The 65,116-nt window shown below is 45.4% G+C and overlaps 1 protein-coding gene across 1 annotated transcript; it reads right to left on the bottom strand.

Annotated features, from left to right (window-relative positions):
• Nucleotides 1-7,962: 7,962 nt before the first annotated feature.
• Nucleotides 7,963-52,317, bottom strand: Gfpt2 (glutamine-fructose-6-phosphate transaminase 2). The gene is made up of 20 exons (XM_027427659.2): nucleotides 52,168-52,317; nucleotides 50,841-51,091; nucleotides 38,015-38,122; nucleotides 35,832-35,930; nucleotides 34,945-35,070; nucleotides 33,073-33,131; nucleotides 32,318-32,452; nucleotides 29,876-29,937; nucleotides 25,709-25,788; nucleotides 25,089-25,206; nucleotides 22,745-22,908; nucleotides 22,287-22,382; nucleotides 22,105-22,202; nucleotides 21,675-21,795; nucleotides 19,384-19,541; nucleotides 19,003-19,117; nucleotides 17,037-17,164; nucleotides 14,000-14,167; nucleotides 11,365-11,526; nucleotides 7,963-8,878 (listed from the first exon to the last, which is right to left on the bottom strand). The coding sequence occupies exons 2-20, from the start codon at nucleotides 50,845-50,847 to the stop codon at nucleotides 8,834-8,836; spliced, it is 2,049 nt and encodes a 682-aa protein (XP_027283460.1). The 5' UTR covers nucleotides 50,848-51,091; nucleotides 52,168-52,317; the 3' UTR covers nucleotides 7,963-8,833.
• Between the last annotated feature and the right edge of the window lie 12,799 nt (nucleotides 52,318-65,116).

Raw genomic sequence — 65,116 nt, 5'->3', positions numbered from 1 at the left:
GTGTCTTTGCTACAGCGTAAGAGCGGTAGTCAGTCCTCGGTGGCAGCAGGTGCAAGTGGCAAGGCGGCCTGGAAAAAGACGGGAACCCGCCTGATTAGACAGTTCCTGGGGCAGGATTAAGGCCTTGGCATCCAGGAACCTGGAGTGTAACGGCACCGGAGGAGGGAGGAGAAGCGCGGTGTCTTAGGGCCTGTTGCTCGCTAAGGCTGGTGCGCTGCGTGCGCATGCCACACTGAATGGTCTCCTAACAGGGGTGCGGCCACATGTCTAGAGAGTGGGGGTTGGGGAGACGGTGACCATGACTGGTGAATCAGTGATGGTCACCTAGAGAGGAAGTCTTGTAAAGGACAAACCTTTGCTTCCGTGTAGAAGGGCCAGGATGACATTCAATAATGAATAGCTTCTAGACAGGTGTCTTTAACACTGCTGTTTTTGTCACCTCTCCTGCAGCACTTAGGCTCTCAGATAGGTTCCAGCAGGTCTGAGGTTGTATAAGATGTCTGAGAGCACAGAGTTTGAGGTGCTGACCACTATGTGTTTTAATAGAAAGGCTGCAAGTTAGACAGGGAGGTTGGAGCCTTTGGGAGAAAGTTCGGAGAACTATAAACAGGATAGGCTGAGGGCTGGCCTTTAAGGGATTGGAAAAAATGGAGACAGTAGTTGAAAAGTGGTGAGTATGGTGGTAGAGCTGTAGTCACAGGGTGCCAAGGAGTCGCCAGGGAGCAGTGCCCTGCATAGAGAAGGTCAAGAGACTAGGAGGCCCCATGGATTTCAGCAGAATTTGAAGAGAGCTGCATCCTGTGACTTTGGGTTTCAAGTACTGAGCCAGGGTGTTGGAGGCATTGGCTTCAGAAGAGCCGTGGGAAGAGAAAGGGATCCAGTCAGTCATGACATTCCTGTCTTTTTTTTTTTTTTTTTTTGCTTTTCTATTGCTGTGACAAAGCACAGTGACCAGAAAGCACCCTGGGGAGGAAAGGGTTTATTTCGGCTTACAACTCTGAGGTTACACTCCATTACTGACGGAAGTAAGAAACTCAAGGGAGGAACCTGCAGGCAGGAACTGAAGCAGAGTCTATGGATGAACACAAGTTACTGCCTTGCTTGGGCTCCCTTCTTATACAACCCCAATCACCTGATTAGGGTGATTGCCTGACATAGGGGCCCCTACGTCAATCATTAATGAAGAAAATGCCCCCACAGACTTGCCTATAGGCCAGTCTTACAGATGCATTTTCTCACTTAAGATTCTCTCTTCCCAGATATGACTAGGTCATGTTGACAAAACCCAACCAGCACAATCCTCCTTTGGCCACCCCCACCCTGATCACCAGAGGGAGTATGGTTTATTCCTGTTTAAAATTCCCCTATCTCCTGATCTTGCTGCATGGAGAAAGGCTCATCTTATGGGCTTCTGTCCACACCTGTCCTCACCTCTGCTTTACCTGTCTCCTGCTGTAGCACCTGTAGCACAAATAATAAGAACCCAGAGACAGATATTGGGGTTCAAACTGAAGATCAGAAAAGCAAAGCAGCCAACCACTAGGGAGTTCTTACCTCTGCCAAGGCTAGGGTGATCCTGTCCTCAGCGTGACTGCAGACAGAATAACCTGCACCCCTGTCTCCACCCCCCTGATATTCCTCTCTAGTGCTGGGATTAAACATGTATTCCACCACCACCCAGCTCTATGGCTAACTAATGTAGCTTCTGGGATTAAAGGTATGTGCCACTACTGCCTGGCTTGTATGGCTGACTAGCTTTGCACTCTGATCTTCAGGCAAGCTTTATTTGTTGTATCATAAACAAAATATCACCACAAGGACCACCAAAGAAAACAGAGCCAATGACTGGCGTTAATAAAAACTAATACAGCCTGGCTGTCATAGTTGCAGTTTCACTAAAGAACACTAACCAGTGCTCCCCCTTTGACTAGAATGGACCTCCAATTCCCAGACATCCAAGACTTGTTTTATAGCCAACCAAGTAACCAAAATCACCATGCATATGTTTATCCACTAAGTTTTCCATAAGGATTCTGTTCATTCTACAGACACCACTCTTAGTTCTGACTTAGCAAATACTGGTGGAGATACAGATGCAGAGTGGAGGTGACATGACAGGGCGGGGTGGGATGATGCTGGTCCATGCTTTGAAGGAGTACAAAGAATCCTGGTTAAGGCCTACAAGTGAAAAGATGCTACCAAAGTGTGATGTGAACTCCATATATGGATGCTGACACCTGATTACCCTGACCAGGCAGGGAGACACAGTGGAGTGAGGACTCTTGGCAGAAGGAAGCCCTTACTGAGGCTGGGAAGCCAAAGAAAAGTGCTGGATTTGAGACTTAGAAACACGTTTGGGCAAAATGCTCAGAAAGGAGAAGGACATGTGTGCTATGTCCAGGGAGCCACAGCCATTTGTACTGGAAGGAGAGGGAGATAAGGAGATTGGAGTGATGTGATCCTGGGGATGGGCTGGCTTTCCTGATCAGTGGCACTCAGGCTGCCTTCAGCTCACTGCTATGCCTTGTTGAGCCAAAGGGGTTGGGATAGGTGGTTGGGTTTTTTGTTTTTGTTTCATAATTGCATCATCTAAAAAATTGAGAGTCTTTCCAGAACAAAAACAAAAATGACAAAACTCCATTGTTGGGTTCTCTTCATAAAGTGCAGTGGTCATGAGGAACTGGGTGCAAGCTACCATCCAGGTGAGGCTCCAGTTTCTCCCCACCCTATTCTTCCTGTGACCCCTGCCCCCAACCTCACAGCAGCTTCACCCTTACCTGGTGGCCTTTGCAGCAAGATATGGTGGAAACCTGGCTGTGGAAGTAAAGGGCAGCCATTGAGGGTGTTAAGCAAGAAATTAAGTGGTGTGATTCAATGTGTATTTTAGAAAGATCACTAGAATTTGTAAGATTTGAAGAATGATGGGCTTAAGGCCACAAGATTAGTCAAGAGCTAGGGCAAAGGCCATTTTGAGAAACTGAAGCCTGGGCTGGGGCCATGGAAGCAGGTACCAAGAGGAAGGAATTGACTTTAAAACTGCTTCTAAACTTTAGGGAAATATAAATCCATCTGCAATGAGCTATCACTACATAGCCATTGGGACTAGTGCACTAAAATTTAATATCAAGTGTTGGTGGTGACATGAAGCAGTTGGAACACTCGTGCTCTGTTAGTGGAAGGCAAAATGATATAATATATTGCAAAATAGTACAACAGTTTTGGATAAAGCTGAAGATGCACTGAACATGCCATCCAGCGATCCCATTTCGCCCTTCTTTGGCTTTGGCTTCTTTTCTTTCTTCTGCCATGACTCTTGGCTCTACCTACTCTTTGATGCTATGACAGACAGACACCACCCACTTCCCTGTCCCACACTGACCTCTTTGCCAGGAAAGAAACATCACAGAAGGCCTGAGTCCTGGGCTGGGGGTATTGGGATAACAAAGATTTGTCCAGAGGCCTGTTTCCCATGCAACCTCTGGACTGATAGGTTTCCTTGGCCTGTGTTCCAGTCTAACTCTGCATATAGCAATGCTCTGTTGGGCAAGGGGTTAGCTCCTCCAGGCCTAATTCTGTGGGAAATAGTAAAGACTGTAATTACAGCCTATTGGGGATGTCCAGATAATAGAGGCCTGAGAACACTACTGCTGCTGGCTTCCTCTGCCTCTCCTCCCTCCCTACTCCTCTCAAACATTTCTTTTCTTCTCCACAACTGTTATCAGTGCTGATGAATCTAATAGAAGCCTGTTTCAACTGTGTTTTGTGTGTGTGTGTATGGGTGGGGGAGTGATCGGGGACAAGTATTGTCCCGTGTGTGTGTGTGTGTGTGTGTGTGTGTGTGTGTGTGTGTGTGAGAGAGAGAGAGAGAGAGAGAGACAAAGACAGAGACAGACACAGAGACACAGAGACACAGATAGGCAGACAGAGAGTGGGGGTGTGAGGAAATACCAGAGGCAGGCCACTTTGTAAACCAACCTGGAACCAGGGACTTTGGGTGAGAATCCTTGCCTACTGTGATGGTTAATTGTTATCACGAATTTCATTAGATTAAGAGGTGCCTGGGAAATTGGTAAAGTACACATCCACATGTCTTTGAGACTACTGCCAAAGATTATCTAAGGGAAGATCACACACCCTGAGTATGAGTGGGGGTCCCAGATGGAGTAAAAGAGAAAAGGCGGAGTAAGCCCCAGTATAGGCATTGCCTCTCTCTGCTTCCCGAGTGCTATGATATGAACTGCCCGTTCCTCCGTGTCCTTCCTGCCAGGATGGAATGAGTCTCTGAAACCATGTACAAAGGTTGCTCCTGTCCATTACTTTACCACAATGATGAGAATGAGAAGCACATAGCAGATGAGAGGCCCTGCTTCAATCCCCAGTACCACGAGACAAGACTAAACTAGAAATGACTAAACAGCAATGAAAAAGAAAGGAGGGAGGTGAGTGATAATTCAAAGTAAGACCAGAATTCAGTCCCTCAGAACCCACATTATAAAAGCTGGGCCTTCTGACTTCTACTTATAATCTTAGGCCTAGGGAGGCAGAGACAGGAAGATTCCTGGGGATCCCTGGCCAGGCAGCCTATCCTAATTGTGATCCTGAAGTTCCAACAAAATGTCTTGTCTCAAAAATGCAAGATGAATGGTGCCTAAGGAGGAATGACACCCAAAGTTGACTTCTGGTTGGTGACCACATACATATACAGAGAGAGAAAAAGAGACAGAGAGAGAGAGAGAGAGAGAGAGAGAGAGAGAGAGAGAGAGAAACAGATACAGAGAGACAGAGACAGAGACAGACACACAGATACAGAGAGACAGAGACAGACAGACAGACACACACACACACACACACACACACACACACACACACACACACACACACACACTCGAGATAGAGAGAGAAAGAAAGTTCTGTTTAGGTGTGTGGTTAGAAGTTCAGGGTCGAGAGGCCATATCTGGTTATGACTTTCTTGCTGGCAAAATCTCCAGGCAGTTCAGGACACCATATTGTATGAGACAGAGACAGTATACTTGTATATGTGTGCCTGTCTGGTCTTTTTCCTCATAAAACCACCAGAAGTCTTTTCTAATCCTGCTCATTTCCCTAAGGCCTCACCTCTAAACACCATAGTTGAAATAACTTTCCACCTCTTCCTGCCTCACAGTAGCCCTTGGGGTCACTCACATCCCATCAGAACCACAGCAGGACATGTGCTGGGATGCTCTTGCTCTGTGCACTGTGATGAAAGCCAGGATGGAGCCTGCCTAAGCAACCATCTGCTCAGGAGCCAGGGATGAAGAAGCAGGGGTCCTGCTTCTCCCTGGGTCAGCATCTTTGTCTCGCTGTGGGATGCCTGCCACCTGTGTTCCATTGTGCTCTTCCACCATTCCAGAGCAAGAACCCTCTGTCTTGAAAATTCAAAGTAAAAGACTTGGTGAACTGCCCTTCTCGTAGCTTCTACACATATGCCAATCAGGGTTAGATGAGGGCTCACATGACAACACAAGTGTGTGGGCTGAAGAGCTGGAAAAGGTAGTAGCCTAGGAATCTATTCTCTGATAGCCAGAGGATGTAGAGGTGGCGTGGAGGCTTTGTGCTGAGTGGAGGCAGACACTCAGGACTGTATAAATGGAGACTGACTCAGTGGCCCTCAGTGCTCTTTCTCTAGGCATCTTCCAGAGTGCCACCAACTGGGCCCTGACTCCCAGATGGAGACCAGACAACTTTTCTGAAAGTCTGACAAGCTCTAAGAGGACATTGACATCATGATACCCCACATCACCTAGAGGTTCCTAGCAGTGAATGTCCATTTTAAAAGATGTGTCCACAAAATTTCTGATCAGCCTGCCTTAAACCTGGGCAAGATAGTCCAAAGTCTTATGGAAGAGAATAGTAATACAGTCAAAACAGAGAACTGAATCTTACCACACACAGAGAGACCAGACAGAGAATAAATTCCAAAAGAAAAAAAAATAGTATTGTTAGCTTCAGACGGACTGAAAATATATCACACATTTGAGACAAGAACCAGCTGTTCAGAAGCAATTCTGAATACTCATACACGTTCTTGGTCTCAGGTGAGGTGGCCTAGAGGTAATGACACCCCAATATCAGGCAGCACACTGGACCTCAGCTCTTTGCTTCTATATCCTCTGACAGAAGCAACCAGGAGCCATAGATATGGTAGATCAGGAGTGGTTAGCAAATGTACAAGATGGACCTGGAGTTTAGTGTAGTGTAAACCAGGAAGTACTTACAAAACACACAGATCCAGAATGCTGGGGGTGTGTCAGAAACACAGAGGCCAACTCAAACAGCTCCCAGCAGCCAGAGCTAGAATCTCCGAAGATAACATCTGACACAGCATTTTTGCAGAGGCAAAATCTGGCACTGACTGCCTCAGGGAGGTTAATAATCAGATCAAGGTTAACACCAGAGGGCCAGTAGTTTGTATCCTGGAAGTGAAGTGAGGAAAATGTTGTCCTATCTCCCCCAGCTCCATAAACCCATTCCAGTCATGAGAAAAACATCAGACAAATACAACTGGTGGATATCTGCAAAATTCCCACCTGTGCTCCTTAACCCTCGATGTAATTTACTAGTGGGTAGGTTGGTTGTAGATAGGGTAGTAGATATAGTTAGGGAGAGAGGATTGAACCAATTTCCTAACTAGTTGAACTAAAAGACAAGATTGATGGTAGGAAAGAATGCTCAGAGCCATGCCATCTAAAAGCTTCAAGCTCTGAATCTGGAATTGTGTTTGAGAGGCCAGGGAAAGGAAACAGAACTCTGTAACAGAGTAGCTCAAGATTTCTCAGAACTTTGGGGCTGGAAAGCTGGCTCAGTGGTTAAGAGCACTGGATGTTCTTCCAGAGGACCTGGGTTTGATTCCCAGTACCCATAAAACCTTGTGTAACTACAGTTACAGGTGACCTGACACCTCTGGCCATCATAGGCAACCTGTGGCGCACATGGGCTCACACATTAAAAAATCCTTTTCTCTCCCAGACCTGAAGAGGATGCATTTCTTGACTGAACTTAACATCTAATGAAGAGACCCAAGGTACCACACTGCAGCATTTGAGGACACCAGAAACAAAAAAGAACAAAAAACAAAAGGTCACGGACAAAGACATATCAGAGTGATTTTGGACTCAATAACAATACAAAGAACATGAGAATGGAAAATTCTAAGAATTGTTATTTTCTGACTTCAAATTCTATATTAGACAAACCTTCATTGAAGTGTGAGTAATACTTTCCTCATCTATTAAGTTCTCAGAAATTTACCTCTTTCCATGGTCTATTGGATTTGCATCTCTCCCCCAAACCAATGTTTATAGCCTTAACCCCCATGAGATGGTAATGAAGGAGGGGCCTGGGTTTGGAGGTGACTCACTGGATTCAGCACTTGCCGAGCAAGCATGAAGAACCAAAGTTTGGATCCCCAGCACCCACATAAAAAACCTGGTGTGATGGCCTGCCTGCAACCCCAGCACTTAGGAAGTAGAGATAGCTAGACTAGACAAACCAGCAAACTCTGGGCTCAGAAAGAGATCCTGCCTCAGCAAATGAAGTGGACAGCAATCCAGAAAGATACCCAGTGTCCACAGTGCCAGTCCCTGCACACACATATGCGCATGTTCCCACACACTTATGAACATGCATAGACATCTGCACACATAAACAAAGTCAGATCTTTATAGGGTGATTGGATCACAAAGGTGAAGCCTTCATGGATGGAATCAGTGCTCTTTAAAAAAGCCCTGGGAAGCCCACGAGCCTCTTCCATGGTGAAAAGATAGAGAGAGATGTTCTGGTAGGAAGCAAGAAGCAGACTCTCCCACGTACCAAAATAGCCAGTACCTCTATCTTGGATTTCTCAGCCTCCAGAGCAATGCTCCCACTAGACACTACTCAGACCCTCAGAAAATGAGATTAATCAAGTCCAAATAAACAGGATGGAAAAAAAAAGTTGCACTGTCTTTATTATCATAAGATTGCATAGTACATTGATTGTGCACGCATTTAAATAGAGCAGGGCAGCCCCCTCGAAACCATCGTCTTGCATGGGGCATTTCAGGCTAGTTTACTATACTTAGGGAGCAGGGACCAAAGTGCTGCCCGGGCTTAAAAAGAACCATGATTCGATTAAGCAGAAGTCAGAGAGTGGAGACATTTGAGCCCATCTGAGAATATTGAAATACTGAAAGAAGTAGAGACTTTAATTGAGCTCAAAGGAGACTTAGGAAGAGGGCAGAGGGGACTCACTGATGTCAGGGGACAGAAATCAGGAGCAGCTTATGGAGGGAAGAAAAGGAAAAAAGAGACAAAGGGCTCATGCCTTGTGCTCAAAACTGAGATGAATGACACTCGCCAGGAGTGAGCCCAGAGACAGCACACTGGGTAGCCCAGATGCACAGTCTGGGCATTTCCATGGCTACAGAAAGCCACATACTAGAAAAATAACTTAAAAGCTATACAGTCATCATTATAAATATTTCATCTTTTAAAACTAGCTAGTGTTGGTTAAAAAAGGTTCACAGTTACTCCAAAGAGAGCGGTATCTCTATTGCACTGTAGTGGAAAGTCTGCTCCAATCCCCGTGTGTAAACAATTCCTTCTCCTCAGTGACTTCAGGACACAGAGAAACAGCATTTGCTGTAAGCAAAGCACTTGGGTACAAGGCACGTCAAAGCTGTCAAGCTCTACTGGGAGCACAAGGGACCAATGGAGGGAAGGCCGCTTCTCTTCCCACGTGGCTCCTCTGCAATTGGTTCAGGTCTGGAATCAGACTGCAGGTGATAATGGTCTTGTCATGGATGTCCTGTTCTCATTCCACAGTGACAGACTTGGCTAGGTTTCTGGGAAAGTCAACCTAAAAAAAAGATAGGAAGGCAAAGGATGAAGCTCAGTTGATAGTCCTTGTTTAGCATGTACCAAGACATGGGTTTCATCCCCAGCACCTCATAAAACAAGCATGGGGGTACACAGACTTGGGAGGCAGGAGGATCAGAAGTTCAAGGCCAGCAATTAGTTCAGTAGCTCACAGGTGCTAGTAACATGCTGGTTTTTTTTTTTTTCCAGTCACCTCTAACCATAGTCTATCTGGACACCTCCTTTTTGAAAGTGGATTCTTTATTGCATGAAGGTTTCTTTAACTGTAAAGCAATTACTTCACTCAGTAAACATTTGCCATGACTTGACATGTGTCTTGTTGTGTTATCCATATATTTCACAACAGGTATCTTGGAGGGTGCTTTAAACAGTCACTCTCCAGTTACAGGTATGGTGGTGCTTTCTTGTAATTTCAGCACTCAGGAGGCTGAGGCAGACAAGTCCAAGGCCTGCTTGGGCTACATAGCAAGAGCCCTATCGAAATGAATAAGCTGGGGCTGGAGATAGCCCAATGGGTAACAGTTCACACTGGTCTTCCAGAGGGCCCAAGCTCTATTTTAGCACGTATATCAGGTGTCTCACAACTGCCTTTAACTCCAGGTCCAAGAGATCTGCAGTCACCTGAACTCATGTACACAAAACCACACAGACACAGACACAGACTCAGACACAGACACACACTCACACATACAAAGCTTAAGTAAAAAGCAAAAAGAACAAACTATTTTATGGTCAGGCGGTGGTGGCACACGCCTTTGATCCCAGCACTATGGAGGCAGAGGCAGGCGAATTTCTGTGAGTTCAAGGCCAGCCTAGCCTACAAAGCTACACAGAAAAACCCTGTCTGGAAAAAAAAATATTTTTTAGGATTAGGGATAACTTAATAGAGTGTCTGCCAAGCCTATGTAAGCCTTGGTTTGACCAGCAGCACTGGAAAAATTAATTAATGAAAAAATTCACATTTTTTGGAAGGATATATATGAATTTCTCAATACTTGTTACTTTGGGTAAAGATTGAGAAGGAAATATGATTGAGGATGGGTAATAAAGTGAGATTCTACTTGGTCTACAAAAAGGTATTTTATTTATATGCTAAGAAAAAATGAAAAATACAACAAAAAGTTATCAAGTGTCAATTAGATGGTATACATTTAGGTGTCTGGGATATTGTTCTTTGTATTGTCACAGTTTATAAACTTCTCAAAATAAAACTGTAGCTGGGTAGTGGTGGCACTCACCTTTAAGTCTAGCACTTGGGAGGCAGAGACAGTTCTCTGTGAGCTCGAGGACAGCCTGGCCTACAGAATGAGTTCCAGGACAGCCATGGCCACACAGAGAAGAAACCCTGTCTCTGAAAAACCAAAAACCAAAAACCAGACCAAAACAAACCAAGCCTGTAACACAGCACCTACTTTTTTACACAGTGAATTGTGTTCTTACTCATTTGCCATTAAGATCATAAACTGATTCTTTCTTGAGGCATAATTTCAATGCCAGCAGTCTCAAAATGTCAAATCATTTTCTCCACAATGATAAATCTTAAATGTGGGACAAAGATGTACATACAAACATGTTCACTGTGGTGTTACTCATAAAATGAAAAATTGGAAACAGCAGACTAGTTAAGTAATTGTTTAGAAAATCTTGCTATAACTTCCAATGGCGGCTGCAGAGATGCCTCAGTGGTTAGAGTGCTTTGCTCTGTCAGAGCATGTGAGTTAGTTAGGTTGCCACACCAGTGGCTCACAAGCACCTGTATGTTAGTTCCAGGGGGATATAACGCCCTCTTTCGGCTGCTCAGAGCATTGTGTGCCCTCAGAACACATACAGATATGTAAATAAAAATTTTAAAATAAAAGATTTTGATGGGAGACTACACAGCAATTAAATGTTGTACATAACAAGTTCATAAAAATGAAAAAATCCTTAATATGAATAATACAAGGAGGAAACAGAATTCTAACTTTGATACAATATTAAAGTTTTTGCTTTTGTTTTATATTTGTGTTGCTATGTATCACTGGCTGCCTCAAATTTGTAATTTCCCTGCCTTTGCCTCCTAAGTGTTGGCTTTCCAAGTATTCTCCATAAGACCTGGTTTGGAAAATGTTTTTTAAAAATTGCATGTACAGGAGAAAGAATGGAATGAAATATTAACCGGATTGATTAACATTGCCTATGGATGATGGTTTATTTTTTTGCAGTTCTCGAGGAATCTAAACAACCTTAAAATGAAAGTTACTTTAAATGACATTATTTCTCCAATGAGTATTTAATCAAAATAAGCATTTAAAAAACAAAAAAAAGCAACTTGGCCATTATATACTGTATGTATCTATGCATTAGAATGGTACCCTGTGCCCCATAAATTTGCACAAATGTCAATAAAAAGTAAAAATGCATTGATATAAAACAGATTTAGCTTTTTGTTTCTCTTTGCTGTGTTTCTGCAAATTTTAGACTTACGTCATAGCCTCGGAGGACAGCCAGGTGGAAGGACAGAAGCTGGAGAGGAATCACACTCAGAATGCCCTGGAGACAGTCAACCGTGTGGGGCAGCTCGATGGTTTTATATGCGAACTTGGGACTCTCGGTGTCATTCTTGGAACACAGGATGATTGGACGACCCTAAAGCAGAGAGATAGACTCAAAATACTGTGCTCTGAAAGAAGCAAACCCTCTCGTGCACCCAGCAGAGTTTCTGGAATTTTCTGGAATCAGCATTACTGTAGTTACAATGTTAATCCTTTGACTTGGCAAGAATTACCGATGAGGTAGCGTGCATGCCACTTGTAAAGGACGGTGTGTGATGCGCCTTGGTGTGCTTCGCCCCCTTCCCTGGTCAGGTGACTGCACTTTGCACCGTCTGTTCACTGGCTGGCTTCAGAGTGCCTTATCCTGACCTACTCCTAACTTTAATGGGCTTCATAATCCAATGATGGAAATAAAATCATGAACAAAGATGAACTTTGGATAAATGCCACAGGGGCAATAAAACACAAGTGAGAGATATTAATAAATTTTGTTAACAATGACTGCCTCCAAGTACATCAGTGAGGGATTATCTAGATTATGCTAAGTGAGGAGGGATAACACATCCTGAAAGTGGGTGGCACCATTCCCTTGGCTAGGGTCCTGGACTACACAGAAAGGAGAAAGTAAACTGAAGGCCAGAAAATGCAGTTTGACTATATGCTTTCTCAAACCCTGTTACCATGGCAGACTCTTGAGCCACGAGCTCAGATAACTTTGTAAACTGCTTTTATGGAGGTATTTTATCACAACAACCAAGGAGTAACTAAGCTAGCTGGAGAGGGCAAAGGCAGGCAAGCTAGATCTATATAGCAAGTTCAAGCCAGCCTTGGCTACACAGAAAGAGCTATGCAGCTCTTTGCACTGGACTATGAAGCTATTTGCATTAAAACGCTCCCCTAACCTCAAAAACAATAGGGTGAGCCAATGCAAAGGCTCAGAGGAAAGAGAGAAAAGAGAGGAAAGAATGAGCTTGGCATGAGTGGGAATCAGGACAGGTAGAAGACCAGGAACTCAGTGGGATGTGGAAAGGGACCAGTGATACAGAATGGGAGAGAAGTCACTGTGGTCTTATGGGAAGCTGTGAAAGGGTTTTCAGTAGAAGATGACACAACTGTGTTTTTATACTTGTATACTTTTGTTTTGTTTTGTTTTTTTGTTTTCAGACAGGGTTTCTCTGTGTATCCCTGGCTGTCCTGGGCCTTGATTTATAGAACAGGCTGACCTCAAACTCAGAAATCTGCCTGCCTCTGCCTTCTGAGTGCTGGCATGCACCACTCCCATCTAGCTTGGTTTACTAGTTTTATTCTAACTGTATGTATTAGCTTTTATACTAACCACTGGCCTGAGATATGTGTGACAGTGGCAGGCTTAAGTATCTTACTGGATCTCAACTACTTGTAACTTCATGACTCTGAGTGGTCTCTGCTCTCCTATCTCTGTGAGGCCAGTTAGTTAGTTAGTTAGGCTGGTTAGTTCCTAGGAGGGAGTCAATCCACCTTTGGACTTTGAGCAATTAGAAATGGTCCACAGTGGACCGCTTGCACTGTGCTTGAGTTTATTGCTATTAAGATAACTCACGATAGACCACAAGTAGTTTCAGGATGGGGACTGATAAACCGTGATATGGAAGTTGAAGCTTTGAGTCACCAAGGACAGAAGCAGGACCGGAGAGTGAGTTAAATCCCAGGGTCAATGATTTAGTCACCCACATCTACTTAATGAGACCATAAGGAAAGTCTTGAAGTCAGAAGGTCAAGGGAGAGCTCTGGTGACACCCATCAATGTATGGGGGAGGAGGGTCACGACAAGACAACAGAAGCTACCCATCTGGGACTTTCACACTCCGGCTTCATCTGGAGCAGGCCCTAATTGGAATCCTTTATAACAACCTTTTAATAGCAAATAGTGCCCTTTCCTAAGTTCTATGAGTTGTTCCAGAGAATTACTGAATGTGAGGGGTTTGGGGAACCCCCAAATTTGCAGTCAGTCTGAGGTCTGAGTGCCCATTAGTACCTAATGTGTGGGTTCCTATGGGAGGGCAGTCTTACGAAGGACAGAATACTTACCCTGTGAAGTCTGACTTAATTCTGCAAAATTTAGCATCAGAATTGCAACTACAGCAACCCTGGGAGAAAGCTCCACCCCTAGGAAGCAACTCCTCTGTCTCCAGCCCTAGGATCCAAGGCAGCTCATTGACAGTCTGGTCACTGGCCCTTGCCAAAGAGCTGGAGAATGTGAGCTCAGGCTCCCTGGTTCCCTGACAGATTTGTGTGATATTCAAAAGGGGGCCAATGGGTCAGTGAGATGACTTAGTGGATGTATGCTTCTTCCAACAAGCCTGAAGACCTGAGTTCCTGCCCCAGAACCCACGTGATAGAAGGAGATAACTGACTCCTGCAAGTTGTCCTCTGATTTCCACATAAACAGATAAATGTAAACAAAAGGGGACAGGGCAGAGTGTGGTCACACACACAGACAGCAGTCATTGATGGCAGCAGTCGGTGAGATGGGCATGTGAGGTACGGAACGGGAAAGCCAGGACCTCAGTTTGTGGGAGAGCCCTTACCTGGCGGGCAGTGACCTGCTGCAGGGCATTCTGACATTTGGCAAAGCAAGGATCTTTCATGATGACCATGATGACCGGCATCTGCTTGTCAACGAGCGCCAGGGGCCCGTGTTTCAGCTCTCCAGCCAGTATACCTTCTGAGTGCATGTAGGTTATCTCTTTAATTTTCTACCGAGAAACAAGTTGGGATCAGTGTCACACTGGGGAGGCAGGGGGCTGCAACCGAGAAGACAGAGGGACAGAGGGATGCTGGGAGAGGGAGTTACTCTAAGAGCTAAAAGTCTCAAGGCAGATGGGTGCATAGATGGATCAACAGCAACAAGGGATGCTCTGGGCCAAGAGAGGATGGGCTGCTGTCCAGAGCTCGAACAAGGTTGCACAGGTAGCAGCGACCTTGCAGCCCACAGGCTCAACAGTGACACCTCTCTTCAGTTCCATGCACAGTAATGCACTCAGACAGAAAGTTAGCCTCAGTCTAGTTTGCCTTCACCCCATTCCCCACCCCCACCCCCTTGGCAAGCCATGTGGCCTCCCCAGTTACTACAGATAATGGTGGCATTGTATTCTGCTTAGATATGCTCTTATTCAATTAGATGGCTAACCATTCTCCCAATTTTAGAACCTTAATCACGTCTAAACAGTTGCTTAGATCAACCTATCTAGTAAATTCCCATACCCGGGCTATTATGTGAGTTTTTCCCCCCTTAGTTCAAGTAGATCCATTTCCATTCATTTACTGTCAAGTTTTCATTATTGCACCAATGAGAATGTTAAATAAAATGCTCCTACACATGTCTAGAACTAGTTATTTGGGTCAGGCAAACCCTGTGAGGAACGAGGCTCCTCCTTGGAGACTACAGACAGCTGGCGTGCTGGCCTCCAAGTGACCACATAGAGGCCATTGACTTGTGCCAGCAGCAGCCTAAACACTCCTTTCTTTCCTCTAAGACCAACTTGGAGACACAGATGAATGTGCATCTTTCATCAGCAAGGCTTCGCCACCGCAGCTGACCCCCTTAGTCAGGGAGCAGAACTATCAAGGGGCTGAAAGTACACTGCACCCAGGCTTTGCCTCTTCTGTGCCCCTAAATACCCAGCACACTGTTCCTTATAGGAGTCAGACTCTTGTAAGTGACCCGAGTTCACAGTGCAGGGATTGACTGATGTTGGGAAATGCACCAGTGGTTAGTCTTTATAGCCAACTTGGTGGGATCTAGAATTCCATAAATACAGACTTCTGGGCATGTGTAAGAAAGTTTTTAGATTGGCTTAATGGAGGTGGGGAGACCCACCCAAAGTATTGGTGCAATGATTCCATGGGCTGGGGTCTCGGACAGAATAAAAAGGAAGCTGAACACCAGCATCTATCTGTTTCTCTCCATTCCTTGTGGACACAGTGTGACCAGCTACCTCATGCCTTCCCCATCCGGGTGAACATTTACCCCCAAACAGATAGCCAAAATAAACCCTTCCTCAAGTTGCTTTGACAGGCATTTGTCTCAGCGAGGAGGAAAGTAGTTGACACAAATGTTTGGTCTCTGTCCCTTTTATATTTTAGCATGTAGTCCCTAAAATCCTTAGTGTTCAAAGTGAGAGGTATCTTTCCATGCTAATGACAACAACAGGGTATGTCTCTACTATCTAGAGCAATGCTGGTGTAGAGGGTTGGGATTTCCAACTTTATAGCAACTCATCCTTGCCGAAGGCTAAGTTCATCGTCAGTGGCCAATGACTTAATCAATTAAATCTGTGTAAGGAAGTCTCCATAAAAACCCACAAGGATGTCTGGGAGAGCGTCTAGATCAGCAAATAAATGGTTCCAGGAGAGTGGCATGATCAGAGACGAGAATGAAATGCCACATCCCTTCCTGGACACCTTGATCTGTATATCTATCCCTGCATCTTGGGTTCATCAGTATCCTTGTTTGTAACCTTTGTAATGAACTAGTAACATAAGGAAAGAATTAATCTGCAGAAGATGCCTGTGTTGAAAGTTGGCACTCAGAGGTAAATTTGCTCCCAGCTACAACCATCTGCAATACTCCCTAATGTCTTTTGTGAACCATCCATCTGCTGACTGGGTATGATAAGGAGGGGAGCCAATATGCTTGGCACTCCTGTCCTGGTTCACAGTGCTGTCTCACCTGGAATATGGGACCCCTCTAACATCTATAAATAGCAAATTAATAGTGAGACATGTGGAAGTCCAGGAGTCAGATTTGCCAGCCTTCAGGAGCCTTATACTTCCAGCACCTTGTCTCAGCCCTACCAGCTTTCTCTCATGCTAGTAATTTATTGTCATAGGACAAAATAGCTAGTCAACATTTTTTTTTTAAATTCAGGCTCATTACTATGGAAATGCAAGCTCTGCCCCCTTTGGAAGTTTGAGGGCTATAAGGAAGATTATAGAGTTCTTGCAATTTCCAACTGGCAAAATCCTTTCCCCATAGGTTGCTTGTGGTAGTGGGCCTAAATAAGATTTACTTGCTCTATGCAATGCAACCTGTGTGTATAGAGGGGTGTGTGTGTGTGTGTGTGTGTGTGTGTATACACCTTGATATCATTCCTTAAGAGCTACCCACTTTGATTTTTGAGACATGATCTTTCACTGAAACCTGATGCTCCCCAATTAAACTAAACTGGCTGACCACAGAGTGAGTCACAGAGATCCTCTGGTCTCTACCTCTCCAGTGCTGGGACTACAAGCACATACCAGCTTTTTTTACATATAGATTCTCATAGGCCAGGCACATGAAGGAGCTTCACCCAATGCCCTTTCCCCTTCTCCCTAGTAGACTGAGAACTCCCTGGACACAGATATCTTCTTCACTTATCTCTGTGACTCCGAGGTAAGAGCCAACGCTCAGTGCAGGCTCAGGAAGGTGTCTAGTGGGTTGCAAATCCTTCCCTTCCAACACTGAGCCCTGCCCTCCTTGCCATTGGCTTCTTGTAGCATCTCCTAGGTCTACCTCCATGGTGCTCCAGGAAGCTGTGCCATCAGCCACTAGAGGTGGAGGCTGGGCAGAGAGGGACTCACCAAGGCTCCTTCCAGGCATGTGGCATAGTTGTATCCCCGTCCCATCACCAGGAGTGACCTTTGTGTGTAGAGCTCCAGGGCCAGGTCATGGATCTTTTCATCTAGCGATAGTACTTCTTTGATAAGCTCTAAGCAATGCAAAGAGACAAGGGAGAGCCAGTCATTCTGACTTCCAAACATTCACAAGGAAAACCATGGGCTATAGCAAGGGTTAGAAACTTACAATGCTCAGGAGACAGTGCTTCCACAAGTTATTCAGAAGGGCCTTAAACTTGGTTCTGTGATAATTGGGATACTGGCCAGGACCTTGTCAGGTTGGCAGTTCATTTGTGTGAGTGTGCTTGTGAACATCTACAAGGTAGGCTACAAGCTCTCATTTCGAGATCCATGTTAACAGGAAGTAAACCAAGAGCCAGAGAGATGAAATCACCCCCTGGGAAGACACAGGACTGAAATTCTAAATTAACTCCTCAGTTCCTTGCCCTGGGCTGGGTCCCAAGGCAAAGCCAGTGTAAGTCAGACCTGATGTGATCAAACTTCCTGGTCCTGGGACTCAGTTTATACTCCTACAAATTATTGTAATCCTCAAGAGCCTTTGTTCTTGTGAGTTGTAGCTCTCAATATTTATTTGAAGATAACACCAACCAGCTGGGCATGGTGGCACACACCTTTAATCCCAGCACTCGGGAGGCAGAGGCAGGTGGATCTTGGTGAGTTAGAGGCCAGCCTGGTCTACAGAGCAAGTTATAGGACAGTCAGGGCTATGCAGAGAAACCCTGCCTTGAAAAACAAACAAAAACAAAACAAAACTTTCAAAGTGATGATTCATTCATTGGAAAATAGTAGCAGCAATAAGCCTATAACAAAAAAAAATGAGTGAGAAGAATGGTATTGTTGAACAGCTTTAAAAAATGTGTTACCTGTATTTGTATGTGTATGCACACACAGGCACACATGCAAAGTTAAGCATGTGGAGGTTGGAAGAACAACTTGTAGGAGTCAGTTCTTATCCCATATGGGTTTGGGGAATCAAACTGGGGGGTAAGACTTGGCAGCAAGAGCCTTTACTCATTGAGTGACCTTAGCAGTCCACCCCCTTTATATGTTTTTAGTGTCTGACTTTTTGATAAGAGTTGATACCACATCTGCTTCCGAATTTGAACTATTTTGATTTTTGTCATTGTTATTGGAGTAGAGGTATGTAACCAGGACTTACTAAGATTTTTTATATTTGGAAAAGGTAAAGTTTTAAAATGGCTTCAAATAATTGGAAGTGTTCTTTGATTTTGTATCAGACAAGAAGCAAGTTCCTTGAAATGGGGAGTTGCAAGTGTGCCATCTGAAACATAGATGAAGTTTCTCTACTTTGAGACATTTGGCCTGCTTTGCACTTAAATAGCTCTTTCACACAATTTGATGATTATCATACAAAGGCCCAGAGCTAGGCAAATCTAAAAATGGACACATTTAGTTACAAAGTTTATTTTACAAATCATCTTGCTAAAAAATTGCCAACTTAGTTTAAAAAAAAAAAAAAGTCTTCAAATCTGGGAATTGTCCACACAGAGACAAGCTTTCCAAATTCTAAATGATGATTGAAAAATTGATCTTTATTATTGGCAACAAGTACTATTTCTTGTTTCACTTAAAGAGCAGGCAGGGCTAACTTCCTTCATTTTAAGATAAACATCCCACACTGGTGGCAGATCTTGCTACTTAGTGCCTGAGGGAGTCAGGAGAGGAGGTGGGAGGTCCAGGAGCTCTGCTGACTATTGAAGCTTTAAATCTTGGCCTAGCATGATTTGCTGGGCAGTTTGTGTGTCAGGGGTAAGATTTATCCTTGGGTAGAAAGATCTAGAAGGAGAGAGTCATTAACAACATCCTTTACTTGAAAGTAAAGAAAGAGAGTGATCCAAAGGAGTTCAATGGATTTGGAAATACAGAAAGCCACATTTCTGGAACTTACCAGGTAAAGATCTAAGGCCCCTGATGATCTCTTGCCTCCTGTTCTGTAGAGAAATTCGGTCTTCAGACATCATCAAACCAAACATCACCAGAGAGATGAACTGGCTGGTGTAAGCCTGAGGACAAAAGAGAGGGACCATGAAGACTTTAGACAGCAGTCGTCTCAAAGGTGTTTAAGGAGATAGGAGAGCTAAACAGCAACAGGGACAAAGATAGGGAAAAGACGTAATGACAAAATGAAGAGATGAGAAGAGGAAGGGAGAGGAAGGCTCAGGAGGGAAGAGGAGGGGAGAAGAGCCAGGTGCAACTGCAAGGACACCCATCTCTCCAGCTGACGCCACCACTCAGGTTCTCCCTGGAGAACACAGATAACAATTTGTACCTTGGTGCTGGCCACCCCGATCTCCGGGCCTGCGTTGATGTGGACGCCACAGTCGGTCTCCCGGGAAATGGAGCTGCCCACAGTGTTGGTGATGCCCACAGTCAGCGCCCCTCGGTCCTTACAGTATCGAAGAGCCAGAAGCGTGTCTGCAGTCTCACCTGGAACACAGGGATGCTTGCTGTCAGTAAGTATCTGCAAGTGTAGGGGAGAGGCCAGCTCGAACCCTTCCCTTCCCTCCTCCCTGCCTCCTCTTTCACCCCTACTCCTCCTTCTTAGAGATCACAGCCTGGCCAACCATTGAAAAGAAAAGAAGGGTTCAACATCTTTCCTGTTGTTTCTTAGACTGAACATCTCATCACTACTTATGCAGCAAGCACATTCTAATCCCGTTTCTTTGAATCCTCGTGTCAACTCTGCGGGGGCCTTAGTCCTCATTTCCCTTTAGGATGAGGAGTTCAGAGAAATGTGACTCATCTCCATCCAGGCCTTGCAGTTGGCTTGGAATGCCCTTCTGGGACTCTAGGCTGACTGGGTCGGATTTGCTGAGGTATAAACATTGAAAAGCAAGACTGCCCACGTGGTGCTTCTCAAATAGAACCTGTCTGAAGGAGACATTTCTTGTAACTTCCCAGTGTGGACTCAAATAGTTTTTCTAATTAGGCCACCTCAATAGCCTAAGCCTGCCCCAACTCCCTATTTGCCAATTTTAAAGAAACTCAAAGCAATATGAAGCCGACCATAAAAATCAAACCCAGTGAATTCCCACCCCACCCCCATTGTTTCATCCACATGGGGTCTCTGCTCTTGATAATGTTCAACTTAGTTCCTGACCTGTCCCCAAATGGTGACTCCAGATACTTCCAGATGGTCTAATTCTCCTCTTTCTTTTTCTCTGTAGACTTCTGAGTTTACCACACATGACTCAAAGTCAGCATCAGTTAGAGAAGGCAGGAATAAAAGGAAAGAGATGGTACTATCTGCATTAACCTCAATCTCTGATTTTGGTAGCTTTCTGTTTGCTTAAATCTCTTTTAAGAACCAGATACTTCCATACATAGACCTATTCATGAACTGCATTAAGGCTCTGATGGGAAAGTCAACCCAAAGGCAGTTAAGTAGTCAGTGGGATGGTGGATGTGTTAGTCCTAGTTTTTCTCATCTTGTCATGAAAATGGAAATGGTATTAAAAATTCAAAAGGGAAGCAATATTAACTCCTCATGATATTAGAATAAGTATGGTCAGTTTCCAATTGTGATAATAACATTATGGGTTTATGCTTTATCATCTTTGACTCACATTCTAAATTATCTATGGAGATAGATGTGACATGATGCTCAGATTGGGATCAGCTTCCAGGTGGTCCAGAGGAGGAGATGGGTGAATTACACACATGGATGACCCAGAGTTGGCTTGGTTGGTAATTTCTGAGGTTAGATGACTCATTATATGAATATTCTTACTTTTATAAAGGTTTGGAATTCAACAAAACTGAAATAAAAACCCTCCTTAAATCTCTAGGAGAGACCCCAAGGATATGACTGAGTGGAGCACACCTTTACTTGGTGTGAGGATGACACCTAGGTAAGGCTCACTCAAGCTAAGGGAAAGCACTTCCCCCACGAGCCAGAACCGTGTCGCTCCATGTCTCCCCCTGCTGGACAGTATGGAGACTGCACATAGCAGGTCCCCAGAGCTTGGACACAGAGCCCACTATGGACTGAATAAAAGATGGGACTCTCAACGCAGTAGAATTGAGATTTACTTTCTTCTCTAAATTAAGCCCAGGAAACATTTAGGAGCACATTTGTGAGTGTTCTTGGAAGTCCTAGAAGATTTGGAATGGCAGGGAAAGCCAACTTCTCCTACGTCTTGCAGGGAGCTTCAGGGATGCAGCTCTCATGGGTCATCCATCACTCATGCTGGGGAGGACTTTTAGCCCCTGATGCAGCTGTCTTTGAGTCACCCATGGTCCCATAAGTAACCTTAATGACCTCACTGGCTCACTAAGCTAGCCTTGGGTGGAATCATTCCTTTAGTCTGTCTTTGGTGGCCTATGTGGGGTAAAAACATGTTTGGTCACATTTCCCTAGGAAAACTCACACAACAGCATACAGTGTTGCTTAGTAACAGATGCTTTTAAGGGTTTAAATAACCGAGTGTGTGAGATCATGTGTGGTACACTGCAGACACACAGAGGATGCATTGGAAGAAGAGGGAGGGTAATGATGTTTAGAGAGGAGAGTATGGAGATGGGTCAGTGAAAACCAGGCCAGCCACCTGTCTCCCTTACCTGATTGGCTTATGAAGAAGCAAACATCATCCCTGAACACAGGTGTGTTCCTATCCAGAAAATCACTGGCAAGTTCAACCATCACAGGGAGCTCGGTCAGTTCCTCTAAAACTTGCCGTGTCTAAAGCCAAAAAGAAGAAATACTGAAGTCAGTGTTGGGCCTTATAGGGACACAGGGCACTGTACTTCCAAAGACAATTTATGACATGGTGCCTTGCTGTCCCAGTGGTGTGGGAGCTTCAGCCACTCCCAGGCCAATTTGCCAGAAGAAAGAAAGGGTTCAGTACACTTCTCAAGCTGGCTCATGAGAATAAGTACAAGGACTTGGTCAAATTCAGAAGCCAAAGCATGTGAGCATTATGGCCAGCATCTTGGTCTTGACTGCTGTTAACTTCCCAGGCCTACCTAAGGTCTGGTGTTTTGCACTTACAGCCACAGCAGCGTGGTAGCTGGTTCCACAGCCAATCACAATGAGCCTTCGGCATCGTCGAATCTCCTTCAAATGGTCCTTCAAGCCACCCAGGAGCACTGCAGGACCCGAAGCAGGATATTAATGTCGCCTCTCCATATGACTACATTCAATGGAGCAGGGCATGGACAGGGGCTTCCTACCTGTGTTGGTCTCAAAATTCACCCGACCTCTCATGGTATTAAAAACGGATTCTGGCTGCTCGAAGATCTCCTTCTGCATAAATGCACTGAAGTTACCTGGCCAGGCAAACACCACCAAGGTAAGTAACTTTAATTTAGATACATTTTACAGCTTAACTGTGAACCTGGAAAAGCCTAGCAAAAGGCTTAACTGCTGTTGCTTTGTAATTCTTATTCCAAGATGCCACCATGCCACAGAGCTAGTATTACCCATAAAGCCCCCAAAGATTTAAAAGAGTGTCTGCAGGTGTTTTCCTGTCTGATGCTATGGAAAGAAATCAGATGAAAGTGGGTCAGATGAAGTGACCATCCAATTTACACGTTAGACCCTGCAGGTTTGGGGACTCAGGGGTCCCTCCATCCTCTGACCCCCCCCCCAGCACCTGTTCTTCAAGGAAACTGCATTGGTGGACACCTGCCTTTCATTATTTGCTGCAATTCCATCTGCAGGGTCTGGATGGCTCGGGAGGGGTCATCACTAGCCGAGCGCTTGACTCGGTGAATGGAGAGTTTCCCATCAGCCACTGCGGCGATGTCATCATCTTCTAAGAAGATGACCCGGTTGGTGTGTTCTATGATGGCACTGGAAGGAAGGAAAAAGACATCAAAGTTCACGTTCCACCCTTAAAAAGTTGTAAAGCAGCAGCCACTTGCCATTTCCCAAGCATGGGATCCTTGTCATTTTAGGCATAACGGTGACATGACAGCAAAGAGATTCACAGGTGAGCCCTCCCAGTCTCCTTACCTCTCTCCTCCAACAGTTATTTTGAAGCCTAACCTTAATCTTAACCCAGTATAGAATGTATGGAAATACACCATTTCTTCAGCAAACATTTTTACCCATATCTCTTAAGTCTTAAGGACTACATTTTAACCTATTATAATGCCAACATTCTCTTCAAACTTAAGAATTCATCTTCAAACCATCAAATATATAATGTGTTCAAATTCTCCCCAAACAATCTCATAGATGTCTTTTTAAAATTTAGTTTCTTTAAATAAGACACAAAAACAATGTCACCTTCGGAGGGGTTGGGGATACATACACTATTCTGATTATAAAGGGAAAGAGAAATAGCATTTGCTTTAAACATTTTAAAATTTATATTTATTTATCCACGTGGGGGGGAGGCCCATGCTACAGCATGTGTGTGAAATTCAGGGGGTAACTTACAGGAGGCATTTCTCCCCTTCCACCATGTGGGTCTGAGGATCATTTTGGCTGCAAGGGCCTGAATCCACTGAGCCATCTTGCCCACTCAGCAAGATTTTTTAAAACCACACAGTTTATAAAGACAAGTTTCCCTTTATATAATAGAATCTAACTAATAAGGAACAAATGACAGGATAATCATTTATGGATTCCTAATTATGAATAGCTCTAATCAAGGATCTTGAATGGCTGTTGGAACCAAGAGGTGCTAGCTGAGAGGATCTTCAGTCAACGAATAAGGCTGGTAATACTTGAACCTCTCATTAAATGCAAAAAGAAATGGTGAAATGGTATGTGCCTTCTGATGGAAGGACACACTACCACACATGTAGTCTTGTTAGGATTCAAACCAGAGTAAGATCTAACTTCTTCTAGACACTTGCCATCCTAGTTGGCTTTAACTCTCAACTTGGCACAGCCTAGAGTCACCCGAGAAGGGAGGGAGTCCTAACTGAGGCAATCACAGATCAGATCCTGCTGTGGGTGTGTCTGAGGGGGGGTTGTTGTGATTGTTAATTGATGGAGGAGGCTCATCCCATTGTGAGCAGCACCATTCCTGGGCAGGCAGTCCCGGGCAGTATAAGAAAGCTAGCTAGGCATGAATCAGCAAGTGAGCCAACAAGTAGAATTCCTTCAGGGTTTACACTTCAAATTCTTGCTTGAGTTCCTGCCCTGACTTCCTTTATTGACGGAAGAAGACCAGAAAGTATAAGAAGAGAAAAACTTTCTTCTCCTCTGAATTGCTCTTGGTCATCATACTTGTCACAGCCACAGAATGAAACTAGAACATTTGCCAACGCCAAGAGGTTTTGTTAAAGTGTGTCTGTTTCCAATGCAGTGAATAGTCTTGTTTTTTGTTGTTCTTGTTTTAAGAGTCTACAGAGTTTAGTCATATGAGAAGCTTCTAGGAGGAATAAGGTAGGCACAGTCCCTGCTGACAGCTTAGCGATGACTGCTGCGATATAAGATTCCTACATCTTTATTCTCTGGGAAGCTGCCAGTATTAGTTCTCACAGCTTGTCAGTTGGCTTTAAAAGTGTGTAATTATTTTGTCTATGAACTATTTCAGCTTCCTCCAGGAATTCGTGCCTTTTCTAATTTTAGAAACAACTCTCACACGTCACTGACTACAAGGTAAGAGCTCAGTGGTTTCGAGCACCTCTACAAAATAAAAACTTCAGCAAATTATAATGCCTAGACACCACTTTTACAGGCAGCAAAATCTGTTTCAAATAGAAGCTTTCTAGTTTTCCGTCACTCCGTCCTCTCTTTTTCCTTTCTTCCCCCACCCCAACTTTTCTTTCCCTGTGCCTGTATATGTTTCTAAAATGTATGTACTTGGGCTGGCGAGATGGCTCAGTGGGTAAGGGTGCTTGATACCAAGTCTGATAACCTAAGTTCAATCACTGGGACCCACATGGGAGAAGGAAAGAATCAACTCCTACAAGCTATCCTCTGTTGTACATACATGCCCTGAGAGCATGCATGTGCGGTGTTCAGTTATTCTTTGGTGACACAATCCTAGGAAAACAACAAAAATGTTTAGCTACCTTGCATCAGAAGCGAAGAAGAACTCCACAGCTTTATCCCCCACAGCATGCAGGCAGGTGGAGCTGTCCAGTCGCTTCATCCTGGTCTTACAGATACTCTTCACATTCTCGATATTGCCTAGTAAACAAAAGAATGGGTTTCGAGTCTCAGCAGGCTGCTTTATTTGCATAACACGTGGCACGGAACCCATTTTCCTCTTTTGAATATTGTGTGGGAGAAATCTGCAATTTTTAGCTATGGCTGTGCCAGCCAAATCACGTAAGAGCTCCCCAAATAGCCCAGTAGCACTGAAAGAGCATTTAAATGGCTACAGTGGGAGAGCAATGCAAACGAAAACAAACCAAAGAAACTCAAATCAGGGTGCAGTTACCATTCTCCCCAGCTGCCTGCTGCTCCCTCTATTTCTGTGCAGGTCTCAAAATATTCACAATGAAATGCTTTTTTAAAAGATGGAGCTGAGTCTCCATTGCATGAACATCTTTGAAACCCAGAGCCACATGGCAGCTGGGTCCAAGACAGAGTGTTGGGGGGTGGTGATGGTATGGCTGCCTCCAAACAGAGCTGGCTGCAAGGGGGCAGCTACCCTGCAGCTGGCTGTTGATGTCCTCAGGAAACTCACATGTCCGATATAAGATGGGGATCTGCTCTGTGGAGAGTTTGTATTTGCTTCGTACCCCGATGAGCAGTGGGCTGCCTCTCCTGCAGGAAGAAGATATCAAGTGACCTTTGAGATCCCAGGCCAGATGTCTTCCTAGCTTCTCAGTGCACCCTCCTTTCACTGGATCAGAAGACTATGTTTAGGTCACACAAAAGGGACAACTTGACGGTGAGACAATGCTCCAGGTTTAGAGCAGGGACCACAGAGATGTCAGCTCACTCACATCACCACTCAGATATCTGACTAATTAGCCTGGTGACATGTTCTCCCACTTTATGAGAGGTTGAGCGCCTAGGTCTCTAAATCCCTATAAGTAGCTAAACTATATGGCTAGATCTCAGTGGCTGGACATTCACCATGAGAGAAAGGTCTGGTGTACACAGAATATGGAGAAGCTATATGCAAATCCACACTATGCTATTTTATACAAGGGACCTGAGTGTCTAAGGATTTTAGGATCTGGACAGGATTTAGATACCAAGGGGACTGTACTGTGGGCTGCAAAAGACAGTCTCTAGGGTAGTCTTACCCTGGCTTAAGTGATACCCCTCTAAGGGAAACTTAGAATCTTTGACCTGTACAAAAGTGGATTTCATCGCAAAGGAAACAGTGATTTTTCAAAAAGATCTTCCAGGAATGTCAGAAACTGACAAGAGTGAAAGTCTCTAACTCAGGCCTCCTTCCTTGGTGCCCATCTCTGTCATCAGTACAGCTTCCCTGATTATCTTGGAATACAATCTTCAGTGAAGCATTTCACAGTATTTCTTTCCTACTTACTATTTCTTTGCGTGAGCTTGTTGGAAGTATTGTCATGATTTTTTTTTTGTCGTTTGTTTGTTTGTTTGTTTGTTTGTTTTTTGAAACAGGGCTTCTCTGTGTAACATCCCAGGCGTCCTGGAACTTGCTTTGTAGAGCAGGCTGGCCTTGAACTCACAGAGATCCACTTGCCTCTGCTTCCTGAGTGCTGGGATTAAAATCATGCACCTCCACCCACTGGCTTTAGGTCATGATCTTAATGGCATCTTGCGTTCAAAATGCAATTGTTTGCTTTATCTTACAGATTATAGCACTCACATCAAACAAGCAGATCACTTTAATGATTCACACAATTTAGCTCTCTGCATCTTAGAACCCAGGCAGGCAGCATTCCAGGACAGTAGTTCCTCACAGCCCTCTGTCCATCCATGCAGGATATGGTCATACCACCTCCAATTGAGTGCTAGGGGGATAGTTCAGCTGGCCAAGTGGCTACTGTGAAGGCATGAAGACCTGAGTCAGGATCCCCAAAAAGCTAGTTAGAAGCTGAACACAATGGGTGGTGTGAATGTCTATAATCCCTGCAGGTGGGGAGGGGGGATGGGAGAACACTGAGACAGGAGACACGTGGCTCCTTGGAATTCATTGGCCAGCCAGCCTACAGCTAGATGACTAGGTGAGCACTAGGTTCAGTGATTCCTTGTCTCAAAAAATAAGGTGAAGGAGCTGGAGTGATGACTCAGTGATTAAGAGCACATCTGGCAGAGGACTGAGTTTAGTTCCTAACACCCCCATAGTGGCTCACAACTACTCATAAGTCCAGTTCTATCCATAAGTCCAGATTTGATGCCCTCTTCTGACCTCTGTGAGAAGCAGGCACACAAGTGGTGCACACACATGCAAGCAAGCAAAACATTCATCATATACATAAAACAGAAGACACCTGTCAGGACCACCGAAGGCCATATCAAGCAGTTGACTTTAATCGAGTGGGCTAACATTTTGTCTTAAACAGTTTCTTTCTAATATAGACTGATGTGCTTACAAACCACCAGTTTATTAATAGTCTGGATCCAGCCCACACATGGGCATTTGCTGTGTCTGCCTGACTCAAGACAGGCCTGTTATTTCTTTAGCCATGAAAGGCTTGTTTCTCAGGAGCACTGACTCACTCAGACCCCTGCTTCTGATTTCTGAAAATAGGGGACAAAGTTGGAAAAGATTGAGAAAAAGGTGCTCTGAGTGCCCTGACAATTTTGTATCATCCTTTGTTTTGTCTAAAACTAATCAGAGACCTTGTTCTGGGTGCAGTGAGGAGCTAGCTCAAATTGCCCCCAAATAATGATAGGACTTAAGCATTAATAACAGTGCTTAAGGCTATCTGGGTTTCTGGGTAAGTGGCTCCTTGGATCTTATTGTTCAGACTGAGCTCTCCTTTAAGACACAGAAGCCCTCTGAGATGTCCCAAGGGCTGGCCTGGATATTCCAGCCATCCGTTATATGCAATTTAGAAAAATCAAGCTTTATTGCTTCCTCACAACACATTCATTTTAAACAGTAATATCACATTATGAGGTTTTAAAGGGAGCTTCTAGATTTGATAATTCTATTGTGTGATTTGATGAGATTACATTTCAAATGACAAATTAGTCCCAGTCCCAGGGGGAACAATAAGATTATGATAAATTCATCTGATTTTCTGGGAACATATGACAGTCTTCAAGGGACAGTCTCACTCACTCTGCTCAGGTCTCCCAGGGCCATTCCAAATGGCTTCTTGGTGCCTTTAGAATAAAACCAGCAGCCCACAGGACACCAAGGCCCCTTAGAGCTGGGCTTCTACCAGAGCTTCCACTCACCACTAGCTTGTCACTAGCCTGTCAAGTTCACCTGCTGGGCCATCTCACTGGCCAGTTTAAAGGACTAGATGCAGTGTTCACTTCAGTCCATTTCATATCAACAAATGTGCATGCTTTGCTTAAATTTAAGGAGTCCCCACGTTAATTAGGATCTGAGCCCCATAAAACTTGGATCTAATCCCTCATACACTTTTATTATTTCTGTTTTATTTTATGGGGGGGCAGTGTGTGTTGTGCACACCTGCAACAAGTAAGCCTTGACTATCATTCCTCTGCAGCCATCTGCCTTGCCTTCCTTCCTTTCTTTCTTTCTTTCTTTCTTTCTTTCTTTCTTTCTTTCTTTCTTTCTTTCTAGACAGAGCTTCTCACTGAATGAGCACTCACCAATTAGGTTTGGCAGGCTGTGAGCTCCAGGTGTCCACCTGCCTCTACAGTGCCACGATTGTAAGGGTACACCACGGCACCCAGTGTTTTTATATGTGTGCTGGGGATAAAACTCAAATCCTCATGCTTGAACAGCAAACACTTTACTGACAGCTATCTCCTCACCCCTAATACTTTTATTATTACATTTTTACAATGAAACTAATTAATTATTGGAGAGGGGAATCATGGTATAGCATGTATGGAGAGGTCTGTGGAGCCAGTTTTTTTTAAGGTTTTATGTATTTATTTATTATGTATTTATTATTTTGCTTCCATGTATATCTGCACACCAGAAGAGGGAACAAGATCTCATGACAGATGGTTGTGAGCCACCATGTAGTTGCTGGGCATTGAACTCAGGACCTCTGGAAGAGCAGCCAGTGCTCTTAACTTCTGAGCCATCTCTCCAGCCCCCTGAGCCAGTTCTTTTCCTTTACCTTTACATGGATCCCAGGGATGAAACTCAGGTTGTGAGGCTTGCACAGTACCCAACATTTATTTTTTAATATTAATTTATTGCTCTTAGAAAAAAGAAAAAGAAAAAAAGAAAATCCAAGCTTCTAGGGATGGACCAACAAAAACCATATGCCCCTCAGGTCCCGAGCCTGGTAGAAGGTAGTATCCTCTCAGGTCAGCCCCATCAATGCTCCATGCCTATCCTATTCACTAGCTGAGTGAGCCCAGGTGCCCACATTATAGGGACCATCACCTCCAGTTATGTCCTTTGTTTTTGTTGTTTTGTTTTTGTAGACAGGGTTTCTCTGTAGCTTTGTAGCCTGTCCTGGAACTCTGTAGACCAGGCTGGCCTCAAACTTAGAGATCCACCTGCTTCTGCCTTCTGAGTGCTGGGATTAAAGGTGTGCGCCACTACCATTTAGTCAATGCTTTCCCTTTTCAAAACAGGAGCTCTAGCATCACTGGCCACTGTGGCACAGTGCCTGGGCCTCAGTCACAGCTGATGTTCTTTAGACCTAACAAGCACTGGTAGTTTGCTAGAGTCCCTAAGTTCCCTGGTGTCCCAAGCCAAATGACTCGACCTTATTTATTTGTTTGTTTGTTCCTGGGAGCACCCATGTATTTGCCTTACCTTGTGGCAACAGCTTCTCCCGGATAGTGGATGCTCTTGAAAACCAATGCAAAGGCACCTTCCTGAAAACAAGCAAAAAAGGTGAAGTGTTGTGGAGTAGCAATTGCTCTGACTAGCCATGCCACTATGGACCAATGGCAGGTCACCCTCAGCTCCTCTCCATAATAGATATGGGTTGTACAAGGCAGCCTCTGGAGGATGCGGTCAGAGTGGAAGCCAAATAGATGGCATCATGCTCAAATGTCAAAGTCCAGCCTCACAAGGAACTCCCGTTAGAGATGCCCAGAGTGGAGTGGTGCAGCTAAAGTCACAGAGGATGAGAACCAGGACGAGAGAAACCCAGCACTGGGCCTCAGGAAGGGGCCTGTTCAGGGAGTGGCTCGACATTGTGTCCAACCTGGGATTCTGTTCTGGCTTTATCCCTTCCCTTAATTAGGCAATCACTTCAGCCACCTTCATGCCTCAGTTTCCTTATCTGTGACCCAGGCAACAGCAGTTCTAACTGTATGACTTTGTGGTTTGAGGTGAATGCTCTGTAAGTGCTTAAATGGTGCCTGGCCTTTGGAGAATCCAGAACTGGTGCTGTTAGTTTTCTTATTATCATTTCTATAGTTGTTACTGTTATTTGCCCCTGTGCCTGTACCTCACCTTGATGCCTGTACAAAGCTAGAACTAGCCTCTAGTTTTCCTAATTCAGGACTACAAATTCCTAAGATGTACTTATTTGATTAATGTTCATGCCTATTTACCTATGTGACTTTGTGTGCACTATGTGTGTGCAGTGCCCACAGAGGCCATAAGAGGGCGACAGATCCTGGGGAAGTGGAGTTTGTGGGCCACCCAACCAGGGATCTGGAAACTGAACCTGGGTCCTCTATAAGATCAGTAAGCACTCTTAACCAATAAGCCTTTTCTCCAACTCACCAAATGTCTTTTTTACTTACATTTTTCATGAAAAATTATCCCAGAGTGAGCATGCCCAGACTGTTCTTGCCACTATTCCCTAGAGTATCCAATGTAGTGAAACATCTACAATGGTTCCATTGTATTAGCTATTATATTTAATATATCACTCTAGAGATAATTTAAAACACATGAGGTGGGATGTGCACATGTTATATACAAATACTATGACAGTTTATATGAAACTTGATTGGGGTATCTAATTATGGCCTTGGAGCCAATTCAAAAAAAGAGGGTGGCACAGATCAAAGGGTCTTGGCAGTAGATTCACTCTAAAAACTTTTACTGTAGGCTGACATATCTCAAAACCATGGCATGATAACCCACAGCAGTCTCTGACCCAGTGAGTCCTGGATTCTGGGCTTTGAACACAATCTCCAGGCTGCTGTAGCCTTGGACCAGTTCTTGGATGGCATGGTACCTTGGGAATGGGCTCTGAGATATCCAAACCCCTTTCCCTCACTCCCATCCCATCTCATGCAGGCCCCACCTGCTCTGATTCCTTTAAGGAATGTTTTCCTCCTTGGACAAGTCCCAGCCTGTAACAATAAGTCTTTCCTCCCTAGCCACCCAAGCCTTGCTGCCACATGGGCGCTTTCTGCTAGGCTGCCCGAGTTCCACCCGCCGCCATGTTAAGGTCCCAAGTAACATACAGAGACTTATATTAGGTACAATGCTGCTGTGACACCAGCCCCCATGTCTGTTCCCCTGGACAAGGCCCCAGCCCCTTTGTCTATTCCCCTGGATAAGCTCACAATCCCCATGTTTGTCTCCCTGTACAAGGCCCCAGCCCCCATGTCTATTCCATTTTGAGAGTAGCTGTGCTTCTTGAGTCTAGCTGTTTGATGTGGTCACCAGTTTCTCCTGCTGTCTTTCCTAGGCCACTCCCTTCAGCATTTCTCTGTGCTCTGATCTCTCTTATCATAAAACCACTGGAATAGGGAACATCTCTTGTCCCACAGCTGCTGCTATGCACCCTTAAAAAAATCCAATAACTTGGAAATCTGAAAATGCATGCCTGCCTACTTCCCTCCTTCTCTTTTTCCCTTCCCATTTTGTAATTAATTGTGGACATTTCTCCCCAACTGCTTTACTGACAAAGAGGAAAGACTACAATTCTAAGTCTCCAGTATCAGTCACATTCATCTGAGAAATATATAACAGTGCATATAATTTGGTTTTAGAGATGACAACACGAACTGTGACCGCTACATTCATTCACACGTGCACACAACCCATGCTTATAAAAACCATAGATTAGAATGCCAGCCACCGTCTCCTTAGAGAGGCTAAAAGGAAGCAAACATTTTGTTTGATATTTACTTCCCAAACTGGACTTTCTCCAAATTCTACCGGAATATAACATTGTAAGTACATGTTCTATAAATGAACTATCTTTCCCTCAGTACCTTGTGCAGATCTGTACAAATGCTTAAGAAAAATGAAGGCGTGTTTAGACAGACGGCGCTCATAACTCACCAACTGTTGAATGACTCTTTCGACCAATGTTGAAAAGGTAATATCCTCAGTCTCTCTGTTGTCGAATACGTATTTAATCAGCTTGGCAATGGTCTCCGTGTCTGTTTCTGACTCAAACTCGTAGCCCTTGCTTTCCTGGAATATGGGGTTGTACCCAGAGTGACAGATTTTGGTCATTGTGCAATGGATCACTCCCTCTAGTCCCTTATGATATGACTTAAGGCAAGATCAAGTAAAACTGGGAAGGGACAAGAAATGTCTGCCAGAACTCAGCAGCCAAACACCTCTGAGTCACCCTCTTATTCCCAGGGACCTTCCTTCTCAGGAGCTTGTCTTCACCGTTAATCTGGACATTGCAAAATAGCAGCAGTTATGATAAAATATGCTGAGTCAAACCCACTCACATCCCAGCTCACACTGAAAAACCTTTTCATACTGAGGACATTCACTGTCTGGCTGCCCACCTCACATTCTACGTAGTGTCTGAGTGGATGTGTTATGCAGTACAAGCTACTTGGGTGAAGCCCAGTTCACATTATTTTGATTCTGTGAAACCACAACAGCCCTGGAGATAAACACTAAAGCCTGGTATCTCTTCAGAAAAGGTCTTAACATGGTGGTTCAGATGAGGGTAAGGTTCGCAATCAGGGTTGTGACATGGCCCAGTCACATTAGTCTCACTCAGGCTAAGTGAAAGTGTCAGGAGGAGGAGCAATGCTGACCCAGATTTGATTGTGTCAGGGGAAGCCCCTTACCAGAAATTTCCTTAGATCCTTGTAATTTGTGATGATCCCATTGTGGATGACAACAAACTCTGAAAGAGAAGTGTGGGGGAGAGAGAATTGAGAACGAAAAGTGAAGTTCAAACTACATGCCAAGGGAGACAGCTGAACCCTGGACACTCTTCCCCCAGACGTGTGGTAAAGCAGGTACCATTTGCAGTGATTGAGACTGATGTCTGCACAGTGTCTGCAGCTTACACCTGAAGAAGTAACCTGTGATAAGCGCTCAGCAGCTGGCCCTGCATGAAACTCTTTCTTTGGATATATTATCAAAAAGTCTTCCTTCTTCTGAAATTATCTATATCAAATGAAGGATTAGCCTTCCATTATCCAAAAATATTTCCAGATATTCCAAACAATCTTTAGCTCTCTCTCTCTCTCTCTCTCTCTCTCTCTCTCTCTCTCTTTCTTTCTCTCTCTCTTCTTCCCCCTCTCTCTAATTCATTTTATTTCACATGTATGGGTATTTTCCCTGCATGCATGTCTCTGCACCACATGCATGCCTGGTACCCCCACAGAGCTAGAAGGGGGCATCAGATGCCCTGGAACTAGAATCGCAGACAGTTCTGAGCAACTATGTGGGTGATGGGAATTGAACCCGGGTCCTCTGGAAGAGCAGCCAGTGCTCTTAACTTCGGAGTCATCTCTCCTGCCCTAAGATTTGGCTCTTTTTTGTTTGTTTGTTTATTTGTTTCTGTTTTTCAAGATGGGGTTTCTCTGTAATCCTGGTTGTTCTGAAACTCATTTTGTAGATGAGACTGGCCTTGAGCTCACAGAGATCCATCTGCCTCTGCTGGGATTAAAGGTGTGTGTCACCACTGCCTGGCTCTTAGTGTATTCTGAAATGAGGTGCTTCTGATGGGTTTTGCCTTGTCACTGGGCAAGGGGGAAGGCTGTGTGTCTGTAGCCTCTGCCCTCCAACCTTAAACTCTTGACTGCTGAGCCCTGAGTCTGGGATTCAGGGCTTGGGGAGGTACCTAGACACTGACCAAAATCAGCAGTGTCATCTGCCTTCACTCAGGACCACTCTTTATGCAGGAGGGAAATGAATTCAGCTGGATGAAGAAGGAACTCCATGCTTCTCTTTAGGGTCCTAGCCTTCTGGAACGTTTTGCTTTCCTCATACTATCTGCTATGGGTTGAGTGTATCCTTCAAGAGCTTAGGGCATGTGGCCACTGGATTCCCAGGATGATGATGTGACAGATGGTAGGACCTTTAAGAGATGGGACCTGTTGGGAAATTCTTTGAGACATGCTTGCAGATAAAAACTAAGAGAGTTCTCATGGGGTCCTCACTAGTTCTGGAAAGTGTTTGTTGTTGCGAAGTGAGGGCCACACACTTGATCTTCATGCAGCCAATTTCCTTTTTTGTTTTGTTTGTTCGATTTTTAGCCATGTGGTGTTAAAGCTAAGGGGTCTCACCAGAGGTCAGGCAGATGCACTGCTTGATCATGGATTTTCTGCCCTTATAACTGAGACCTAAATAAATCCCCTTTCTTTGTAAAGTACCCAGCTCCAGGTACTTTGCTATAGTGATGGAAAACGAACTAGTGAATGCACCGTTATATTTCACTCTTGGGATGAATTCCAAAGAGCCCTTGTGATAAAATGCCATTATTTCCTGTGTGTACCTAGGTCAACAGCACCCAGGGACCAAGTGCTGATCTGATTGAGGCCCAGTGTGACCCCCAGAGAATTAGGGGAGTAGATGTTTAGATTGTCTCAAGGGGGCTGGGCAGGTGGGAAAGGAAGTTTGAGGTGGGCATGGAAGCCACTCTGGCCAGGATCATCTGTGATGGGTCATTCAGGGAGAGGAAGAAACATTCTGAGGTAGAAATAACTTACCATTGTCTTTGTCTGAGCGCTGTGGGTGACTGTTGACAGCATTGGGAACACCATGTGTGGCCCAGCGTGTGTGGGCAATGCCGAAGTGTGTTTCAAACTCCACCTTCAAGTCCATGCTATCTTGCTCTAAACAAAAAGAAAATCAGTTGCTGTATTCATGTATACTGTGCCTGTGTGTTTGTCTGTGTGCATATGTGGTGTGAGTATGTGTGTTTGCATGCATGTGTTTGTGTGGTATGTGCATGAATGTTTTCATGTGTGTGGAGGCCCAAGGTTGATGCTGAGGTGTTTTCCCTGATTGGTGGCTACCTTTTTCTATGATTCAGGACTTGCGTTAAACTCAGTTCATCCATTATGGCTAGTCTGGCTAGCCAGCTTGCTCAGGGGACTCTGTGTCCCTGCCTTTTTGTTGTTGGTCTTTTTTTTGTTGTTGTTATTGCTGTTGTTGTTTTTCAAGACAGGGTTTCTCTGTGTAGCCCTAACTGTCTTGGAACTCGCTCTGTAAGACCAGGATGGTCTCAAACTCACAGACCCACCTGCCTCTGCCTCCCGAGTGCTGGAATTAAATGTGTGTGCCACAACCACCCAACTCATCCTTATTTCTTAGTCAAAATAAATTGATTTATAAAGGAAAATGATCTATCTCTAAATAGAAAGGCAGTATTGTATGCCAGAATAATTAAATTAAACACATAAGTATTAAAATAATTTTTAGAGTCTCCACATGTAGCTGCTTAGAATAAAACGTCCTACACTTTGAGACAGTCTTACAACATGGTCTCAACCCTTCTGATAGTCACACAAGTCTTAAATGCTGTTGGCAATGAGGTATTTTCAAAGGGCCTGTGTGCCAGTCATCAGACTGACACAGAGCATTTCCTACTTACTGTAAAGTTCTTCATCCAGAGCCTTCACTTTCCCCTTTTTCTTCACTAGATGGATGTGCCTTTCTTTGACTTCGTGGTTATTCCCATCGATGGCCACACCTAGTTTACAGAAAGCATGTAGGTGATGTGTGCCTCTGACCAACTTGACCTACAGAAACACTCAGAAAGAACCCCTTCTCCAAAGAGGCAACCACTGTTCACACTTCCATCACAGTAAAGCAGTTTGCTTATTATAGAACATCATAAAATTGAAAACATAAACATTTTTCATCTTGGATTTAAGTTTTGTCACCACAAGGTGCAGTTTGCCATCTCTGCCCAAGGCTTCATCTCCATGACCCACAAACAGATGATCAGAAGTCTTGAAAATAAAAGAGGTGCTAAGATGATACTTTAGACAGACCCGAATTCAGTCTCCAGAACACACCTAAAAAAGTCAGGCATGCCTTTCTTTAATCCTGGCAATCAGGTAGGGGGCACGGCAGAGACAGTTGGAATCTCTGTGAGTTCAAAGCCAGCCTGGTCTACAATGTGTGTTCCAGAACAACCAGGACTACACAGAGAAACCCTGTCTTGAAATAACAACAACAACAACAACAAAAAGGCAGTCATGGTGAAGTAATCCCAAGGCTGTGGTGGTAGAGACAGGAGGAAGGATCCTGGGAACTAACAGGTCATTCAGCCTAACAGATCTGCAAGTTCCAAGTCAACGAAAAACATTGTCTCAAAAAATAAAATGGATCTCTGGCCTCCACACACATGAGCATATGTGAGGTCACACATACTGTTATGATATGCCACACAGGTGGGTGGGACCATGGCGGGTGAGGGACAAACATGTCATACAGGCAGAACTTACACAGGAAGGAAGTTTTACTGGGGAAAGGGAAGGGAGTGGGGAAAGGGAAGAGAGATAGGGGAGAGAGAAGAAAAAGGGAGAGAGAGAGAGAGAGAGAGAGAGAGAGAGAGAGAGAGAGAGAGAGAGAGAGAAGAGAGTGGAGAGAGAAGACAACAAGACAGAGGCCTGCCTTATCAGAGAACCAGTGGAAAGAGAGAAAGACAGTAGGTGGAGCCTGCCTCTTAAAGGGACCTTTTGAGCCTGTGTACTGAGACAGGGTACTGCTTGCCATGGGTGCAGGGGTGAGCACTCTGCCAGGAAGGTCCCCAAGGGGCAAGGCCAGGTTTGCCTGGATGATAACACTTACACAGGTGTACTCAAACACATTTATACACACCAATAAATACGTTGCATCTGAACTCAAAGACAAATCATTGTAAAAAACAAACAAACAAACAATTCACACAGCATTTACATTGTAATAGGTATAAATAAAGATACAAAGTGTCTGGGAGGAGGTGGAAATAGATCATATGCAATTATTGTGCTATTTTATAGAAAGGAAGAGCGCATGCCAAGAGTTTGGTATCTTGGGGCCTCCCTGACCCTTACCAGGAGCTGATTATACCACTCAGGAGTAGGGCCACAAGGTACTGTTTGCTGCAGTTGGTGCACCTGGAGACTAACCCAGGACCTCACACATCCCATACTTCTTTCCCAAGCTTCCTGATCAAAGAGAACTGTCTAGTTTTCAGGATTATTCATTTTGAAAAACAAACCCATATCAATTTCAAAGTAGCAAAGATGATAGTAGAGACATGCGCACGCGCGAGAGAGCGTTCAGGGATCCTGGGCTTGGCTGCCACACCCACCATTAAGGGCAAAAGGCTATTCAATGGCACTTTTCCTGCAGTGCTCTTTGGATTGTGGCCTCTTGGGCAATATCTCCCTCCATTTGCATGCCCATAAGCCTTGTCCGGATTTGCTTTGGTAAAGAATTTACAAGGCCAGAAGGTCACCCAGTCTCCGGTGCCCACCCTTGCACCCATAGCAGGCAGTGTCTTGGATTTGTACTCAGGTGCAAAGGTCCCTTTTTAAGAGACAAGCTCCACCCACTCCTGAGCTCTCTTAGGCCATTCCTCTGAGGAGGCAGACAGATCTGTCTCTCTATCTCTCTGTCTCCATGCCCCCATCTCTCTCTTCGATCTCTCCCCCAACATGGAATCCCCCTGCCATCCCACCTAACAGTCCTAACAGTCAGGGAAATTCCCATGCTGAAAAAGCCCCACCACAAAGAACACCGGTAAGAGAAACAATCATGTTGGGGTGTCTCTCAGAGACCTACCTGCAGAGTCGTAGCCCCGGTACTCCAGCCGCTGCAGGCCCTTGATTAGGGTTTCGAAGATCTCTTTCCTCGTCTTGGGGACTCTGTAATTCATATATGCAAAAATTCCTGTCCAAAGAGAAAACAAAATGTCACCTTAAGAAAATATCAGTGTTGTGTTTAGGAAAAAAGACACCAGACAAAGGAGGCATCTCAGAGAGCCCCCTAGGCTGCTTGTGGAGGAAAGGCTAGCAAGAAGGGCTGTCCCTCCTGTCCTCTAGAAGACTTGTGCTCTGTCAGCCCTGCTCTCTGTGACAAAAGCTCACATGAGCCCTGTGTCATGACCCTTGGCCTCACGGTTCCACTGCAGAGAATTTCTCTGCTAGACTGGCAGATGTAAGGAGCTCATAAACCAGGGACTAAGAGTAGTAAAAGCAAAGCAATTCATTTAAGACCTTGCAAAGCCGGGCACCACCAACAGAGATTAGAAAGACAAATGGATGGAGGTTGTGCCTCAGGAGTGCAAGGAACAGTTTTTATTGCCCTGAGGGCAGGTCCTTCCTCCTTTTTCCTCGTTGGCTGAGAACTTGGGAGAGTACAATCTCAGTAAAGACCAGGCATGGGTTTATCTCTCAGCCCAGTCTGATGGTGACATCTTCTCAAGTAATATCTCCTCTTCCCAAATGACTCAGTTTGTGTTAAATTGACAAAACAACTAGCCAGTATAGCTTGTTTCTTTTCCTTTCCTTCTGCATTATGCTGGGTATTAGCTTCATCACACATGCAAGGCAAGCAAGCTCTCTGCTAAGTGAGTTGTATATCCTCAGTTCCTGCTCCAAGGATAAATGTAAAAACAGCCAGAATAGATCTGTCTCTTGGGAAAGCCCTATTAAAGTAGGCTAGTAAATCAAGAGGATTCAGTTTGGTTTTATTTTATTTGTTTGTTTGTTTATTTATTTTTACTTTTTTCCCATAGTGGAAAGATTAAAATCCCTGTTTTAGGTCTTTCATAAGGACCAGAGTTTGGTTCCCAGCATCAACATCAGGCTGTATACAACCATCTGCAAATCCAGCTAGCTCCAGCTGCAGGGATATCTGATGCCCTCTTCTGGTCTCCAAGGGCAACTGCACTCATGTGCATGTACACACAGGCACACTCATACATATAATTTTTAAAAGCATGCACAGTGTGCTTTCTGTGCAGTTTCACATGTTTTTCTTTGTAAAGAAAAGGGCAATTTTGACACAAAGCTTCAGGTCAGGGGAGAGAGGTGCTGAGGATAAGGGCTGTGCATGCAGTTTGGTTCCTCCCCAGTAGCTCATGCTTTCTGCCCCACACTTCAAACCAAAACACATCTAACTCTTAGTTGTATTTCTGTTACATTCCTCATTTTTTATTTTTATTTATTTATTTATTTATTTATTTATTTATTTATTTATTTATTTTTGGTTTGTTCGAGACAGGGTTTCTCTGTGGTTTTGGAGGCTGCCCTGGAACTAGCTCTTGTAGACCAGGCTGGTCTCAAACTCACAGAAATCCGCCTGCCTCTGCCTCCCGAGTGCTGGAATTAAAGGCGTGCGCCACCACCGCCCAGCTACATTCTTCATTTTTTAAAGATAGTTTTCTTTTGATATCAAAATGAAAATTTAAAAACCTTTTTGAGACATAAATGTGTAAGCTTCTCATTTAAAGAGTACATTTCCAAGGTTTTTAGACTTATTCAGTTTGTACAGTCACTACCACAATCTATGTCTAGGTGAGCCTTTGCTGTCATTAATTTTCAGTGAACAATGAGAAAATTCCCTGGGTTGTATGGCTAAAATTCCAGTCAATAAAAGGACATATAATTATCTGGGACTGTCACATAAGATGAAGCCACTCAATACAGTAGTCTTCCTTATCTGGAAGTTTGATTTCTGACGTTCCAGCTACCATCTTCCAGCCTGGGCCCCAAAATAATTACAAAATTTTGATAAATAATTCATAAGTTTGAAACTGAACACCATTCTAACATGAGGAAATAGGCTTCCAGCTAGCACATGAATTAATCTGCTTATTCAGAGTATCCACACCGTATACATAACCCACCCATTTAGAAGCGGTCTGCATTATCAGGATGAGTGTCAGAGACTCTCAATACCAGATGCTATCAAAGCATCACAGGATCAGGTGATGATTGATGTTCCACAGTGTCACATTTGTGTTTAAGTGATATTTGTCTTGTTTAAAAACAGCCACAAGTAGCCGGTTGGTGGTGGCACATGCCTTTACTCCCAGCACTCGGGGGGCAGAGGCAGGCAGATCCGTGTGAGTTCAAGACCAGCCTGGTTCCAGGATAGCCTCCAAAGCCACAGAGAAACCCTGTCTCGAAAAACAAACAAAACGAAACAGCCCCAAGTGCAAGAGTAGTAATAGCAACAAATGATAGCCTAGAGAGGTGCTCTTACATCCTTCCTTTTAAGTGAAAAGGTAAAAGTTCTTGACTGAATAAGAGAAGGAAAATCATGTGCTGGGGTTGCAAAGATCAACAATAAAAAGGAATGTTCTACTTGGGAAACTGTGAGAGAAAAAAATGTGTGCCTCTTCTGTTGTCACTCCTCACACTGCACATTTACAAACACAGACCATGGGAAAGGCTTAGTTGACGGACAAGACACAGCTTCAGGCTGTGTGTGTGTGTGTTATGCATGAGTGTACGTGCTAGTGTGAGAACATGCAGAGGCTAGAACAAGACTTTGGACATCTTCCTCTGTTTTATTGTGTTGAGACAGAGATTCTAGAAGCTCACCACTCAGGCTAGGCTGGCTAGCTAGCAAGCTCTCAGCATCCATCTGTCTCCATTCCCCAGGAGTGGGGTCGCAGGCACATGCAGCCATACCCAGCTTTTTATATGGGTGTTAAAGATGCAAACTCAGCTCCTCATGCCTACTAAGTCATCTTCTCAGCCCTTGGAGTCTTTTTATTTATTTTTTTATTTTATTAGTTCAAATTAGGAACAAGCTTACTTCAGATGTCAATCCCTTCTCCCTCCCCTCCCCCCCAACATCCCACCTGCCCCTAGCCATCCCCCCTCCACTCCCCAGGCAGGGTAAGGCCCTCCAAAGGGCCTCCCCTTGGAGTCTTTTTAAATTACATTTTCCTAGCACCCCGCAAATGTTCCAGAATTACACCTACACCCATTAAGGGGATTTGATATTCAATGCAGAAAACATAAAGGACTAGAAAGGTGACTCTCACCTATTTGAAAATATTTTAAACAGAAGGGTGGGTGATGGTGAACACAGTCAAAATAATTGATTACTCCAGGATCTTCATGAACCTAATACATGTACAATGAATATACACCAGTGAAGTTTCAGATTGTATGGAATGCAGTCAAGCAAGTGTGTGTATCGGTTTAGATTCATTGACTTTTCTTCCTGTCATGGGTCCTATTTTCCCATGATACTTAGTTAATATTATGAATATTGATATCTTGGGTCCTGAGTATTTTTGTATATCTATAAAATTTATGTATCTATAAATATAAATAAAGTTGTTTTTTTTTTTTAAAGCCTTTAAATCTGGATTATTTGGGGCAGGAAGCCTCTGGATTCAGCTCTCCCAACTTTCCTTGCTGCCTCTCTTCTTCCAACCACATTCCACCTCCTAATACTCAACCTATCACGTATGTTTTTGCATGGCACTGAAGATCTGTAACAGCTTGGGGAAAGGGGCACATTAGAGCCCCCTGGTGGGACATTAAAATGTCCTTGTCCTCAGGACCACCAGCTGTGTTGACACCCAGCCAGCAGCTTGGCAGGCAGTGGAAGCACAGTTTGGGAGTCCGAGGAGCAAGCTGCCAAAGAGGGTTTTTGAGGCCTTTGCACAAGAAACATAAATCTTTTCATTTTCATCGTGAAATATCTATTCAGTGACTTCTGCATTAGGGAAGCACCACCCCTCTTCCTGGCCAGTTGGGTTAGCACAAAGCTGAACTGAAATGAATAAATTAGTACACATTCTGCTAGTTATAAATCACATCATTTTTGTAAAAAGATCGTAAAGTAGAAGAAGGCTGCTTTCCTAGGAATTTCTCTTGTCAGAATTGCCTCTTGGAATCCACCATCCCATCTGTAAGATGAAGTGATGATGAAAACGCAGTTTTAAACAGAGAAGATCGGTTTGGCAGTGAGCATTTAAGTTCATGCCACCTCTTTAGAAGGCGTTTGGTAGACATCTGAAATGAAAACTGAACATGTGTCGTGATAAGAGCTATTTCAGTTCTAGAAACACACCCAACACACATCTTCACAGAAGTGCATGTGTACCCATAAAAGGTTAGCAGCTCAGGCTTGTATGTGACCTCTACAGATTGGAGACAGTCTGGTGCTTGCCTGGACCCAGGTAAAGACCACCGCAGATACACACAGCAAGCAGGCAGGGGCAGGCAGAGTCCTCCGCTGAGAAAAACGATGGGGCTAGGGTACTCTTTTCAGAAAGGAATCAAATCTCCAAGATGTATGAAAGGAACAAAGCATCTCGTGGAACATAAACAAATCATGCAGGGTGTGATGGAAAGCCATGTGGAGAGGTCTCCCATCTGTGTCTGTAAGAGAATGGGTTCAGGATGTCCCAGGATACCAAAATTCAAGGGTTTAAGTCCCTGTTAGATAAAAGGGTGGAATTGTACGTAATCTGCCCACTCATGCCCCTAGACCATCTCTCACTTTCCTCTTCTCCATCCTTCTCATCCTTGCCTCAGTCATACTAGGCAAGCACTGAGCTAGCGTCTCAACCCTAGAAAAGGTTTAATGAGAAAAATCTGTGGGGAAGTGGTGGTGTACCTCTTTAATCCCAGCACTCGGGAGGCAGAGGCAGGCAGATCTCGATGAGTTTGAGGCCAGCCTGGTCTACAGATCAAGTTCCAGCACAGCCAAGGCTACATAGAGAAACTCTGTCTTGAAAAATCTAAGCGGGGGTGGGGGTGGGGGGAAATCTCCAAGGCCAGCAAGGTGGTTCAGTGGTAAAGGTGCTGGCCGCCAAGCCTGATGACCTGAGTTTAATCCTTGGAGCTCACATGGTGGAAGGAGAGTCACATGAGTGCCATGGCACAAGCATGCACATATACATACAATACACATAAAATAAGTACACATAAGTGTAAAGTTAAAATAAGAAAGAGAGAAAATCTCCCATGTCATCCTAGCCAAGAACAAAGGATGAACTGCTTGAGCAAGGGTGAATGTGTCACAGGCCTGGTTAATCCTGTTTTCCTGTGGGGACTGCCATGCCAGTGAGGAGGGCTGAGACTCTCAAAGACAGATCCAGTAATAGACACCTGGGATTTCTGGCCAAATCCCTGCTCGGCTCTTAGAGATCAGTGCTACTTTGGGTGGTTACAAGCCTCCCCTTGGGTCAGCACATGCCCTTCCCTTCCAAGGTCTCAGTTGCAGTCTCCCACTCCCTTCCTATGTCTCTACCTCCTCCTGAGCTGAGCTGACCTCACTGTGGCTTCCAGGCTATGATCACCTGGAAGAACAGTAGCCATAAGAGTGTAGAAAAGACGGGAACACAACTCCCCATCAGGTCCATAAAAGAATAGGCTTAGGGCCACAACATCCTCTCCCTCCCATTTACTGGCTATGTGACAGCAAGGACCACAGAAGATGGGCCTGAAGTCTACAGCCAGGGCCAAATGCCCATCTCTGATCCCATCCGTGCCCTGTGCATTCTGTGTGGCCTTGACAAGTCACTGAACCCCAGTCACTTGATTTTATCAGTGAAGCAGCAGTGATGGCAGCAACTACTTAGCAGGGTAATTACGACAGTTCGGAACATCTTTGTAAAGCCCTCAGAAAGCTGTCGCACAACAAGTGTCCATTTGAATGAAACGAGACAAGGAGCTTCCCACCCCGAGGCTCCCATCAGTGCAAATGCGGTGCATTCCTACAGTACATGGTCAGTCCTCAAGAAGTGAATGTCAAATAAAGTCAGGGTGTGGGGGAACACTGCCACTCTTCTTTTTCTTGACCCTCTGGGGAAATGACGGTTAAGCCAAATGTGTGATCTGGCTGCGATTTGAGCAAAGTTTAATTCAACAGATCGCTAGTCCTTGGGGCCTTGTTGCTGTTGTGATTCAGTGAGATGCAGGGATGAGCCTTACAGAGTGGGGTGAAGGAGATCCTAGAGGCATAGGAGTCCCCAGAGCTGTGATTTGTAGGCAGAGGGACTAAGGGCTGAGAGTGGGGACATGCTTCTTGTCAGACTGGGGAAGACATCTCCAAGAGTTGCTGGCTGTTTACAAAAGTGTCTTCTATTCACTCTGTATTAGCTAGCAGGGTCCCCACCTTAGAGGACACACAACTATTTGTTTCATATACTTGCTTTCTCTCTCTTTTGTTTGACTCCCCACTATATACAACCTTTTACATTCTACTATACACAGCCACATCTACATTAGCATACCCACCACATAAAAGCTGTGTTAGGTGCACAATAAACAGCTGTTGAATGCATGCATGCATTCATGCATGCATAAATAAATGAATGAAGACAACCAAAGATAAGCTGCCTTGCAAGAAGGCCCGAGACAGCTTCTCAGCCAGGCAAAGATAGGTCTGATTATTAGAAATCATTTGCCTCCTGCACAGGCTTGGAGATCACTTAGGGACTCCACAGGAGTCATGCAAACAGGGGTCCCTAAAGTTCAGAGGTCAGCCTCTAAGTGACAGATAATGATGATGACCAGTTTAGGGAAGCAATGTTCTCTTGAGTGCCGGCCAACTCTGAACATTTAGAATTTATCCACAGTCCCTTGAGTGGTTGGGGTAGGGGAGGGACTGGAGGATGGGAATCTAGAGGATGAGAGGAAATAGCTTCAAAGAGGGCAGGCCGGGATTCCTCTGGTCCTGCTGATAGTCCATCTCTGCACATTGGTTTCCCAATGAGAACACTGTTGTCTGCCTGAGTGAGGGCAAGCAACTCCACCCAGAGAGGCCCAGCCTGAGTCTTCACCATGGGAACTACATCACCATCCACCCACAATGCTGAACATCCTACTGACTACCACCATTTTCAGAATCAAAGAGACCAGGAGTCTAATGTAAATGAAATACCAAATTGTCTACATAGGAAAGCAGGGTCAAGTCAGTTGTTTTGTTTTGTTTTGTTTGTTTCTCTATCTCAAGGAAATGTTCATGAAATTCTTCTGTGTTTGTGTTGGGGAAGTTGAGGCAGCTCTACTTTCTTGAGCAAGGCCTACAAGTGTGGTGAGGCCACTGAGCCAGGGGTATGAGGCTATGCCTTCTCTGACTGGCCTTCACTAGACTGGGTTAGACCAATTAATTGATGTGCAAATGACAATTCCTGCTGCCTCCTTAAGAGGGGGTGAGTAGAAGCAGGCACACCACGTAATATGTAGCCCTACTGTCAAGTTCTTACAGAACAGTGAGCGATTTTGAAGACCTGGCCATGGACACTGAATGGACCCAACACTTGCTGCTCTAGCAGAGGATGGAGTTCAGTTCCCAGCACCCACATCAGGTAGCTTGCAGTGGCCTGTAACTCTAGTTCAGGGGCCTGGTGTCCTCTAGACTCCATAGGAGTACACACAAGTTCCAGGACAGCCAGGGCTATACAAAGAAACCCTGTCTCAGAGCTGGAGAGATGACTCTGTGGTTAAGAGCATACACTGCTCTTCCAGAGGACCCAGGCTCAAAACCCAGCACTCACATGGCAGCTCACAGCAGTCTGTAACCCCAGTTCCAGGAGATCTGAAGCCATCACACCAATGCACATAAAATAAATTATTATTATTATTTAGTTTTTCGAGACAGGATTTCTTTGTGTGGCTTTGGAGGCTATCCTGGCACTCGCTCTGTAGACCAGGCTGGCCTCGAACTCACAGAGATCCACCTGTTTCTGCCCCTCGAGTGCCGGGATAAAGGTGTGTGCCACCACTGCCTGCTTAAAATAACTTAAAAAAGAAAAAGAAAAAGAAAAAGAAAACCTGTCTTGACAAAAACCAACAAGCAAGGTTCGAAGTCTTCTTTAAGTTTATACCAAGTTGAGGTCAGCCTGGGCTACATGAAACTGTTTTTTTTGTTTTGTTTTGTTTTTGTGCTATTTACTAATGCTATGATTCACGATTTGACAATTTTTCTGGATCTGGGAAAGCCTAGGTAAGGGAGACTTCCTATCTTGTGGTGGAGCACAAGATAGGAAGGCATAGAGAAGGGAGCAGCCAGCATGGAGGGAACCCTGCTCTGTGAACAATGGCTGGATTCAAATGCTCTACCAAAGGCCTGGAGAAATGGCTCAGTGGTTAAGGGTGCACACGGCTCTTCCAAAGGACTCAAGCTCAGGTCCCAAATGAGTGCCAACATCAGTACTAGAGGCACCTATAGGTGTGCTGTGATTGCCCTGATGGCTTCCAGAAGCCAGATGGCTGCTCTATTTTTCCCAATTACTCATTCAGGGACTTCCCATGGCCCTCACCTGAAACTAACTGTGGTGGGAGTATGTATACCACAGAAACCAAGATACCAGTGGGTGAAGAGATGGCTCAGTGGGTAAGAGTACTGCCTGAAACTCCAGCTCCAGAGTAGTAGACACTCTCTTTTGGCCTCTGTGAGTTTCTGTACTCACAGGAACGTGATCCCCACAACACACATGTACATAATTAATTTTTAATGGTAAACCAGAAAGCAATATATACCATCACATGACTGGGTAGAGGGTCTCTGTTTTGCCCTTTTTCACAAACAAGGCTTGGAGCAAGATTAAGCCAAACAACTGATCCCAGGGTTTGTCTATGTTCTCAACTCCAATTCTCAAAAGACGTTGCTTCCTTCTGAAGAATCCAGCTACGAACTGAAATGTCACAAGGAAGAAATGAGTGTCATAGCTGATTCCATTTTGAATGTTGGAAGAAGTCTTCTAATCCCCCTGGATGGACACTACCTAAACTATTGACACAGAAGAGCTGCACTCCAGCTGAGATGAAAGGCAAGTCCTCTTACACTGGACAGTTCTCCCCAAGAGCTTTCTATATATAAGCAGATACACTTAGTGTGCTTGCAAGCACGAAGGAGTGCAATTCTGGACAAATCTGGAGAAATAAAATCCATGGCTGCTTCTCTTAGGGATCAGGGAGAATGTGTACCCTGTGAATGGAGGGCAGGAGATGCTATAAGTGCCTCCTTATATGGCACAGCAGCTAACATTTAAATAAATGAGGAAATCTGTTTGGTCCAATTAGGTGAGTGGCATAATGCCCATGAAGCTGGAGGTATTTAAATGATCCTTCACTCACCTTCTGACAGTCATGGGTTCAGTCTGAGAGTGCTGGGTCCAGAGTGCTTGGGTGAATGGGGGTTTAGGAAACCTGTTTATGCAGGTTAGGCCCTGAATTAGGCCCTCAAGGTCAAGACTTGAACATCCAGGATTCCAAGCATTCGAACAGCTTTGGAGATGGTAGATGGAAGAGTCAGTCTATCTACAGCAAGACAGAGTTTGCTTTATATAAGGAAAGTCTCTACAGATGAGAGCAAAAGGATCTCAAACTACCTCAGATAATCTGAGAGTTCTGCAGAGAACCACAGGTCCTTTTAAGAGGGAGATAGAGGGAGATTGGCCATGGAAAAAGAAAAGGCCATGTGACCATGAGACACAGATTGGAGTGCTGCTGTGCCCCTAGCCTGGCATGTCTGCATGCCCCTGTCTCTGTGGCCCTCACATTTGAGTCTAGAGGCACCACCACTGGCCTCTCATTCCTCTTGGCAGTTAGCTAACTGTTCCTCTATGCTGTGCTGGAGTTCCAAACTACTGGGAGCCAGCACGTAGCCACACGATGCCTCAGTGAATGAGACACCCAGGAAATAGCTTGTGCCCATCATCTAAGAGACTACCAGAAGTACCATTCAGAAATATGGTTGCTCATCTTTGAATATATTTTTCAAGAGAAAACACACACACACACACACACACACACACACACACACACACACACACACACATAAACACTTACATGAGCTCTCCTAATTTTGTGACCTGGTAATTCATTTTTTAAAAAAATGTTTAAAACCTGCGCAGTGAACAAAAGCTGTCGGTCTGCCTGGTTTACCCTGTTACTACCAGGGAATAACCTATGCCTGAGGTATCCTCTCTGTGGCAACAGTTGCCAGCTGAATTATCCTCTTGTGGTCACGGACTGGACTACAGAAAGTCAACAGAATGCAAGCCACTCTCTGATGTCAATAAAGCTGTGATGGTTAGATTTAATAGTGGATCTTTCTACAATCACCCAGGGAGGGAGGCTCAATGAAGGTCTGTCCAGATTAAGCTGGCCTGTGGGCATGCTTGGAGTAGATTTTTTTACTTGGGTTAGTTACGTGAGAAGGCTCACCCTGAATGTAGGTGGGACCATTTTATGGGCTGGGTGCTGGGCTGAATGAAAAGAAGGTAGGGAACTAAGTGCTACATGCATTCATTCCTGTTCTCTGCTCATGACTGTGGATTCACTCTGTTTAGCTGCCTCCTGCTCCTGCAACCTGGGTTCTCCCACAATGAGGGGCTGTAACTTGGAATAAGCCCTTTCTCCCTTAAGTTCCTTCTGTTGGGATATTTTCTGAAAGTGACAGGAAAGGAAGCTAAGACAGTACTTAAGGGTCCGTTCAGATAAACCCTCAACACATTGAAGGCTTTGGAATGCATCTGTTCTGTTTGTGGAGGGTGGGATCCTGTTGGGCCCCAGCTTTCTGTGGATGGGGACATCATCAGAGCCTGGTCATCAGCTGGCTGATAAGGACAGGCCTTTGTTCTTGACCCCTGAAACCTGAGGCTTTTCTGAATAAAAGACACAGCCGTGGCCCAGGGAAGTGAAATGATCTGAAAGTTCTTGTTTAGACAGAACTCACTGGGCCTCAGTTTCCCCAAATGTAGAGGGGAACTGATCCAATATTGCTGTATGCTTGTGCAAAAAGTGCGATCGTTACCATTTTCCTGTCAAATTCACTACACCATAAGAGAAAACAACCATAAAAGGAAAACCATTATCCTGTGACGAACTCATACAGATGGTACAGTACGAGAGAACCCAGACCAATGTGTTCAATTCTAGGCACCTGTGCTGGGAGCTCTAAACCAGGGACAAAGGGAGCCTGGTAAGTGACAGAAAGCACTAAAAACACAGTATGTTTTGTCTTTAGTCTGGATGTTACAGGACCCCCTGGCTGAAGGCAGGGCACTGGGGTAGACATTAGTAAGGATGACCTCAAAGAAAAACTGAAGTTTGAGGAGGCCTAGCTTAGTTCATCCATTTCCTTTGAATCTGGTTCTGAATCTCCGAATAGAAGTTCAGCTGGGCCAAGATGTCTCCTCAGTCCTAGACATCCTTTGGTGACCTGGAAGCACTTCTACTCAGTCACAAATCAATACCAAAGTCTAGAAAAGATACAGGTTGGTTACAACTTCAAACTTGATCTCTTCCAAAGACTTGGAGGAGACGGCCCTCCAGAACTTGGAAAGACACAAGAGAAAGGCAGATGCTAGGAGAAAGCAGGGTGGAAGGCTCAGGTGGTTGGTGGTGGGAACGGAGGGCCATCTGAGGATCAGCAAGCAAAGCCAAATAGTTCAAATAGTTTGAAGTTCTTGCATAGTCTGGCTCTAAGGCCACTGGTGGCTAGAGACTTGAATCTGACAAAACTTCCTTCTTTGTGTCATTTCTGTGTCCAGAAACGACTGAGGCAACCTTACCTACACATTGCCAAGGATTGCCTGGGAGTCGTAAGATTCTGTCTGCTGGACCAAGAATTTAAACTGACCGGGCTGTCTCTGGGCGAGCCAGTGTCTCAAAGCCTCCTGCCTGCTCCCAGGTCAGTGGTTCCTTTCCCCTGAAACAAGGCCTGTACAGATCTTGGCTTTGGACTCACCCACTGGCACACCCCACCCCACAAGCCCTCAGCAAAGTCAGAGAGGCGCCTTTCATGGCTTCAAAAGTTCCACCAGGTTCTCCAGCCGCAGGGGGCTGGAGTGGGTAACAGAATCCTACTCAAGGCGGAAAAAAAAGCACAGTGACCTTTTGTCCAGAAGTTCCCGGCTTTCCCCCGGCCAGACAGCCAGCGGAGGCGGCCCAGCCAGCCAGGAGGGTAAGGAATTGCAGATGTGCGCCCAGGGCGACAGCCCTCCTTTCTGCTCCCAAAGCCCGGCGGACACCTCGGCGTCGCCCGGGGCTGCGCTGCTATCAAGTCCAGGGCTCCCGCTCCTAGCTTCGGGCCAAGGTTCCGGGGAGTCACTGTCTCTCGCGTCTCCCAGAACCCTTTCCAGCAAAGCTTCACCACAGGACCCACCCTTCTAGGGACAGGAGGAGGTTCATTTCGGGTCGCCAGAAAGACGCGCAAACCCTTCCGAGAGCACCCGGAGCTGCTCCGGACGCCCCGGGGCGGGCTGCTGACACGGCACAGGTGAGGTCGCCCGTCCTCGGTGGGCGCGGCGGACTGGGACTCGGGACCGCCACTCCGCGCCTAGGATGCTTAAGCTTGCTCGTGGCGGCCTTTGTGGGCCAAGTGAAGGAAGCGCCCTCCCGATACATGGGGTGGAGACACCTCTGTGTTGCGAGGATCCAAGTCCGGGACCCGCCCGGTTGCCTCTACTCTGTGCGGTCCGGGTTTGAGTCTTCTCACACCGAGTTTAGTCGCCCCCCTCCCCACGCCCCCTATGTCCCCGAGACGTCACTCCGGGGCCAGAAGCGGGGACGGCAGGCCTGGGTAATGAAAGCCCCACCATCGCCGCCCCCAGCAGGTCCCCTCCGCCTGGCTCTCTGGCCTAGGCTCTGAAAGCTTGTAAAGCAGGCTGTCCTGAACTCACCGCACATGGTGGCTGCAGATCGCTCCAGACACTCAGACGACTCTCTGTGCCTCGCGCTCCCTGGCTCAGGCTCCCGCCGCTCGGCCTCCTGCCCTTATAGCCACTAGCCCTCTCAGAGGGGTGGGGCTAGGGCGGGGCCTCATGCCGCCTGCTTGCCCCTCATTGGTGGTCCCTGGTTGTCCTGACAACGGCGGGGGCCCCCCAAGACTCGAGGAAAGGAGTGAGGGGCGGCTCCCAAGCGCCAATCCCTACTGTAAGGGGAGAGAGGACGGCCATTGGGCGGCAAACACCTTGAGTTCAGACTTTAAGTCAGACAAACTAGACAAGAAACCTTAGCCAGGGGGACGGGTCGCTCTGTGCCTCAGTTTCTTCATTTGTAAACTACGATAACTGTAGAACAAACCTCTCAATTCCTCTTGAGGTTAAAACCAGGCCGGGGATGCACAGAGAACATCCTCTCTCTCTCTCTCTCTCTCTCTCTCTCTCTCTCTCTCTCACACACACACACACACACACACAGACACACACAGACACACACAGACACACACAGACACACACAGACACACACAGACACACACAGACACACACAGACACACACAGACACACACAGACACACACAGACACACACAGACACACACAGACACACACAGACACACACAGACACACACAGACACACACAGACACACACAGACACACACAGACACACACAGACACACACAGACACACACAGACACACACAGACACACACAGACACACACAGACACACACAGACACACACAGACACACACAGACACACACAGACACACACAGACACACACAGACACACACAGACACACACAGACACACACAGACACACACAGACACACACAGACACACACAGACACACACAGACACACACAGACACACACAGACACACACACACACACACAGACACACACACACACACACACACACACACAGACACACACACAGAGACACACACAGACACACACACACACAGACACACACACACACACACACACAGACACACACACACACAGACACACACACACAGACACACACACACAGACACACACACAGACACACACACACACACACACACACACACACACACACACACACACACACACACACACTGGGCTCCGGTTCTTGCAATATGCCCTTCAGTGCCAAACTCTTTTCAGATTAAGAAAAAGTAGTACACACTAGGCTTGTGAACTTTTTCTCATCCTGCCAGGCAGCGAAGTGGGCTTGGCTGAGAAAACAGAAAACTGACGCTCCTTGGAAGACATACAGGATCTTGACCAAGATAAGGCAGAGCTCAAACCTGGGAGCTTCTGGGATGGGGATTCCCCAGGTCCGAAGGAAAGCTGGGCCGCCCCGGAAACCGCCCCCTAATGGAGATGCGCTGGCAGACCCGTCTGGCAAGCAGTGAGGTTGCATCCAAGCCAGGGGCTCCACCGCCCCAGTGTGACCTGGAGCCTCAGTTCGACCCTGCGATGAGTCAAGAGGCTGGCTTTACCCCGCCCTAGTTCCCGGCTGTCTCCTCCTTCTCCCCACTGCTCTCCAAGCCCCTCATCTCCTGAGGAAGGTCACGAGAACTGGCCCAACATTTGCTCACTTGGAAGCCATATGGTGCGTGTATGGTTTAACTTAAAGAAAAAAAAATCAAGAAATCTAAATTTATGGTATTCTCCAATAGTCATTTTTTTGTTTTTGTTTTTGTTTTTCTTTTGTTTTGTTTTGTTTTTTTGGTTTTTCGAGACAGGATTTCTCTGTGGCTTTGGAGGCTGTCCTGGAACTAGCTTTGTAGAACAGGCTGGTCTCAAACTCACAGAGATCTGCCTGCCTCTGCCTCCCGAATGCTAGGATTAAAGGTGTGTGCCACCACCGCCCTCTGGGCCAGTCTCCTGGCTCTTACAAAGCAGTGGGTGGGGCAGACATTAAGCTAGGGGTCACATAGGAAATTGGACATCTCTATGGAGAAGGGCCTGGGTCAGGCAGAACGCAACATACTAGAGAAGGGGGCAGGAAGCAGACCTTCTACTGACACCAAGATACCAGGATCCTTGTGTCCTAGCAACGTTCAGATCTGTCCACTGTTCTTGTGATTTTATATCCCTATATGAAGAGTGGCATGGATGAATGCTATGACCATGTGGAGGCATCGGCAGCGGCTGTTTGCCTAATAACCCCTTTGTTTTTGGGACCAGCATCCCTGGGAGCCCTTTGGGAGAGTGCTGTCTTGGGTCTGATATATAGCACACTGGAGTCACCTGGCTCTAGGATTGGTTCAGAGGTTATATGTGGCCCATGCTGAGGGCTTGACAACTTGCTTTTTCTGACATAGAAGAAATTGGTATAAAATATCTGATTCTTTTGGTGCATCTATATGGAGGATAGTTTGGGGATGCCAGGGGCTTTGTCATCACCATTGGGATGAGATAGAGAGGCTGTCTCAGAGTGGAGTGAGCCAGAGTAAATTGGATCCCTGGGTGAAGAAAGCTACATATTTTTGGAGGCTTTAGCTTTAGCTGGGATCTGCTCACTTTTCAGGATTGCAGTTCTATGATTTAAACATGTCCCCAAAGCAAGTGCTGTGAATATAATTCTTCATGCAATGATGTTAAGAGGTGGGATTTGAGAACGGTAATTAGGCCATGAGGGCTGCACCTTCACCAACAGATCAATGCTAATTAGAAGAGTACATAAAACTTTGAGTATGCTCTCTCACATTCTCTTGATCTATGGTGTCTTCCTGTGGGATAATAGAGAGAGAAGATCCATGCCAGACACCACACCTCAGTTACAGACTTCCTCATCTCTACAACCATGAGCCCATAAAGTTTCATTGTTTATAAGTTATCCAGCCTATGGTGTTCTTTCACAGCAAACTCAATAAATTTCTATCTTTACTTAGCACACATTGAAGTCATTTCTGTCATTGCTCCCAAGTACTTCCCTGACTCCTTCACCCTGCAAGTACTCTGATATGAGGTTCAGGGGAATAGTCAGGTGGGCAGCTGGTGGCTCCGGTCCATTAGGTCCTGGTCGGAGGCAGCTTCCTTTCTTGTCCTCACCTTGGTCAGGGACATCCTCTAATGTAGTCTAAGAACCCCAAAGATCCAAACCACAGAAGAGAATTTAGATGAGGGAATTCAGGTATGGACCCCTTTGGAGTGGGAAATCAGTGGAAAAGAGCCTCAGTGCCTATCTCAGCATGGCCCATTCCTATCTTTAGAGGAGGGTGAGCCCTCAAAGCTACACTCAGAACCCTGTCTGTCTGTTCAGAGTAGGCTACTGTGCCTGGCCCCAGTGGGCCCCAGATGGCCCCAGATGTTCAATACTAAGATGATATCTATGGAGGACTTTAGCCCCACTTTCCAGAGATACTTTGACCACACTGGCCAAGAAGGTGGAACCAGGTATTGGTGCCGTGGTACAATCTTTTTGTACACTGTGAATATGTTTTACTCTCATTGGCTAATAAAGAGCTGCCTGGCCAATAGCTAGTCAGGAAAAGGTTAGGCAGGACTTGCAGACAAAAAGAGAGTGTGGGGTAGAAGAAGGCAAGGTCATCCATCAGTGAGACCCAGAAAGAAGCAAGATGATCATGCTGTGCTGAAAAAAGGTTCTGCTAAGTGGTAGAGCATAGATAAGAAATATGGGTTAATTTAAGTTGAAAGAGCTAGTTAGTAACAAGTGATGGAAGATGTTACTCTGTATATGTTTCTCTTATTGGTTGATGAATAAAACACTGTTAGGCCAATGGCCAAAGAGGCAGGAAGATAGGCAGGACTTCTTGAGGAGAAGTCTGGGAAAGGTAGTCAAGAGAGCCCGCCAGAACAGTCTCAATGTAGTAGCCAAAGGAGTTGCAGGTCCAGCATTCTCTAGTAAGTCTAGACCACGTGGAAATTCATGGATTAGTAATTATTGGTTAATAATTAAGACAGAGCTAGCTAATAAGAAGCACAAGCCATCAGCCAACAGTTTCATAATTAACATAGCATATGTGTGTTCATTTGGGGCTCAAGGGCTGTGTGACCAGGCTGGTGGGAAAGAGTGCTCATATCAAACAAGCCTACGCTATTGGCTAGTCATTTATAATATATTAAGTCTTTGTATGGTTATTTAGGGAGCTGGCTGGTGGGACAGAGCTGACTGGCAGGATAGAAAAAGACACCTACATGTTATACACGTGGCTTCTTCATCTGTATATGTGTCTGAAAGCTCTTTGTAATGGGGAGATTTACTCTCTGCCCCTCCACACCCTAACTGAACAGCCCAGTGAAATCCCATGGCCATCCTAGTGACATGGAATAATCATGTCACTAGGCAGGAATAAGCCTGCCATCTCCCAGGCACAGGCTCTGTTCAGCTGCTTTCCCTGGGACACTTTTGCTATAATCTGACCACAGATTGTCCACTTTTGTCCATGGCATAGTGATTCCTTTGGGCTCCTTGCTGAATTTTCACTATTTCTCATGTTATCATGAGGGGCCTCACTGCCAAGTTTCCCTCCACCTGGGCCATCATAAAAGATAATCTGAGATATGTCTTCTCTCTGATATCCTTTTAGTTCTCCCAATACAGAAACAACACACAGATCCAGTTGTACAGACACCCAGACCAGTCCAGTGTCAAGGAGCACAGGGCTTCCTGGATTTTGGCAGAGGCCTCAGGGTGGAGGATGCTGAGGCTTGCAGCTGAAAACATCTTGTTAAATCATGAGGGATGATGTCTGCATGTAGGGAGATCCAAGGGAGACTTGTGAGTAGCACTCAGAGCAGGTAACAGGTAGTGTTCTGGGATCTAGCCAGATAGCCCATGTGTGTGGACTTGGATGGAGTTCTCCACTTCGGACATCTAGCCCTCAGCTAGATATGAGGTAGAAGCATCAGGAGTAGAAAGTCTTGGGGGTGGACTTGGGTATAGAGAAGGAGACCAGACTCCCAATCTCTCCTGCTGTGAACAGATTTCCCAATAGGCTCATGTGTTTAATGCTTGGTCTCTGGCTATTGGTACTATTTCGGGAGGTTCTGGAAACTTTAGGAGTTGGACCTCTTTTTTCTATTCTGCTTCTTGGCTTCTAAAATATAAGCTGCTTTGCTCCACCACATCTTCCCCGCTATGTATTGAAACCATGAATCAAAAATGTCTCTGGGCAGTGATGGTGCACACCTTTAATCCCAGCACTTGGGAAACAGAGGTAGGTGGATCTCTGTGAGTTTGAGGCCAGCCTGGTCTACAGAGCAAGTTCCAGGACAGACTCCAAGGCTACATAAAGAAACCCTGTCTCAAAAAAGTAAAAGAAAAAAACAAAGAAGGAAAATGTTTTCTGTTGTTTCATTTAGCCCATTGTTACAGCAATAAAAAGTCTCACCAATGTAGAAAATTGGAACCAGGGAAGTGGAGTTGTTGCCACAACATTACCACCTGGTTCAGAACTGGTTTTCAGGAAGAATCAGAGAAGTTTAGGGAAGCCCTAGGGTACTGTAAGCAGAGCTTTGTGGACATTCTGATGGGTGCTCAGAATACCAGGTAATACGAACAAAGAAGACAGCACTCATGAAACTTCCGATGGAAGTGAGGACTCTACGGGAAAATAGGCAAGAGGACACGCACCCACGTCCTCCTGAAACTGTGTGGGAAGGCTAAGGGAGTTTAAAGGCTAATCATCACTCTGTTGAAATTTCACGGCAGTCTAGCACTCAGGCTGTGGCATGGCTATTGCCAGCTGTTTTCAGATAAGTTTACAGTGGGCATTAGGAGCAAAATGCAAAGCAGAAAGTTAAAAACAAACAAACCAAGAAACTTTGCACTTCAGTCAGAAAAGCAGAATAAAGTTGGGACTATGCAGGACATAATTTCTGAAGAGATTAACACAAGTAAACCAAAGACAATAAAGGATGCTCTGGGGTGTCTTAGGAATCAACCAGATCCCACTCAGTACAGACTCAAGGGTGTAAAAGAACAAGTTCGTCTGAAGAATTTCCCTTGAGCAGGGGGCCACGGGACTTAGGGTTCTCAGCTCACACAGGGCTACCCACAAAGTTGTTTCCCAAGGTTTTCTCACTGTGCGCATATGCCTGGGAATTCAAAGGCTGTAGTAGTCATGGTCCAAAAATTTTCACTCACACTAATGGCAGACCTTGGTTTTGTAGGTGTTTAGAATTCAACAGTTATAGGATCACAGAGGCTTCCATACAGACTTCAAAGAAAGCACAAGAGGTCAGGAAATGTGTGGCAGGGTTGAGATCTCTGCAGGCATTCCATAAAGTGCATAAAGCTGTGATGGGGAAGCCTAACCTAGCATAGAGACCCTGAAGGGACCAGCTCCCCATTTCGGCCTAACATGTGCTTGCCTGACCTTGCCTTGGTCACTTGGAGGTCAGATGCCTGCCTCGTGGCAAGGAAGAAATCAGAAGTTAGCTGGTGGTGCTATGCTTTTCGGCTCTGGGTGTGCTTTACAGACAAGTGCACAGCAATGACGTGCAGAGCATAGCAGTCACCTTGGGAGGGTCTATGGGACATAACAACCAGTTGACCAATCAACACAGGGCAAGTCCTCCAAGCCTGGAGGCACACCAATCCTGAGCCTGTGGGTACCCCTAAACACTCCCCTTATGCTGCCCTATAAGATGTATATCCCGTGGCTTCTCGGCATCTTTCCCAGCCATCTGCCAAGCTAACATGCATCAAGCTTTCCCCTCCACCTGGTGATTGGGGTCAGCTGTGGTCCTGGGCCTGAGGGCCTGAGCCTCCAGGGGTCTTTCAACCCCAGGTGGTTGGAGATGTTCAGAAGTATGGACTCTATCTACAGAGGTCAGCTGTGGGACCAGTGGACCAGCCCAAGAGAGAGAGGTCATGCAGATTAAAAATGATAATGCATAGGACTGCCAAGTCTATTGGAGCCCACATCACAACACTATGCACTCCAGAGGCCAGACATAGGTCTATTGAGTTTAGTATTCTCCCTGCTAGGCTGACCTGATCCTTCTTTGCTGTTTTCCTACTTCTTTCTTTACTAGCAGACATTTTTATTCTGTGCCACTGTAGCTTGGATGGCTGTGACTTTTTTTGTAGGGGTTCACAGCTAAGAGTTTTCCTTGAGTCTCAGAAGACTTGTGTCCCAAATATTGAAGAAATGTTGAAACTCTGTTATGGTGGTTTGAATGAGAATTCCCTGCCCCCCCCCATGGACATATATGTTGAGTACTGAGTCCCCAGTTGGTAGAACTGTTTGGGAAGGATTAGGAGGTGTGGCCTTGTTGGAGGAAGTGTGTCACAGGGGCAGGCTTTGAGGCATTCAAAGCCTCCCTCCATCCTCAGTGTACTCTCTGCTTCCTGATTATGTGCTGAGGTGTGAGCTCTCAGCTGTTGCTGCCTCGAATCCTTCCCTTTGCCATCATGGATTCTAACCCTCTAGAATTGTAAACTTAAAGACTTTCTTTTATGTATTGCTTTGGTCACAGTGTTTTATCACAACAATAGAAATGTAATTGGTGCATCTAGTAAGACTTTTTAGCTGCTAAGACTCTTCAGGATGAACTACATGCATTTTACATCATGAGCCTGTGTGAGCCTTTGGAGACTAAGGGTGGGATGCTGTGTCTCGAAGTGAAATTTCCCCACAGGCTCAGGCACTGAATACCTTGTTCACAGATGATGGCACTATTTGGAATGTTCTAGAACCCTTGGGAGGTGGGGCCTAGACAGAGAAAACAGGACACTGGGAGCACACCCTTAAAGGCTATTCATGTGCCCTCCCCTCTCTGCTCTATTTTCTGGAAACCGTTATCTCAACTTCTCTGTTCCTCCATGGCATCCTGCTATGATGGGCTGAGACCTCTAAAACTGTAGACTAAAATAAGTCTTTACTCCCTTAATTTGATTTTCTCTAGTGTTTTATCAACACAGGCTGACAGGGGATAAATAGGATAAAAAATAAAAAAGCTCATGATTAAGACTCTGGGTGGGGAAGACACTGGGTGGGGAACAGTGGCCAGAATCTGCCTTAAGAGTAAGAACCTAGCCCAGCAGTGGCGGCACACACCTTTAATCCCAGCACTGGGGAGGCAGAGGCAGGCAAATCTCTGTGAGTTTGAGACCAGCCTGGGCTACAAAGGTACACAGAGAAAACCTGTCTCAAAAAAAAAAAAAAAAAAAAAAAAAAAAAAAAAAAAAAAAAAAAAAAAAAGTAAGAACCTTTGTACTTCAGCAGTGGCGCACTGACTGTTCTTCTAGAGGATCCGGGTTCGATTCCCAGCACCCACATGGTGGCTCACAACATCTTAGCTTCTATTTCAGGGAATCCCACTCCCTCTTCTGGTCTCCACAGACAGTGCATGCACAGACCTACACAGACTTACACAGAAGCAAAACACTTATGTGGCTCTGTCTGGATGGATGTTCTGGAACTCATTTTGTAAGCCAGGTTGGCCTCAGATTCATAGACAATTTGCCTGCCTCTGCTCCCAAGTGTGGGACTAAGGTGATGCACCACCACACCCAGCAAAAATAAGCCTTGGGGGGGAGGAATAAGCAAGAGCCTGTGGGGAAGAAGACTGATTGACCTGCGGTCTATCAGAAGTTTGGCCATGGGCCAAAGGGATTGTCAGCACAGTTTAGGGTTTGTCTACATTGCTTCCCACAGGCTGTCTACTCCCTGCCTAAGCAGGGAAGGACTGCCCACCTTTACTTCTTCAGCATAGGCTGTCGCTGCATAGTGGTGATGCTCCGTATTTTTGGCAGACTTTGGCTTGTTCTCTCTCTCTCTCTCTCTCTCTCTCTCTCTCTCTCTCTCTCTCTCCTGGGAGGATGTCTGATACAAATCTGAACTCACATTCTCTGATGACTGTGAATCAATCTTTTTAAAGATTGTTAATTTGACTGACTTTAGAATCACCTAGGAGACACGTGTTTAAGTGAAGAGAGAAGACCTATCCTGAACATGGATGTCACATGTCGAATGTGCATGTGGAGGTCAGAGTAGGTGCTGACTGTCTTCCTCAATTACTCTCCACCTTACTTTTTGTTTTTGAGATGAGGCATCATAGATCATAGTTTTTGTCATTTTGACTCAAATCTAGACATACCTAGGAAAAGGGAATCTGAATTTAGGAATTGCCTCCATCAGATTGGCCTGTAGGCGTGTCTGTGGGGCATTTTCTTGATTACTGATTAATGTGGGAGGGCCCAGCCCACTGTGGTCAGTGCCACCCCTGGGTATGTGATCCTGGTCAATATAAGAAAGCAAGCTAAGCAAGCCAGTGAGCAGCAGTTCTCTGAACTCTGCTTCAGTTCCTGCTCTGGTTTACCTTGATGATTTACTATAAGCTATAAGATGAAATAAAACCTTTCCTCCAGTTGCCTTTAGTCAGCGTTTTATCACAGCAATAGAGAAGCAAACTCAGAAACAATGGCTCCCATTGAATCTGGAATTCAGCTAGGCTGGCTGGTCAGCAAGCCCCCAGGGATCCTTCTGCCTCTGTCACCCCAGTGCTGGGATTTAAAAAGAGAAGTAAAAAAGAAAGAAAAGGACATGACTGCTCCTAGGTATGGTAGATAAGAGCGATCACATAGCCAGAGTCAGAGACATTTGGGAGAGTCCAGAGTAGACATGATCCTGAGTCATGTGAAGAATGGAGGATGGGAAGGAAGAGGGAAGAGGGGAAAACCAGGTATGGACATCTGGGAGAGTACAGAGTGAACGTGACCAGGCTGAGCTGGGTCATGGTGGTGATGATGGTGGGGGACCAGGTTCAGCAGCCAAGAGGCCAAAGGTTCAAAAGGGGCAGGTAGCCAAAATGTCTGGATTATATAGGGAAGAGCCTCTGGGGGAAGGGCAGTCCAGCCTCTGGGCTGGAGAGTTCAGGGTAGAGAGCAGGGTATGCAAGCCATATCCTGCCACTGGTAGGGACTGAGGGATGCTGAGAGAACCTGGCAGCCAGGTCCGATTTGATATGTTAAACAGACACCTTAGCTGTTTGTTTTTCCGGGGGTTTGGAACTTAACAGGGATCATAACTGTATTCTGCTATATCAGGCTTTTTAACCTGTGGGTGGAGTGGGGTGCCAGAACTCAGGTCCTTATGTTTGTACAAGAACTTTAGAGATCAAGCTGTCTCCCCAGATCTAGGATACAGAGTTTTTCCAAAAGGGTATACTTCTGTCAGTTTTTTGCACCCCTGAGATGCTATCCTGGAAACATACTGCCGTTGTTTAAACAGTACAGTCGGACTCAAGGGATTTCAGCCATGCTGCCCAGCTGGGATCTGGCACAGGAACATTGAGGCATTGAATATGCTTCTAATGCACTGCTGTCTGGAAAAGCTGGACTTGCTCTGCCTGAGACAGGCAGGGAGCCTGTGTGAGGTGAGTGGAAATCTAATGCTGCACCAAGCAGTGCTGTAAAACAGGTGATCAGAGAGTAGCCGGCACACCCAAGTTGTGTAGTTCTCCTAAGCTTGTGGCCAAGACAAGGTGATATGTTGCAGAGTGTTGTTTAACTATGCAAAGATGTGTTGCATTTGTTTAAATACGTAAAGATGTGTTGCTGTTTTACCTTGCCTGCCTAAGGCACTTGATTGGTCTAATAAAAAGCTGAATGGCCAATATCAAGGGAGGAGGTATAGGTGGGACTTCTGGGCAGAGGGAGTAAGTAGGAGGAAGAAATTAAGCTGGCAGGGGAGGAAAAGAAGAAGAAAAGGATGTGACAGGGAGATGCCAGGGGCCAGACAGACAGACACCGAGGAAGCAGACAAGAAGGACATACAGAATGAAAAACAGATGAGAAGCCCTGAGGCAAAACATAGATGATTAGAAACAGGTTAAATTAAGTTAAAAGAGCTACTGGGACAAGCCTAAGCTAAGGCTAAGTATTCATAATTAATAATAAGTCTCCATGTCTTTATTTGGGAGCTGGTTGGCGGCCCAAAGAAAATGCCAACTACAGTGATAGGAGGCTTCATGGCCAGGTGAGAGGGCAGATTATAAAGGGATAGTGTCCAAATAAAAGAAATCTCAAGACTGAGCATGATGGCAACTGCCTATAATCCCAGCACTCAGGCAACAGAGGCAAGTGTATCTCTGTGAGTTCAATGACAACTTGGTCTATATAGTGAGTTCTAGCCAGCCAGAGCTGCAAAGTGAGACTGTCTTTAAAAATAAATAAATAATAATTTTATTTATCTGTTTATTTTCTATCCATCATCTATTCACCATTTATTTATTTATTGTATAGCCTGACCAAAGTTTCCCCTCCCTCTTCTCCTCCCAATAAATAGTAATTTTTTAAAAAGTTGCTGGGCGTTGGTGGCACATGCCTTTAATCCCAGCACTCGGGAGGCAGAGGCAGGTGGATCTCTGTGAGTTCGAGGCCAGCCTGGTCTCCAGAGCGAGTGCCAGGATAGGCTGCAAAGCTACACAGAGAAACCATGTCTCGAAAAACCAAAAAAAAACCCAAAAAGTTAAAAAAAAAAGAGACCCCAGAAGCTGCCGCTCTGCTTATATCATGAGAAGACCTCCATACAATGCACCAAGTGAACCAGACACTAAATCTGCCAGTGCCTTCATTTTGGACTTTCCAGTCTCCAGAACCTCAAGAAATGAGTTTCTATTTCCCATAAACCTCTTGTGGTATTTTGTTGTAGCAATTTGTACAGACAAAGACAGCTGGTGATGACTGGTTTTTTCCCCCTTCCCTCTATTAGCTGGCACTGCTTGAACTTATCCTACCCACCCCAAGCTGCTTCAATTATCTCAGACAAAAAGAAAAAACGAAAAAAAAATACCAACAGAAATTCCTGCAGGAGCTGTGGAGGCCTCACACTTGAAAGTCATTTAGGAGGGAGGCATTGTTTGTTTGGTTTGGTTTGTTTTTGTTTGGTTTTTCAAGACAGGGTTTCTCTGTGTTACAGCCCTGGCTGTCCTGGTACTCATTTTTGTAGAGCAGGCTGGCCTCGAACTCAGAGCTCTGCCTGTCTCTGCCTTCTCTGCTGGGACTGAAGGTATGAGCCACCACTGCCAGGCTTTAGAAGTCATTTAAATTCATTTATTTTTTTAAATTTTTTAATTTAAATTAGAAACAAGATTGTTTTACATGCCAATCCCCATTCCCTCTCCCTCCCCTCCTCCCCTGCCCCCACTAACACCCTAACTATCCAATACCATTTCTGCTTCCCCAGGGAGAGGGAGGCCTTCCATGGGGGTCTTATCCTTTGGGATAGGGCTTAGGCCCTCCCCTGTGTGTCTAGACTGAGGGAGTATCCTTCTATGTGAAATTGGATTCCAAAGTCCATTCCTACGCTAGCAATAAGTACTGATCTACTACAAGAGGCCCCATATATTTCCGAGGCCTCTTCACTGACACCCATATTTATGGGGTCTGGATCAGTTTCATGCTAGTTTCCCAGTGATCAGTCTAGGGGCCAAGAGCTCCCCCTTGTTCACGTCAGCTGTTTCTGTGGGTTTCACTAGCGTGGTCTTGACCCCTTCGCTCATCACTCCTCCTTCTCTGCAACTGGATTCCAATTCAGTTTTTAGCTGTGGGTATCTGCTTCTACTTCCATCAGCTGCTGGATGAAGGCTCTAGGATGGCATATAAGTTAGTTGTCAACCTCGTTATCAGAAGAGGGCATTTAAGGTAGCCTCTCCACTGTTACTTAGATGGTTAATTGGTATCATTCTTGTAGATCTCTGGACATTTCCCTAGTGCCTGGTTTCACTTTAAACCTATACTGGTTCCCTCTTTGATGGTATCTCTTATTTTGCTGTCCTTTATTCTTCCCCTACACAACCTTCCTGCTCCCTTATGTCCTCCTCACCCCCCTCTTCTCCCCTTGACTCAGCCATTAAAGGCTAGGCTCACAACCAAAAATATAAATTCATTTATCTTATAAATGTTCTCAACACTTGTGTCTCTGCTCTGAGTGAGACCAAGGGGAAAAGAGAGACAATCACAATCGAGCCATTTTCTGTGCTGGGGAACTCTATGGAAGCAGTACAGGAGAGGGAGAGAGGGAAGAATAAGAGAGGGAGGGAAAAAGGGAAAGAGGGAGGGAGGGAGAAGCAAGGAGAGAGGAGAAGTGGGGAGTGGGGAATAGATATACAGAATAAATCTGAACTTATCTTCTAACTGAAGGTTCTAAGCTGGAAAGGAATTCAACTAACGAATGGGATGAGGAAGAACACCCTAGGTGGAGAAGTCCTCATAGACAAAGGCTTGCTGGAGGTGGTGGGTGGGGGTGGGGATGTTCCTGTCACAGGAAACAAGTGTTGTCTGATTGATGATATCCCACACCTTCTTTAGAGCCAAATGCCCCAGAGTGCAAGCAAATGCCATAAACAAGAAAGGCAAAAGGGAAAGATGAAGCAGTAGAGAGTAGTAGGGACTGTGGAGACAGGAATCACATGCCTCATCACCATTTAAGACCCTTCCAGGTACCAAAAACTAAAACATGATGATGATCTGACTAGTGAGCAAAGAGGGAGTAGGGAGGGGGAATGGGACCCATGCTTAATATTTTAAGATAGATATTTCATGTTCCAACAAATTGTTTATTCTATAAACAGGGTTTTCCTGGAAGCATTGCAGGGACTCCTGGGAGTACATCTCTGCTTGCTGAGTGGATCCAGGAAGCCACAGGAAAACCCAGAGGTGTAAGTGCTCCGAAGAGCTGGAAGGGGACAGTTGTAGCTGCAGTGCTCCCTTTGTTTGGATCCCAGAAAAGCAGCTGCCCCAATAGCATAGACAACGGTAAAGGGTTCACCCCAAGGCTTCAAGTGTGGGGCAGTGACCCAACAGAACCAGACAAGAGGGGATGCATTAGATAAAGAGCTGGTTGCTGCAGATTTTACACAGTTCTTTCAAAATAGGAAAACCAAAGGGGTCCCAGCACCCAGGAGGCAAGGGCAAGTGGATCTCCATATGAATTCAAAGACAACCAGGCCAGCTAGGCCTCCATAGTGAGACCCTGTCTGAAAACAAACAAAACAAACAATAATGCTGCTGCTGCTGATTATAAAACAGGAGAGACACTCTAAGCTTGCTGAACGTTCAAGGCCAAGGGCAGCATTTGGCATGGTAGGTCCTGGTTGCTGACCTGTGTTTTAGTGGAAGTGTTGGCAATGGAGTTTAAATCCCAGTAGAGGAGGCTACACAAGTCCACTTTGTGGCTATCTAAAGCCAACAAGAGAAATAACTCAACTGGTAAAGGCATCTGCCACCAAGCCCAAGAACTTGAATCAATACTCAGGTCCCACATGGTGGAAGGA

The sequence above is a fragment of the Cricetulus griseus genome, chromosome 7 (assembly GCF_003668045.3).
Source record: "Cricetulus griseus strain 17A/GY chromosome 7, alternate assembly CriGri-PICRH-1.0, whole genome shotgun sequence".
Lineage (NCBI taxonomy): Eukaryota > Metazoa > Chordata > Mammalia > Rodentia > Cricetidae > Cricetulus > Cricetulus griseus.
This window is presented reverse-complemented; position numbering and strand designations above follow the sequence as displayed.

Excerpts from the sequence above, each read along its gene's own strand:
- Gfpt2 (XM_027427659.2), bottom strand. Across the intron at positions 35,931-38,014 it reads CCGGGGCTACGACTCTGCAG|GTGTGGCCATCGATGGGAAT; the intron begins GTAGGTCTCTGA and ends TCTGTAAACTAG. Across the intron at positions 22,909-25,088 it reads TTCTTCGCTTCTGATGCAAG|TGCCATCATAGAACACACCA; the intron begins GTAGCTAAACAT and ends CCTTCCTTCCAG.